At 35.2% G+C, this 71,218-nt stretch overlaps 1 protein-coding gene across 1 annotated transcript; it reads left to right on the top strand.

Moving 5' to 3' along the window:
- The first annotated feature begins 19,674 nt into the window (after positions 1–19,674).
- On the top strand, positions 19,675–41,962 carry spock1 (SPARC (osteonectin), cwcv and kazal like domains proteoglycan 1). Its single transcript, XM_088933451.1, has 6 exons — positions 19,675–19,708; positions 22,061–22,180; positions 28,777–28,998; positions 31,490–31,552; positions 33,875–34,012; positions 34,111–41,962. The coding sequence occupies exons 1-6, from the start codon at positions 19,675–19,677 to the stop codon at positions 34,299–34,301; spliced, it is 768 nt and encodes a 255-aa protein (XP_088789577.1). The 3' UTR covers positions 34,302–41,962.
- Positions 41,963–71,218: the final 29,256 nt, after the last annotated feature.

Below are 71,218 nucleotides of genomic sequence, written 5' to 3'. Positions count from 1 at the left end.
TCATAGCTACAGATTGTTTGATTTGATTCCAGACGTGGATTCTGGAGAGTTTTGTGAAAAGTTTGGTTGTTCTCTCAATGTTGATGGGTTTTGTGTTTGATTTAGTTTTCTCCAAACTCCTAAAGATCTTCTAGTTGACTCAGTTGGTATCTTTAAGAAGGAAGGTATTCCAAATAAGATGGAGATTCTTGTCTGTACCACATTCCCCAGAATTCTGTGGAGTTTGGAAAGCTGTCTTCGGTCACCTGTCTGGTTGGCCCAAGACAGCTGGTCAGGTGTCTGAGGGCAGCTTCTAATTCCCCACAGTATTCTGGGAAATGTAGTCTGCATAAGCATCTGCACCTTGTCTGAAGTTATGACTTTTTTACAGTACCTCTAAATTGCCCCGTGTGTATGTGTACCCTACAATAGATTAGAATACTGTGTAGGACATCGTTGTGCCTTACGCCCTTTATTTCTCAGATGTGTTCAAGGTTGGTTCAACCTTTAGCAGGAATAAGCAGTTTTCTGCTAATTGATGGGTTTGAAGTATGATACTTAACAGAGTTGCTGTTTTTGCAAGTTGGTGTGCACAGTTAAATACATTTTGAAACACATAGCTACTTTAAGAAATTTTCTGAATAGTTTTAATAGTAAAGTTCAAGATAACACACTTCCTCATTGAGAGGTACTGCCCTCAACATGACAAGGCTGTGGGGAGGAGAGCTCTGCTGAACAGCAGTAGTTTTAAATCAAAGGCTACAGGGGTTTTATAGATTTCTCACCATTATAAAAGCATTAAATTACCCAACTCAATGAAATGTCAGCAACAGTGCTATAATTCTGACTTAATCTAGACATAGAATGTGTCTCTACTGAATCATTATAAAAGCAAGATTTCCAACCTCGACATGACACATTGTGTATTGGACTATGATTTTAAAGTTGAATTTTATCACATAAAAAGTCACTTGAAAAAGTACATTGGGGAAAACACTGCACAGACTGCAGGAGGAGTGGGTACTCTGCTGTTTTAAGTGTGAAAATTATCTGGCCACCCTTGGAACTGGAATTTGAGGTGAGGTGATTTATGTCAATCTGTCATGTCTCCTGTGAATTGACATCGTGATACCCATCAAAACAAAAGTAACTACACTGCATTTCATGAGCTCCATTACCATACCTTTCACCTACTGTGTCAAAGGGATGACATATGATTAGCTAGCTCTTTATTTATTTATTTTCTCTCCGCTCAATTTCTTTTCTTGGCAAACAGTATCAATAAGGACAACATAGCCCTGGAGCTCAAGGTACAGAGTATCTCTCCCAAAAGAGGGAGGGGAATATAATTTATCTCAGCTTTGATGTAGCATACATTGACGTTGTTTCTTAAGCTGAATGAGGTACTTTATAAGTCCATTTTAAGATATTCTCTTCTTTTGTGATTTTCTTTTAATTCAGCAGTTATACTCCCATGCTTTCAGCACATTCCTTTACTTAAATAAGACATGTTAGATAAGAAAAAAATAAAGTACTGTATTTTATTGGTATTATTTTCTATATAGGATTCTGTAACTATTATTTTTAGCATGTCAGGAGATCCAAGCCTTTTTATTATGATTAAACTTGGACAAAATAGTGTTTACTGATTTGTACATAAAGAAGCAGTGAAAAGAGCACATAAAATATTACACACTTTCTTAAGATACATATTTAAGGGTGCAAATTATTTAGGTGAAATCCACTTTTTTTAATCCTCTTAATAGTATGTTCATCATACATAATGTCTCAAAAAGTGAAGCTTGCCACTTTTTCTGTACTTTGTCACCTTTTACAGGACAGATTCACAGGTGAGAGTTCAAAGTTACTGTATATATTATGTGGAAATCACAAAGTTAAAAATTCAAACTCAATTTTTATACAGATCCTAAAGTGTACAGGGTAGAAAATTTGTTAAACAGATTTCACAAACACCTTGTCAAGTTTTCCCTCAATAAAGCACGATTCAAATATCATAACAAAAGAAACCACTTTTCTTATACCTTTATATTTTAAGTGTATTAGTAGGCATTTGTATGGGAGTGTCTAAATATAAAGTACAACATAATAGACAGAAACAATATGCTTGATTTGTGTATTTCTGTTTCTGCAGATTTTGTAGCCATATTGCCGCTTTGGAAGCTGCTCAGTTAAAAGCAGAAATTGAAATTAAATGTTTAATTAGTCACTTTAAGTGATCCCTTGCATACAGATGTTGCAGAGGGAGGGGGAATGTAGCAGCCTGTTTTTCAGGGTTCATTGCTCCTTTTAATGGTGCACTTGAGCTTCACCTTCACATCACTGCTTTCCCTCCTCTCATCCTTCTCACAGCATCAATGTCAAACAGCCAGGCCCACCCACATCACATCACAGAGCTGGTACCTGCAGGTGCTTCATGAACATAGCGGTCCCTTGAGTGTTCAGATCTGTAGCCCTTTATAATTACTATATACTGTATATAGTACAGATACTGTACATGTTGGGGCTTGTTTCTCTATTCAGCATTAAACTATTTTCTGATTTTCGGATATTTCTAAAGTTCCTGAAATACCTGCTTACAGGATGTGTCAGCAGTCTTTTTCCCTCTTGCATTCAGCTCGTTTGTGGTATGAGGCAGCGGTCTTCTTGCCTACAGGTCAGAACCTGTTTCAAATGCATTTTATTGTACAGTACCTGTGATATTTCCATTTCCCTATGTAAATTTAAGTCAGTTACACACTGACAGAGATGTTCTCAAATAGGGTTGATTGTAGAAAGATCAAAATATTGACATGAAATTATGTGGCGGTTAAACCTTTTTTGTTGTGTGAAATTACTCTTACTTCTGATTTTTTTCTTATAAGTTAAAGGAAATAAGTCAATCAGCTTTTTCCTTAAACCCCCTAAATGTTGATGGCAGCTTCCAGACCAACCTCCAGCTACTTCACTTAGAATTCAATGAAATGACTACTCTCTCTCTCTGACTTTCTGCTTTCCATACACTCTCTTGGGGAAACTCCCTCAGGGACACAGCATGCAAATTCCACCATCAGAAGTCCTTGCAAGTAGCAGAACTGAGGACCCAGACAGCATTCCATAAATGTGAGGAAGGAGCAACCTTGCATGCAAATGACAGTTTAATGCTCTTCAAAAAAGCATATTTCTTTGACTGAATCTGTCTCTGCAGCTAAATATTTACAAACCCTTTCTTTTTGTAAAACAGCATCTCTCTGATCCATTTTGTACAATGCCAGCTTACACATGTTATTTCTATCTTTTGGTACTGAAATATACAGTACACTTGACATTTCTAAAGCATTTCAATCCAAATCTGTTGTCATATTACATTGACTTTATTTTTTCTTAAGCCCATAATATTGGTAAATCTGAGCTAATCAGCTTTTTATAGGCAGTTAGCACTGCAGACAGCACACAAATTGCATGTGCACATGTACAGTCCAAATCATTTGGATGTTTAAACAATAGAGGAAGGCAAATCAAATCAATGTACTTGTTTCTTGGCTTACAGAAATGGTGACACTTCATTTAAGCACTAATAAGTATAATCAATATCATGTACAGTAGATCTCATTATGCACATTGTTGTCGTTGCATTAAGTATAAACCTCATGGTATCCATTTGAGGTATGTACAAATACCTACCTACCAGTAGATTTTTTTTGCAGTATTTAAATGCTTGTCTGTAGGAATGTGAGTGAACTGTGCACTGTCAAATGAAGCATGTGATTGCAGAAATGGGTCAAAGCTTCAGATCTTCTGTGGGATCAGATAATTTGTGTGGAAGTCTTTAGAGTAATTGTTCAGAGTTGTGTAAATTAATTAAAAGGATTTGTCAAAAGCAAGTGAATATTATTTTTAAGTCATTTAATGGTGTATTATTATCCTTAAAATGATGACCAAGATGAAAAGTGTATGATGATAAAAGTTCCATTGGAAAAACATACTGTATATTCTTTGTCAGATCTGTATACATTAAGGATGTCCTTTTAAGATGTAATCTGAAGTGTGCAAATGCAATGAGTAAAGAATTTCCAATTCTTTGTTATACTGTACTTGTTAGCTTTTACAAATTGTGGGTGTCTAATTTATTTAAGAGACATGCTATACTGTACATCAAAAACTAATGTCTTCTCAGTTAAAGCTCCCTCTACAATGGAGTGATTGTCATTTCTCTTTGAAATCCTATTGATGTTATTCAAGCTGCACTCTCAGATAATGGAATTTTAAGTGCCCGGTGATTAATAATCATAACAAAATTGGACCCTGCAGTGTCCCTCTTCAGCTCATTACAAGAGCAAGCTATTTTTTCACACTTTCACACAACATAGTGTTAGTGTGAGCAGATCGTGCATTGTTCTGGGGCAGAATAATTGTATCTCTTGACCTGCACATGCCTAAGACTCAATGACAGAAACCTGACATTCGGAGGCTGAGATACAAATCAGAATAAAAGCATCTCTTTTTCCAGAGGTGGTCCAAGGAAATGCAATGTCAGCTTTCAGAAGAATTTCTTAAAGCTTTGTTCTGTGTGGACTTTCCTTGTAAAAGGGCCTCACAATTTCACTTTTCATCTGGGAGTAAATTATTGGGATAAGCAAAGCTAAATGCTGCTTATTTTCTCTAACAGGAAAGATCAAATGACTTTGACCACCATGGTGAACCAATATAGAACTGACTTTTCTTCTCCCCTACAAGGAGAGGAAAGAGAGCAGTCTCTGGATGAGCAAATCATGCTGCTTTACAATTAGCTTCTTGCAGCTGGTATTCAGCAGTCTACGTTTTAATTCATTGGGCATATTTGTATTGCTACTGCTTACAGTAAATAGTGAAAAGATATATTTGTTAGGAACATAAGAACTGTTACTAAAGAGAGGAGTACATTCAGCCTATCTAGCTCATTTGGTAGTTAGTAGATAAGTACTAATAGGATTAGTAGGAGTAGTGCCTCCATTTTAAATGCACTTCCACATAATTACCATTTGTACCCTCTGGTTTATGCTTCACTGTTCATTTTGAAGAAAGCCTCTAGCTTGATTTTGTCAAGGCCTTTGAGGACTTTGGATACTTGTATCAGGTCCTCTCGCAGTCTTTCTTTTGAAGACCTTTACCAAAAGGGTTATGGGAGTATAGAAGAAGCTACCCAGTCATGTTGTTGAAGCCAATACTCTTGATTTTTTTGAGAAACAGCTGGGCGAGATCCTTGGATCAATTAACTGCTTACTACCAAACAGCCTAGGTGATAAGTAAATGAGGAGAACAACCTCCTCTCTTATGTTCTTTTGCAAGAATGTAGTTTGCTACATGATCTGCATGCTCAGAGGCCATTCAGGTATAGCACTGACAGAGATTAAATCACTATATTTTCAGGGCCAGAGAAATCATGCTGCTTTACAATTAGCTTCTTGCAGCTGGTAATGACTTACTGTACCCGCTACACCTGGATAAGCATAGCCATTCTGCACAATTTTCTGAGAAACACAAGGGCAACATTTTCATTCCTGGAGGTCTTTCCAATTAGGTGACATGTTTAAGATTAAGGAAGAGTTTTAATTTTAACCAGTAAATAAACTAAATTCAGATGTGCGTTTTTAGTTTGCCTTTCTGCAAGTTCCTAAATATACATATGCAGGTATTACCTAAGAGAGTAAGCAGTGCATTCCTGACAGAAAACTCTGATATTGATGTTTTGACTGCACACAAGACAGTTGTTGAAAAGAACGAGTCTTCAGTTTGAAACAACAGTTCTCTTTTATCTAGAGATACCAAAGTTAAAAATGAAGGTTGACAGGACATGGTTTATATGGTGTGCATACAGGATAGGTCTGCTGTCAAGAGAAAAATACCATTAAGAGGTGATGTCATGATTTGACAACATTCTGACACACATCAACTGATTATTGCTCTTAGTAATTCAGTTTGTATTTTATATTTTTTCACCTATCACTATGCACATATTTGCTCTTTCTATTTTCCTTTTCTTTTTATAAAGTCAGTTATTGTCATTAGAAAAAAAGTAGAGCCCATCACCACTGTTGAAAGCAGGCAGCAGTTTTTGAAAGCAGCTATAAAACGTGATTTAAATTTCTCAGTCCCGTAAATATTTATTATTTCAAGAGTAAGTGATGTTCAAAGGTTAAGATGCCTCTGTATGCTGTTTTCCAAAAGCCATTTATGAAAAAAGTGAAATGAATAACATAAGAGTAGTGTTGTTTCTTTTAGTCTTTGGGGATTCTGCAACAAGACAGATTGATTCTCAGTTCTTCCCGTTTCTTCATTTTTCCCTGGAAATGCTGGAGATGGTTGTCATTCTCTTTCAAAAACTGAGATGGAATTACCTTTAAAAAGCACCTACAAGCTCCAGAGTGTTCTGCTGTGACAGGGTTAAACTTTTCACCATTGCGTTGACAAAATATTGGAGAATGTTTTAAGCTTACAGGCTAGGGGAGTTCTGAGGTGAAAGGAAAGCAGAATGTTACATAATTTATTAGTACTGCAAAGCACTAGCTGTCTTGACAAGTAGTGAACTGCACTGGAGACTACCACTGGGCTGCAGGCAAACAGGTACTGTACAAGGACTGAACTCCACAATCTGCGATTAATGAAGAAAGTCCCAGTGACCTGACAGGCAAGATTGGATTGATGATGTGTTTCTTTTGTTTTATTACTACCAGAGGAATATAAGAACAGTTAGAAACAAGAGGAAGTCATCTAGACTCTTTGGTAGTTAAATCAATTAATTTATGAGGACTTTAATTATTGTTCAGTCATAGTCATCATCCTCTAATCAAAAGTGAGGTTCACAGTAAAGGTCCTCATTGATGATCTCAATTTTTATTATTCTTTCTTTGTTTTCACTGATAAATCTCTCTTCTAGGATCGTCTCAAGAAAACATCCCAGATTTTAAAAAATGTTTGGTTTCAAATTTGGTATGCAAGGTTTGTGCACATTGTTCAGAAGTGGCTTTATAGGGATCTTGCACAGAACTGCTTAACTGAGAAAGCCAATTTGCTGTTTCTTATTCAGTGAATCAATTCAATCATACCAACAAGAGATAAATTAATTGATATTAATTGCGTAATACTTGTGATGTTTAAAATAGTTCTGTATACTGCATCATTAGCACCCTTAGTACCATTTACTAAAACCATATGTTTTTTATGAAAACAAAATCTAAAGGAAAGTGCATGTGATCTAACAATGCATCAAAACTTTGTACTCTTGCTAAAAAACTACGAGACACTTTCAAGTTCTTATTGCCTACAATGGAGACTGCCCAGTTTAACTGACAGGTTTTCTGCTTGTTTATCTCTGTTTCCCCTTTATTTTGCAATGGAGTGTAGTAGAATGGCAGATAAAGTATATATTGAATATAGATTTCTGAATATATTAACAATATTTTCAAAGCCTTACAGAATCACATTTTAAAACTTCAGTAAGAGGTTGTCATAATGTTGTTGAGGCTACACAAATATCTGGGGCTTTGATGTTTATTTCCAAATGAGATATTTAAGATATTCCTTAAAAATGAATAGCTTGTGCTGCATTGTCCCCTGGCGTGTTAGCTGTTGAAAATTGATGATTGGACAGCATCTTCAAACAGTAGAGAATGCTCAATAAGGGGAAAGGCTTTGCTGTGTTTCCACAGAGGCAAATAAGTCCTCATTTAATAAAATGAAAGAAAAACAAAAAATAAACACAGAATATTTAAATACCACACTCCCCTTCTTTTTTATTATTCTTTCCAAAATGGATCTCTAGACACTTGTTCACTTGTCCATGAGCCTCTCTTATGCTGTTTATGGAGATCAAAGCCTCTGGAAATCACTGAAATCCCTCTTCTGAGGTATTTGCAATGCCTTTGCCTTTACCCTCAGCACTTTTGAATAACCCGATTGAGTGTGAGAACCCTCTGGCCTCTCTGAACCTTAATATCTCTGTTCAGGGAGCTATTGTGATTCATAACCCTCTGCCTCTGCAGAAGCAATGTTCTTTTTTTACTTGTGGAAGCCTGAATCTCCGACCGAAGCTTGGTATTTGAATGCAAGCTTGCCTTTGGGCTGTGCAGACAGAAGGAGATGTACAGTACTAAGGAGGAGGAGAAGTGAGCTGACAGGAGACAGGATGGGAAGTGGGATGCAAAATAGACTAGGAACACTACCTTGTGAAATGCAATATATTCTCTGCTTTCTCTTTTTATATTATACCAAAGTACAGTGAAAATTCAGCAGTCTACGTTTTAATTCATTGGGCACATTTGTATTGCTACTGCTTACAGTAAATAGTGAAAAGATATATTTGTTAGGAACATAAGAACTGTTACTAAAGAGAGGAGTACATTCAGCCTATCTAGCTCATTTGGTAGTTAGTAGATAAGTACTAACAGGATTAGTAGGAGTAGTGCCTCCATTTTAAATGCACTTCCACATAATTACCATTTGTACCCTCTGGTTTATGCTTCACTGTTCATTTTGAAGAAAGCCTCTAGCTTGATTTTGTCAAGGCCTTTGAGGACTTTGGATACTTGTATCAGGTCCTCTCGCAGTCTTTCTTTTGAAGACCTTTACCAAAAGGGTTATGGGAGTATAGAAGAAGCTACCCAGTCATGTTGTTGAAGCCAATACTCTTGATTTTTTTGAGAAACAGCTGGGCGAGATCCTTGGATCAATTAACTGCTTACTACCAAACAGCCTAGGTGATAAGTAAATGAGGAGAACAACCTCCTCTCTTATGTTCTTTTGCAAGAATGTAGTTTGCTACATGATCCACATGCTCAGAGGCCATTCAGGTATAGCACTGACAGAGATTAAATCACTATATTTTCAGGGCCAGAGAACATTCTTGCTTTCAGAATGAGTGGTGGTATGTATGTTTTTATTTATTGATTAATTTCAGTTTGCCTCTGTCAGACCTGATGAAAGACATATGGTGATGTTGTGGTTAGATTTATACTGATTATTGTGTTGTACACAAGTGCAGTGGAAGAATTGTTGTAGTGTAGTGTTAAGAAGGAATGGCATTTAACACAAAAAACCTTTCAGTGCACACAGAAGACAAACTTACCGCTACCGCTACTTCAGTGATACATTAATGGCATTAATGGCAAAATAAAATATTTATTTTCCAGATATTTTTATCATTCTTTAAAAAAGGAACAAGTTAAGAAAGAACATTTAATGAGGAAAAAAAATGTTTATCTTCCACAATTGAACTAAAATAGCCTATACTCATCAGCAAAAATAATGTGACAGAATGCAAATTCAAATGCCTATAATTTGCCATTGCTCATTAAAGTTTTAGACAACCCTGTGCAGTAGTTGGCACATTGTTTTTGAATCTCCCTCTAGTGATTGGTCTTGGGTTTAGTAAAATGTCACCATATACAGGACTTTACCTTATGTATTTTTGATTTTTATCATACTTTCATTGCAGGAACTTGAATACGCTTGTTTTACTCCTGTTCAATGGGGATCAAAATGTCTTGGTGAAAGTTTGTGTCTGAATAAACTATTTTTGCCACACTGATCCTTAAATCCACATTAACTCAAGTTATATGCATAAACTAGATTAGTGAAAAACTTCTCAGAGAAGTGATACAATTTAATGTAAATTTAACTAGTTCTTTTTGGAAGTTTTTTTATTCTTTTTTCCTTTTCTAAATATGTCATTTTTTCCTTTTAAAACACAACTTCCTTTTCAGTCCAATGTGTTTGCCTGGTTGGTGGTTGAAAAATAAAATGTGCTGTAGTGGTATCTGGAAAGATATTCAGCTGTGATTGAAAACAAAAGACAAGAAGAAAAATTAAACCTAATGCACTACTTAAAATGATAAGAGAGTTGAGATCATGCTGTTTTCTGTGATTGCTCGAGCACTTTAGAACATAGTTGGTTATTCAGGAAAAGGCAGAAAGAAGTAAAGAAACTAGGTAGCAGCTTGGCCTAAATGATTCAATCTCTATCACACAGGCATGACCATGCTCCCAAGTTTAAGTCACACAATATTTCCTAAAAGCAGGGGTCAATTCAGCTACTCCAATAGGCCAGATTCCAACACAAGAGATTTCAAAGCTACTGGGTCATCTAGAGGATAATGCCACTAAAACAGATTTATTCACCAAATGAGTCCTGTTGTATTTGCAACTGTGAAATACTTCAAGCAACTGCTTTTTTATTAAGCCACAATCAAATTTTACAATGACAGTTAGGTTTGCCAAGTCAGTTGATTGTAGGTGGTCCTGTGTTTAGTGTTGCTTAAAGATTCAAGAAAGGGCCTGAGGCATTTTGTAGTTTCGGGTGGAGGGGAAAGAAAGCCTCTTGTGTAGAGTGGAAGAAGTGATTACAGTGATGGAAATGAAATCCGTTGAAAGAGTACATCAGGGACAGAGACACTGAAAATCACACAGCATTGTTTTACACTCTTGTCTTCCATTTGCAACAGTTCTTTAAAACTGGCAGAGGCAAAAAAACAAAGAGAGACACTTGAAAGGTTAATTAGAGGGCTTTGAAATCCATAGAAGCTTGGCAAATCTTTTTTTATATATAATTTTTTCTTTGTTCCTTACAAGCCTGTAACTTTGCCAGGTTTATTTTGCTGCTCCACAATGATTGCAAGCAGTACAATAGAAGAGTCATTGCCTAACACAGGTCAACAGTTGGCAGCATTACAGAAAGGACAGATTAACAGTAGCTAGGGGGCCTGTATTAGTCCTCCAGTACAACAAGTTCAAGCTCCTGACCTCAACAGCAGACAGACTGCCTCAGCATCAACTAGGAACCAAGTAAGTCACTGGCTTACAGAAAAAAAAAGTTTTTTTTTAAATTACTTAGAAATTATAAAACAATTCTGAAGATGTAGCATAAGAACGGTAAGCAAGTCAAGATGTAAAGTAAGAACAGTCAAGGCTTTAATATATTTCACACTCTTTGAGAAGAACATTAGCTGAGAAAGACATTTCTATTTGACAACGCTCTAGATGTGATTGGGAGCAGAAGACATGGACTTGGAGGTTGTAGGATTTAAGTAATCTTTGTCAAACTCGAACCTTGTACCTTTCAGACAGTAGCACAGCTCTGAATTGGTATGATTATTTGTGTGCCATTTGTTTCCGGCAATCAAACAAAACAAGACAGGATTGTACATGTCACTGAAGAGATTGAGTGGACTGTAAAAGAAATAATAAAGAAATGTTACTGTTTTATAAGCCTTTCTTCACTTTTGTGCTAAAGAGGGAGGAAGAAATGAACACAGACAAACAGGATGAGAGACCTCTCAGACAGGCTTGGGGACTTATCATCATATTCAAGCCTAACCTTCTTGTACACCTGCCTACTCCTGGTAGAAAGAGAGCAAAAACAGATGCACCTGGTTTTCTACAGACATTCTAAGTGTAGGGCCAGAGTAACACAGATGTTGTGAAAAAACAGCTTACAGAGGCAGTACTGAGTACATACAGCTTAGGCTCCACACCTAGGCTTTTCATCCTGTTGGGTGGTTTTGGGTCTTTTCAGTAATTTTCCTACAGTGATTTTACTTTTTTTATTATGCTGTAAAGGCACACTCATTCCGGTTGTCAAGGAATTGTAAGCTAGACCGTGTAATCTGTCCTGACAAACAGGAGATGTCATCCAGGGGGGATGCAGAAGGGTGTTTATCTGTCACTTCTAGCAGCTGCAAGTCTATTTATTTTGACCTTGAAGACATTACAAGTTCCACTGTGTCCGCAATTGAACAAAAAAAAATCTGAATATTTTTCTAAACCATCATCCAAAGGCAAGGCAAAAAGGTAGGTAGTTAGGTAGAAAGGTAGAAAGTTCACAAAGAGTGTAACATCTGCATTTGAAACTAAATCAAAGTCTGGTTTTGTTTCTCATTAGATTTATGTGCATATGTACAGTAGATGCTTTTTCTTAATAAGGCATCCTTTTTAATTTATTGTCATATTGCATAATCTAATATAAAATGTTTTACATATACACAAGACAAAACTTAATAGAGACATATTTTTAATAGAGACATGCAATATATGTACTGTATGCAATCCCTTTTAATACTTCTAGATTTAAATCAAGTCATCTGCTTAACGTTGATCTATTTTGTTAGATTTTTTGCCAGTTGGGGCATTGTAGCGTGGTATTGGGGCTCTTGTAGATGAAGATTTTAGTAATAGTTGAACAAAGTGCAAAATAACACAAAAACTCCTAGCTTTGATGACTCCTTAACTAACTCTGCCAAGCATGGAAACCATGTACTGTATTAAACAGTCTTGACTGATTCATCTCTCAGTTGCTTTCCTCCAGGTCCTTCAGATTTTTCTGAGTTTTGCCTACTGTGGCACAGAGGGTCTGCTGCCTTCTTCCTAGTAGCAGTTAACCTTTGCTTCCTCATTTTACATCACCCATGTCAGACTTGTCAGGTGACATCCTGCCGGTCTTCTCATAAGCCTTTTGGGAAATGTTGTTCAAAGAAAGATCCACCATCTTGCTCCCGTCCTGCTGCAGTTTTGCAATGTTCATTTCTAGAGCTCTTCACACAGTCTAGTTTTCAGTTTCAACACAGATAATCATTACATTTATTCTTGAAAGTTCTTATAATAATAATAATATTTGATTTTACAAAAATGCAAAAAAAATCCTCAACACAAGTATAGTATTGTGGTGTATCTTATGCAATTTATATTTTTCTTCATTCAGTGAGCTAGAAGTTGAAGATAACTAGTATTTTAGGAAACTTCAATAAAATTAACACTTTTTAAATGTTGTCTTCTTGTCTTTAAATCTACATAGCTTCAGTAAGAGAATTATAGAGAATATAAACCTATAATGTGCTTATAAACTTAGGCTTAATAGATGCAAGACAGCCCATGCAAAGATCAGGTATTAGATCAAAGACTGAGTGAGACTTTAATGTTCTTGGCTGTTATAGTGCTCACTGTTTAACACTGTTTTTTCTTACCTTTAATTTGGTGTTTTTCTATCTCTTCCACAGAAAAGATGTAGAAATTATTTCAATTTTTTAAGGGATGGCCTTGGATATGTGCCCATCTCCATTGTTTGCTAGATTTTATAGTACTGTACATGGTTTATAGCTGTGTCTTGTTCATGGTATATGGTTCTAGTATTACTGTCTTCTTTTAACTAAGATAACTCCTTTGTTCTGACAGAAATATTTTTAGTGCCATCACTAGATTCTGTGCAGCACAAAATACAATAGCTATCTGTAGACAATAAATACAGGTGTTGATACGTGCTTCATGCAAGAAGCAATTATTTATTTAATTGCTTTCTAAATGGTGCTGCCAGTTTCCCAGCTCTCCACCTGCATTTACTGGAGACAGATAACTTTCTAGAAATTCTACTTGGCTGTAATAGTAGTGCTGGCAAGGCAGGCACTGGAAAGCAGGTAATATCTTAACACAGTTACAGAACTTGTCCTGAACTTTTCATTTCCTATTTAAAGCCCTCTAAAAAATAAGTATGCTCTTCCATGGATAACCTCAGATGAAGACAACAAGTGCTCAGATGTACAGTATTTGCTGTCTGGTTCTGTGTCATTTGACTGTCTAAGAAAACTATTGCCTGGATTTGATCATGTCCATAGGCATAGACTGCTGGCACCACTTGTCCCTGTTCCTGCAGGAGCTGTGGGACATTGCAGCTGAATGCTGTCACCATTACAAATTTCTCATTCAACCAAGCAGCATACATTATTATTGCCAGATATGGGCTAGCATCCCCTGGAGACCTCATTTAAAACTCTTTTTGTACTATTTTTTTCAGTATTATTAAAATGTATTTATACAGGAAAACCTCGAGTGAGATTCACAAGCTTGTTTATATGGGTAAATGTAGCAGATGCTGTATGCACAGTACAGTGAGCAGGAGAAAAGGATCATTTTCATATCTGGGAAACATACTCTTTAAAGAAAAGTTGGGTGTGCATAGGAATGGTACACTGAAAGATATACATTTCTGATATGTGTACAAGAGCTAGTGAAGAGATGAGGACATACATTTCTGGATGCTAAATATACTTTAAATAGTTACTTTTTTAAACCATTTCACTAATTTTCCCAAATGTTTGTCATACTGATTCATCTTCCAAGATAGTAGCAATTTGTTCACCACCACAACTGGGTGGTTAATTCATCTGTCTTTCAGAGAACAACACTGTTCATAGTTCTTTAAAGACAACATTCAATCTCTTGTTGGTTGTCAAAATGTGCATATCTAAATAATATACAGTATTCTATACACATGTAAATATATATCTTTACACATTTTAACACCTCATATTTTGAATCGGCATCAGTGGGAAAATGTAAATATGGGTGCAGAATGAATCACCACTGCTAAGCAGTCTGGGTAAAATTACCCACCTGTGTCAATCAGGGCTGTATCTATAAGTTCTATAAAAATACAAATCAGGTGAAATGTATTATTTATGTATAAAGAAAACTATGTACGCATTGAACATGAATATGAATATGTGCTGAATTGCATCATTAGTGCAATTACAGTACATGTTTAATTTTCCAGATGCTATAGGACAGACAAGACAAGCTTTAAAAGATTAAAATAATGATAGTTAAGAATAGATAAAATATTATCTATTGGATTTTTGAGTACATGCCTTTGAATTCAGCTTTTAAATGTCAACGTTAGAATACTGTGGTTCATTTTTTTTCCATCTACTTTTCCGGCTCACCTCAAGCCAGGCTTGAAATGAATTCTGGGAATAGAAATCTTGCCTCTCAGCTTCTTTGAACTACTAAAGTTAACGTGTCAATCATTCAATTTCCTGCTAAGCTTCCCTGTCAGCATTTTATCACAATAATTGAGCTGGACTGCATTTTAATCTTTCCTTTAGCTAATGAATAGGCACATATTAATAGAATAGAACTTTCACCTTACTATGTGACTGTACCGTAGTACATTTAGACTGCATAAAGTGTGTTAAACTGCAGGATAATTAAATAACTAAATCGAACTGTTGGGGGAAATTCTGATTACAACGGGATTTTGACGCCTGCTTTAATCTTACAAAATGATGTACATTCAGTAACAGCAAATATACTGTATATGATCCTCTTCAGGAAAGATTAGTTTAATTTCTTTGTCATGCTATCATGAAGCTTTAGGGATATTTCAGACACTTAAGTGATTAGCATCTACTTTTCAAACTTAAACCACTAAATGATACGTATTGAGTTACCTTTGCCTCGCAGGAAAGCCTGCAAAAGAAATTAAAGACATTGAAGACTGGTACATTCAGGAGGATCTGAGGAACAGGTGCATGGGATTAATCCCATTTCTGCTCAGAAAACGTGAACACATCCCTTTCAGAACCAAATCCATTGCAATGAAATGGTTGTGTGAAAATGAAAAGAATGAGACTATGATTATGTATGATGGCAATTAAAGTAGATAAATGGGTGACATGGGCGAGTGTAAATCCAATCTATTATCCTTCCAAACAACTATCTGTCTACGTCCTGAAAGAGAAATGACATATTTGCTAAAAAGGTCTATAATGTCAAATTAAAGAAAAAAAACAACAAAAAACTTGAGCACCTGTTTTCAATTAAATATGAAGCAGGCAGTTTGCTTTATTGATCTTAATTACAATTTAAAAAAATCTTCACAATAGTGTTGCCAATCACTTCCATTTGTCCTATTTTTTATTCTGTTAGCCAGTTCTGATACAAATTGTTCTTGGATGAAGTTCTGTAGCATATTCATTTATAGAGATTCTGACTGTTTCTGTGATTATGATTGTAATTGTAATGCAATGTACACAACTTATCTATAAATATTCAGGGATTCATGTTTCCATTTTCCAGAAATTCTACACCTTATGTTAGGGAAATAATGTTTTTGTTAGAAAAGTAACTATGATCTTGAAAGATGAATTAATGCTATATGCTTCAGACTAGGCAGCTTCTCAAAAATTACATTATAACACCTTTGCTTCTTTTTAACCTATGACTAAAAGTGTACATACAGTACATTATGTGCCCGTATGCTTCATGTCTGTAATATTAAATAGTACTGTAGTACTGTACTGTATGTTGACAAAAAAAACGTATTAATATCCTACATTTTCAAAATGTGATAGTATGTTACAAAAAAACAACATACAGTAGAAGGTATGGTAAAAACAGTTTCTGGTACAGTATGTGTCTGTTTGATGAAGAATGTGCACAGCATGAATAGTGTAGATATTATACATAGGCTGTGACTGCAGAATAAAGCCTTTGTTACATTCTTTTTATTTATTGTTTACAACATTTAATAGTCTTAGTATGATAAATCTTGAACATCAAGATGTCACAATAAAGACAAAAGAGCAATCTTTTACCTTATTCATTCTTTAAAGACTGAAAATACATTTGTTTGTGTGAAGAGCCTGTTTTGCCTTTGGGGGCTTGGCACAAGAGAATTAATGAAGGCTACCTCTGTCTCCCCATCCAAAAGGTTCATTAATCCTGATGTCCCCCTATACCTTCTCTAATGTGCTTTGAATCATCCATCAGCAAAGCTGAGTATAGATTTTCAATTTACACTGACAGAATAGATTAGGACTGGTGCTTAACAAAAGTGGCTGATTCAATTAAGAAATGCATGAATAATAAGGCGTGAGAAACAAACATCACTGAGACTAAAGTTTGGAAAGGTAACTTTGAAAAACAATATTTTCATTAACGGCAGTAATAATGACATTTTTTTTTACGAGCATAGCATTTTCTTTGCTGCCAGAGCAAGTTTGATAACGGAACAAAACGCAGTGTTATATGGTTTCAAAATCGCATGGCTTTAGGCATGAAATATTACATAGACATGTGTAACATGTGAAAAACATAGTTCAGACCCTTAGTGGACAGATAAAGCTGATTAATACTTGACTAATGCGATTGTGGGTGTTTGTGCGGGTCTCCTCTCGATCATTTCAGTGCAAGCTTCACTCTTATTGGTTGTGATGTTCAATAGCTTTCCAAGACATTAAATTAAGTGAAGATAGTAAAACAAACTCTTCTATTGTTTCCACTTGGGGGTGTCGGTTTGAGTCTTTCTTTGGTCATTCAGTTTGCTTTTCACCATCTCCTTGAAAAACTCATTTGTATACAGATTATCACTGTGCTGAACTGTTAAAAACACTAAGAAGAGAACACCTCCTGGGTGCATAAAAGTGTAGAATACCCAGACTCTTTTTTTTGTTCTTTTTAAAATTATACAACAGAATAAACAACAAAAAAGACATAAGAGTAAAGCTATGAGACATAAATGTGCAAATCATGGTTTATAGAAAAGTACTGAGCCTCCAGAATTAAATGATTCTTGAATGTAATTTATCAGCACATTTATGTACTGTATCTGTTCAATGCATGATATGGTCTTACATGCTTCTTAGAGAATTCAGAGTCGTGAGTGCAATATGTTGTTTACTTTATCTTATTTTCCATCACTGTGAAGTTTATATTTTCTGAATGTTAATCACTGAAACTGAAACCAAAACTATTAGCATTTGGTCAGTGTGGCTCTGTACATACTATACAGTATTACAGTATATTTCATGATTCCTGAATGCTGAATTTGTCTACTTTAAAGACTGACCTCCCAAGATAAATAGTTCACATACTTGTTGTCTGTCACTGCTGGCAAAAAAAAAACAAATTTACTAATGTGTCAATTCAGACAGCTTCAAAGGTTTGCAGTGGTTGGGCAGTAAAAAACAACCATTAACAGTACATGGAGTATGTGACCAGAAAAGGTACTCAGTTATTACCTCACATAGAACTATACAGCATCTCACATAGAACTGCAGGAGTCCCAAATCTCCACAGACATTTGTACATATTTGGGGGAATTAATGACACAATATATTGCAATAATTGTAATAGCCTCTGAAAAATTGTAATAGATGGGTTAGCCATCTCAGTGATGCAGTATGTACAAAAATGACTATAAATGTATACATTTATTGTGTTTATTATAAATTATTTAAAATATAAATGATTAAAACACAATATTAAAATGAATTCAGATGCGAAATAAACACATTTTATTAATTGTCCCATAGGTCTACGCAGACAGAAGCAAGGATATCTAGCACACAGGAAATAAAGTTAGAAAACTAGCTGAAAGTACAAGTTAAAAAAGTGAAAGTTCTTCTCTATGATTAAAATTTCAAACTGCTATCACAGCACTGGAACTGGCTCCAAGCCAAGTAAGTTGAGAGGAAAATAATATATTATCCAGCAGTGAATGAGCCCCTGGGATGATTCAAATTTAATCAATAATGAGAAAAATAGTTGCCGTACCAAATTTGTTATGCATGTGTAGAGATGCTCCATATTCAATATACTGTAGTATGGTGCTATAATTGTCTTGCTATTTCTTTCTAGAATTAAGTTCGTGAAAAAAGCGGTAAAATTGTATCTTCTAATTAAGTGGCATCACATCTCTAACACCTCTGTAGATTTTCTGTAAGTTGGCCTCAATTGCTGCATTACTGCTGTTAATTAGTCCTTTTGTGGAGACTCAATCACAAGCACTAGAACTGAAACAGTATCATAACAAAACATTATCTTCAACAAATGATGATGTCAAAACATTCTTACTATTGGTATTTGATGTCAGTTTACTCCTTTCTTCAAAGGGGAGCAAAATACAGATGTTTTACTAAGAAAATTAGCTTTAGAAAATGTGTTCCAGAATGGAAAAAAGAAAAAGAGTTAGAGAACGGATAAAAGGATTATACAAGTATATTGAACAAAGACATTCAAATAGTTCACATAGGCTCTTTCTTAAAGACAGGAAAGGCAATAGATGTAACATTTGCAATATCTCTAAAAAGTCTATTGTTGAAGTATTGGGGCAGTTTTTAAAATTCAGGTTCACTGAGTTCAATTTTTACAAAGGTTTCTGTCATTTATACAGTATATATAATTATATTTTTCTGTATTATCTAACAGCTCTTTTATTTCCTTGTCAAGGAAACGTGAAATGTAGGAAAACTTTGGCTCGTCTGAGGCTCAATGCCATTACTTAGGTTACAGATTCAGGCTTTTTATGGAGAAGCCTTGGGTTTCTAAAGACCAGCCAGCATTGCTGTCCCTACAGTAGGTTTGGGCTTATGTTGTTCTCTTCTGGTCTGCTACAAAACTGTCACAAAAAATACTAGGCTCAATGACAGTTAGTTGCTACACCTAGATAAATTCAGTTAGTGGTTTATATCCAGTCAACCTGGGCTATGCACAAAGGAAGGAGGTACTTAAACCTACTTTGATTTGATTGATTTCAAGCTGTAAGAGAAATCCACTTTTGGGAAAGAAATAAAAAAGGCGAACAGAATGTTAGGATTTGTAGTTAGAAAGAGCAGATCAAGTCATGTCATGTAAAAATACTGCAATGCATCAGAAATATTTTGTGTTGCATATTGTGTACAGTCTCTATGTGGCAAAAAATAGCTGCTCATGAATTTGTCCAAAGAGAGTAGTCAGATATATTCTCAGATTTAAAGGAATGCATATGTTGATGATATAAGATAGAAAAGGTTTTAGAAATTACTTTAAAAATACAAAGACTCTGGGTTAGAAAGAATAAGAAGTGAATCAATAGTTCACTGCTTTGGAAATTCATCCATCCATTTTCTAAGGGTCATGGGTGAACTGCAATCTATACCATCAAGCAAAGGTGAGCTACTGTTTATGCTAGACAGGACACCAGTCTGTCACAGGGCACACACAGACCCAAGCACACTTATGCCAGGCCTAATTTTCCCAGAATCTAATTAATCTACCAGTATGTCTTTGGACTGTGGGAGACAAACCCCAGTGCTGCAAGGCAGCAATGCTCACCGCTATACCATCATACCGCCCTGCTTTGAAGATTGCTAATAAAAAAACACAATTGTCATCTCAGAAATTGGCATGTTTGCCAAAGAGGCATTTCTAATCAGAGAGGACAGCAGGTGTTTGTTGTAAAATTAAATTTACTGAATTCACCCAAATAAGATATTCCAGTACATGAGCTATTTGATGGAATGGAAAATCAGAAATTAAAAAGTGTAATTTTGTAGATATTGTAGCACCAATAGAAACTGCAAATTATGGATAACATACCATATAAAGATATAGGTGCAGTAAGTAAATTAAATAGTCAATTTCAGATAAGATTGCACTCACATAAATTAATAGTTTTCCCGTTAAAGTTTGGAGAACTATTTACAACATGCAAACAGTTGATATGCCTGTCCTATTTGAAGTACACTACAAATGAATGTTTTACTGTGGTTTCTGCCTCATCTCATCTGTTAATTTCATCCCTGTGGTGCCAGGTTCTGTGTGTATTTTATTTTGGTGCTTTTGCAGTCTTTCCTATTTGTAAGTCTTCAGAAGCATGTGAGCTGACTGCTATTTGTCATCTCCCCCTTGCTGCTTTCCCCCTACTGAAATAAATGGAATACTGACTTTCCAAGGCATAGATGCTTCTGTTTCAAGGCCAGCCTCAGCTCACTTATCTACCGTAGATGAGAAAAAAACAGCAAAACAATTTTTCATATGGGTGGTGTTGTGCCATGGGAGTTAGTGCTGTTGCCCTACAGATTACCTGGGTTTGATCCTGGACTGAACTGCCCTTTGTGTGGAGTTTGATGTTATATTGAGACATTTTCCTGGCTGTAATTAAAGACCAAGGCTGCCAAAACTTCTCTCACATATGAGGGATGAACCACAGAGGTAGCTACATGGGTGAAAATGGGGTGGAGAACAGGTTGCTAAAAATGTGCTAAAAAGGGACACATAGCAGGCACGAATCTATATGTAAGAAAGCTAAACAGCAAGAAATGAATTTGACCTCTTCCCTAACTTTTGTTTAAAACTCCATTAAGGGCCTGGCAACTCAATCCTAAAAACTGCAGGATAAACATTTTTTTTACATTACATTAATGTTTAAAAATCAATCCATAAAAGTCTAATTATGGATCTAATCAAATTAATTTTAAATTTGTCTTGCTTACCATAGTTAGCCATTCTCTGCCTTTGCAGAGCTGTTTTAGCAATAACTTGCTCATGCTTGCAGCATTCCATCAGATATATGCAAGTGATCTCACATGAGGGCATTGTTTGTGTTAACCTTCTGTGTTAGATAAGATCCCGAGTTTCAGAAGTGTTGTTTTATTACTTGAAAGTACAAGTAGCTGGATAGATGAGCTCACCTAATTCACAGGATAAGGGTATGGTCCTCAAATGACTTATTACAGTGTGATGGTATCTTGAAATGTCACTGTACCTGCAATATGCAACATCAATCACAAAAGGCAGAGTAAGTACAGTTATCATTGAAAATGCTAAATGATAAAGAGATGCCACACCTTGAAATGAGATAGGATATCTATAATCTTCCAGTGAGGATGGATGTTTGGATGGATGCAACATTTACGATCATATAGGGGTGGTATGGTGATACAACAGTTAACATTGCTGCCTCACAGTACTGGGATCCTGGGTTATATTCCAAACCTTAGGTGCTACTGGTTCTGCATACAACTTGTATATTCTCCCCATGTTTGTGTGGGTTTCCTTGGGGTGTTCCAGTTTCTTCCTTTAGTTCAAGGACATGCTAGTAGGTTAATCAGCTTCTGGGAAAATTCCCCCTGTAGTGAGTGTGTGTCTGTGCCAGCTGTGCGATGAACAGGTATCCCTGTCCAGGGTGTATCCTGCCTTGCCTCCATTGCTTGTTTAGATAGGCTCCAGCTTCCCCATGACTCTGTGTTTGACAAAGTGGTTAAAAAAAGGATGAATAGGTGAACATATGAGCTTGTCTGGGTAATTTTACAAGGTGCAAGATGCAAATATTAACAGTCCTTTTATGAATGTATTTTCTTCAATTTGTTTCAAATTATGTGAAAAGTCAGTATCTTTAGTATACATGGTTTATGGTCATATTGATATCCCAACATGCAACCCATATCAAAACATAACACATTTCATAGAAAACTACAATATAATTCTTGCAATGACTTCTGTTTCTTCTATATTGTTCTAGCATGCAGTGACCATGAGCTGAGAAGCCTTGCCTCCAGGTTAAAGGACTGGTTTGGTGCCCTTCACCAAGATGCCAATCGAGATCTTAAAACCACTACTGCCTCTGATGCAGCACAAGGTCGTAAGTATCAAGTGCTTTTTGACTAGAGGTCAACTAGGACAATGTGTACATAATCTTCACATCTAGAGGAAGTGGACTATCTCCAATAGAATCCCCAAGTGATAGAGACTGTAATATAATTTTAAACACAAATTTTAATGGAGTTTACTGTGAGTGTCTTGGTGGCACAGTTTCACACTTCCAGGTTTGTAGGTTTATATCTGGCTGTCTGCATGCTCACTCCATGTTTGCTAGTTTTCTCTGGATTTTTGTTGTTTATTCAGTGTGTTTCAGTTTATAAGTTACAGTAAATGGATGGATGGATTTTACTGTTTTCTGTTTCTGAACTGGACATCTGCTTAGACACATATAAAATGGTCAAATATAATATAAATATATCACATAAAATGGTAGAGAATAACCCTGAAATGTTAAACATGCACCTTCCATCAAGAATTCATAAAGATCAGACACATTTATTTCTCCCTCGTGAGAAAAGTACCCTAATGGACTGGCAATGTTTATGATCATGTATGATTGGCACAGTGGCACAGTGGTTAACATTGCTGCTTCACAGTGCTTATGCCCCAGGTTCATTTACAGACCTGGGGTGCTATTTGCATGGACTTTGTATACACTCCCTGTATTCATGAGAGTTTCCTCCAGGTGCTCCAGTTTCCATCTGCAGTACCCTAATGGATTAAGTCTGTAAGTCTGATGAACATATGCTGAGGAAGTCCTTTAAAAATATTAAAATATTGCAGAATTATACATTTCTAACCAGCCTTACCATTATTTATCTTAGTACCTATTCATGCCTTCTTGAACTTTCAGTATGCATTGCTTTTAGTAAATGCACAGTTGCTGGATTGCTGTAAAGTTTTATGAGGACTGTTGCAGCAATAAAATGGATTTTTCCATTGACTATGACTTGCTGATGGTTACAGAGGTGGCTTTAAAACTCTGATATATGTATGTCTCATATTTCTTCCACTTGCAAGCTCATCATTGGAAATATGTTTTTGCAGACTGTCCTTATATTCTTCTATCCAGTTTATTGACTGCACAGAGCACAATTCATAACTTACCAATCAGCATTTTACACTGTTCCTAATGAAAATGAATGGCTAACCTGTTCTGTGCTGAGTGGAGTGTTAAGATTGTTTTCTGGAGTTTAAACTTATTCCAACTATCCCACCTATCATACAAGTAACTAATCTTATTCTACTGTATAAGATTGTACTGTAAGCTCATTCCTAAGGCTTTCATACAAGGCGCTTCTATGAAAAAAAAAGATCCATTTGTATCAAAATAAAATATCCTTAGGCTTTAAACCATTAATCTTCACTGAATGGCCTCAGGGCCATTCACACCCCACCTTCCTTGTTCCTAAATTTGTCCTTTCATATGATCCTTTGTTATAAAGATTTGTTGAAATTAAGAAATGCCACATTCTGCACTTGAGCTGGAAATAGAAAGTGAAGTGAGCTTTGGGTGTTTTATTTTAAATACTTCCCATTTATAAGTGTTATAAGTACTACTGTACATGTGTGATATACAACTCCCAGGAAAAATTTCAGTTTATGTTTGTCTATCAATGTTCCAAGATGCAATTGCACAAAAGCTGTTGGTAATACTATGGACTAAAAATATTTTTTTGTATTTAATAAATAATAATTTGGGAAACAAATGACAAAGACATGACATGATCTTCATAAAGAACACACTACGGGTGCATCTGTTTATGTAAATGGCAGGTCTGTAAATAAAGCTGTTGAGGAAGCTACTGTAAAATGAAGGATTAGTTATGGATGTACACTGACTTTCAAGGTAAGTCTCAATCTACTATCTCTATCAATAACATAATGATTTTTTTGTATTAAACCCTAGTAATTTGAATGACCTCTTTTGACTGTGTACTGGGAATGTACTGTAATGAAAGATGCTGTCTATGTATGATGTTAATCAGCCAGCTCATCAGCTCTTAAAAAAAAAAGTTAAAATCTGCTGGCTCAGTTAAATGACATGGATATTACAGCTTTATTTTAGGGATTGTCGAGAATACAGAAATTGTAAAGAAATGTGGCTTCTGCTGAAATTTTATATGCAGACTGCCCCAGTAGAAATGAAATGCTGCATCAAATTAGAAACCTACAGTTACCAGATACTGCAGTGTTAAGGAAGATTGAAGTGATTGTTCAAGACATCCAGCAACAGGTTATTTCAGATGTTTCAACAGCTCCTTTTTCTAATCTTGCTCTTGATGAGACTACAGATGCATGTGATGTATTGCAATTTTGTGTCTGACATCTCTGCCCAAAAGATACATGCCTCTGGGTGGTTCTCCTGTGTTTAATTCAATTGGAAGGGAAGACAAGGTGTGAAGATATTTTGAATGCACTTGAATGTTTTTGAGGAGAGAGGCCAGTTTTGGAAGAAATATTGTCCATTTTGTGTGATGTTGCCCCAAGTATGTGAGAAGAATTATCTGGTGAAATTAAATCAAAATACTTTTTTTATTTAAAGGATTAAGGGATTTTTATGATTATGTAACTCTTGTTAGCAAAGTAAAAATAGCAAAGCAGTAAAAAGTGAAAAGTAGAACAGAGGTTGTCACCAGCATTGTGGATTTCATAGCTTCAAAAGCTTTGAACCATTGCCTGTTCTGAGAATGAATTGAGGAGTATAAAACTGAGTATAGCAATCTGATTATGCATATTGAAGGAGGCTTTCTTGAGGAAGTGTGCTTTCTCAACCTGCTCACTGTGATTCACAACGCCTTTGAAGAAAAGGGAAAAAATTAGCTAGCTTTTCTTACTGAAAGCGGGGTGTAAGGAAAGACTACACCATAGACTGGAACAAGTCCAGTCACTGGGCATGTGTCAGGCCAATTTATGGACAGCAAAGAACTGCATCAGCATGTTTTAGGATGGTTGGAGGAGTTAAGTGTTACCCCGACAATCTTTGCATCTTGCATCTCACACTGTCTGATTTCCTGTGGTTCAGCTCACTAAAGGAAGCTTTTGTAGGCCAGAACCTCAGTGATAACAGCATGGTTCCAGTGGCAGTACAGGAATGACAGGAACAAAACAATCCTTTTATTACACTTTGTGAAGCTCTGACAAACATTAGTGGATATTCAAAGGGACAAATAAAGAATAAAAATAAAATACTTTGTTCCACTTGTGAAGTATACTGTATTTAGTGATTAATTCCCAGATTCCCTTTACTTTTTGATATACCTTAAAATATATTGTTACAAATGGGGGGTTATGAAAGAAGGAAGTTGGAAGTAGGAAGAAATCAAGAGTTGGCCAAGCAGTTTAGTCAATAAGTAAAATAATTATTCAGAACCCCCAACTTGTAAGTGATTTCTCTAGAATATACCTGAGTGGCTGGTATAATTAGAGGCATGTGAATTCTCTGGCACAGTTTTGTTGAAAAGAGTAATAATCCAGGCACGCTTGGTTAAACAAATATTGATAAACAATGACAAAACACAAAGTACAGTACATTACACATAACAAAACATACAACACACAAGTTACTCTATGTACAGTACATGTCAGAACAAGGCGTATCAGAGGCTTAACACCTTAATCACCCAGAAAACCCCCAGACTTCTACTAAGTATTAAACTCTTAATGCCTACAGAGGCCAAATAATAGATAATAGCAGAATAAAGCACAGAATAGCATGCTCTCTCTAGCAAGGTTCAAATACTTAGCTCCAGTCAGGTTTTGTTTGGATGATCGTGAAGCAAGGGCTCTCGCCTGGCACAATCTTTAAGTTCCAACTCCTCTCTTTTCTCTGTTCTTCTTTCTTGTTCTCTTTCTGTGCTCTTAATGTGATCTTATATGGTGTACTGCTCATTGACAATCATTAACCCACAATTTACCTACTGTAGGTGTACCAAGGTAAACGTTACAATTGTTTTTGCTGAAGGACTCCCCACATGTCAGCATACAGTACATCCTCTCTGCTTTGAATCTAGAGGTGCCAGGTGTCACAAACTTTATCTAAACTCTAAGAGACACTTCCTAGTCACCTAAGGTTGTAATAAAATAAATATAACAGGTAGATTTTGTTAGCATAGTGATTGTCTAGGCAGAAGCAGTAGGAAACATTTCCAAAGAAGTATAACAGTACATGGAAAAAGATAGACAGTATAATAATAACATTTCTCTAATAATAGATGATTGCTGTGTTCTATTTGTTCAGTATTTCAATCAGATTCACATGCTGTAGTAGATAGAAGTTTATTTGTTAAACTAAATGGTATCTGTCCTTGCTAGAGGGAAATTTTTAAATATTCATATGCTGTTGGAAATTCAATTCATAAGGCTACACTTAAAACAATCTCAAAAGGCCAGATTGACCTGAAATTCAGATAACACAAGATGATGTATAAATATTAATAAACACAATGAATTTTAATCAAATAATTATTTTGCAAAGGAAAAGAAGAATAATGTTCTGGAATCCTCACCTTATCGCTTTTTCAATTCTTATTTTAATTAACATTCTTTCTATTAACAAGTTTGTAAAGTGAAAAATCTGTTTCTCCTGCAAAATTCCATTTAACTTAACCAGCTTTTAATATGTTCTAACATCCTGACAGTTGTAGAAGTTTTCTTTGTTCTTCAGCTTTTGATTAACTTTTTTGTGTTGTTTGTAACTTAGATTGATCTCAGAGTAAAACAGCTTCTAAGCTTTTTCAGCTTTCTGAATTTGATCACACTGAAAACAAACTTATATTGGATAATTCTTAATTTTTTTTTCTTGTTTTGGTAATAATTATACAGGTTCATTTTATTGTTAATTACTATTAAGCAACAAAAGTAGGGCACAAATATCCAGGCTACACTTAAGCTATTTATGGAATTATGATAGATGTGGGTTTCAAAATGAATCTGTGCATATTTAATTTTATACAAATATTTAATAAAATCAGAAAGGTAAAAAATAAAGTGGGCCATTCCGTTATTTGTGCTAATCCTTTTGCTAGTGAGTTACAAAATTTTCACAAAAATGTCCTTCATGGATTGCTTGTTTTTTTTACAAACAGAATCAAAGCACCACCTATTTTCGGTCCACAATCTATCTGAAATACTGTCCTATGTTTGTCTGTTCTTCACATATTCATCCACTGTGTGCACATTTAAGTCTACCATTTGATTCAATTATTAGCTGTGTATGACAGAATTACCTAGATCTGGTTAGTCCTGAGATGCTAAACTTCAAAAAAGAGGGAAGGGGTTGCAATGGGATGCAAAGACTTAATTATTAGGTTACCTGGGTCTGCTGATTGTTGAGATAAGGCAGCAATTCACTGTTACAGATCAGCTTCACTTAGCAAAATGAGCAACACAATGATATGTGCTCTTCAGAAAAACAATCTTCCAAGAGTGACAGGGGTTTGCTTGAAATCTTCCTTCAATGGGTAGCGTATTCTCTTTGCATCTCTTCTCTGTTTGAGGATCTTTGAGAGAAAATTAAATAATACATCTATCATCTTCTGCTGCATGAAATATTTATGTCAGAATTGTTACTGTGCCCTAGAATGTCCTCTAGGGCCTTCTGTTTCTTGTTTCACAATATGTAAAAGTTACCGTTAATGCTAAAGCTCTTTCAGACAGGTAATTGGTACAGGTCCTGGTAAAAAGAAAAAAAGAATATGCAATTGCCAAGCCTTGTGTTCTTTAGTATCTTCATAGACATATTTTTACTGGCTTGTATTGTGTTGTATTGTGTTATCTTTATTCCCAATGCTTAATACATACCATACAGTGGCACTTTTGAGGATGTGAATGTGGTTATTAACCTATTTTACATATTCAGTCTTTGCTTTCTAAATGTCAGTCATAAACACCCTTGTTTGTAGATAAAAGTAAGGGTATTTATAAAAATGAAAAAAAAAACGTATCAGTCATTTGAATCATTCCATTTGCAACATTCTTACTCTTAAAAATAAATATTTACCTGATACTAATTTATTGTTAAATATTGTTTCACCATATTCATTGTAGTACTGTATATTGTTCTACAGCAACCCGTTTTAACAGACTAACTCAATTTTTCAGCTCCTTTTTTCTACTCATCACCCTGAATAGCATTGCTTGTCTATTTTCTCTGCACAGGAAGTCTAACTCAAAATAATTTTTATTTTTTCTGCCTACTATTGGGAATGAATTCAATGTTGATAATATCTAGTGTGTGTTTTCTCAATTTTGAATTCTCATGCTAGTGATATAGATAATCCATCTATTAGGAAAGTACCATGCCATCTGGAATACCATGTGATCGCACCACAAATTGCCTGTTAACCGCAATAGTGTAATCTCTAGTGTAATCATTCTAGGCTTCATCTTATAAACTTTATCTTCTTAAATCAATGGGATTATTTCTAAAAACATTTTCTGACACAAGTAACAGTCATGGAATTCAATCAAACCTATTCTGTAATTCCACTGTGCTGAGATTCTTTGTAGTGGAACCTACTGTATTTGAAGTCAACAGATGCTACATTGAGCACAATCTGCGTAGGTGCTCCACTGCTGTTTAGAACCATTTAAGAATTAAAGTTGCTGAACTGAGAGTTATTTCTCCCTTTCTAGGGTTTGACACCAGCATCCTTCCCATATGTAAAGACTCCCTAGGTTGGATGTTCAACAAGCTGGATATGAATTATGACCTGCTCCTGGATCACACTGAGCTTAGTGCCATTTACCTGGACAAGTATGAGCAGTGCATGAAGCCCCTCTTCAACTCCTGTGACTCCTTCAAGGATGGGAAACTCTCCAACAATGAATGGTGCTACTGTTTCCAGAAGCCAGATGGTAGAGACTTCATTATTGCCATTAGCATGCAGCACAGTTTCTGATTTTAGAACTACTCAGTTCCATTTGCAGATGCCTGTCAAAGGCTTGTTATATCAAGCTTTGACCCCAGGATTTGTTGAATGTTATTGCTTCCTGTTTTTGTTTTGCAATTCCTTCCTTCTCTCTTGAAGCATCATTTGAAACATACCATTATTAATTTTGCATAGCCCATTTCTTTATTTTCTCTCTCTCTGCTCTAGAGAGATTTATGATTTTGTAATGAAATGTTACAGAGTGACATGTCTCATAAAAGCCTGTGCTGCAGGAATTCAAAATCATACATTTTTCCTAACATAAAATAATAAAACATGTGGAACTCTGTTATCTTTCATTCTAACAAAGATTTAATATCAAGGGTGCCAAATATAAATTTCACAGAACAACTTTTTTTTTAAAATTTAAACTAATTGTGAGGGTACCATATTTATTGTTGATTTGATATCACTTGTTAAAATTTGACACAGGTTTTGATGGAATGGAATAGACTTACTGTACCAACCAGGCAAATTTGGCATTGTAAATATTAGAACAGTAAACATTGTTTGTTCGCCGTTGAACTAATAACAGTAATTTACAGTAGACCAAACAGCTTTAATTGGCATTGCTAGACCTTAAAAAGTGCACTACAAAACCATATAAAAATGGTCCAAACAGAAAGGTCTTATAGTGTAATAACTGAAGGATTCACCTTAAAATCTTCTATTGCCTTTCCATACCATGTGAATCACAATGCACTATTGCCCTGTGTATAATGGAATTTTATCTTTGTGTATGTCTATTCATACAGCATACCTGTACCTACAGTACACATTCACTGTGAGAAAGAGCTTCCGGTTTTAAAAATCAGTATTGTTCTTGGAATAGTACTTACATTTAACCTACCACATTTTTAGAGGTAAAATGTTTTACGTTTTGCAGGAGAGCCCATTTGTATTTACAAAGAGAAATATGTCAGACAGTGCCTTTTTGTCGTCATTTTTCATTATGTTGGTGATCAAATTTCATCCTTAAAAAAATACCACTCATCTGCTATCCCAATCATGATCACAATTCTGTTGACTTTTCATTTTCAAAAACAGAAACCTGCTTATCTATACTGTGCTGTTTTTAGATGATGACCTCTTTTATTGTATTAATTCATTGTTAGTTTTACTTTTCTGTCTTCTGCTTGGTATTTCTTGATCTTTCTTTAATAAGATCCCCAAAACAACCCTTGTCATAGCTGTGAAGTTAAGTTTGACCTGAATTGCTCTTGTATTACAAGCATAGGCTATCCCCAAGCAAACTACTGTCACTGGATTTGATTTGACCACTAAAGATATTTCACATTCGACCGGTTTTGATCTCAGGCTTGGGATATAAAGGGCTCGGAAAGTTAGTTGCTTGGTCTGCTCTGATTTTCAGCTCTTAGCATGACCCTGTTGAATAAAATCTAAATGAAGCAGAATTTCCAGGTGGCTCCTATTCACCCTTTACAAAAGCTTGGTAATTTTTAAGTTCATTCACTGATGTGACAGAAGACTGCCACAGCCAAATCTGTCAGAAAGAATTAAAGATAGTACAGGAGTGGCAAATTAAAAATGAAGTGAAAAGAATAATTCTGTTTTTTAAAGAATGTTAAAGAGGTTAATTTCTGGAGATGTCATACAAAAGTAAGTGATTTTAAAAAATACATTGCTTGTCATGACAAGTTCTGTTACATACTTCATATTCAGGTGTTTGGTGGAAGGGACATCTTCTTTTACAACAAACTCGTTGCAAATCTGAATTTGGTTTTGATTCATTGTTTTTTTGTCCCACAGCAGCAACCAACAAGTCAAAAGACTTGTCCTACACATGCTCCTGCATCATGTAATACCTCATTAAAAACGATGAACAGAAAACATTTTCATTCATTTCTTTTTGAATTATATATATATACATGTAAGCTGAATGTAGTGACTCACTCTAACTACAGTGCTGACTCTAGGCTTCCTGCACTCTACTCAGTTTGTCTTTTCTGCATTTGCAGTTCTACATTATACATTCTAAAAACCCTCATTACCTCCCAAAGTAAAATAAATACAATGTAAAACAAGCAGCATACCATATTAACTTAATAAGAAAAGGATAGGAAGCTCAGCAGTTCTGTATTAAACCCACAGGAGTTGCTATTTGTGCTTCTTACATTTGTTGCCTATAAGATGTTGACACCAGGTCGTGTGAGAGTGTATGCTGGAATAACAGTGAATACAATCTCTCCATGGCCTTTTGAAACATAATTGGGATTTCAAAAAGCTGTATCACTCTTTAGACCCCTTCCCACATGGTTCAGACATCAGCTGTGCCCCTTGAAGTGCAAAAGCTACAAATGCAAAGGGGAAACATGTTTGCTTAAGACGTTGTTGATTGGGGGTTTGTGTGTCAGGTCATGTGGGATGTAACACTGTCTGCTTCGATTTCATTGCAGGCCTCCCATGTCAGAATGAAATTAATAGAATTCAAAACCAAAGCAGGAGGAAGGCCCTTGTAGGTGAGTACTTCCCAGGCAATTAGTTTGTGTCAGAAAGGTGTCGGAATTGATGAATGAGAACCTACTGGCATGTGAAACTTTATATCTGGTAAGGCTACAGTAGATGTAGCCTGAATAGCACTATCTATTTCCCTACTGTATTTTTTCTCTGCGCCTCATCTTCCTTTTACATATAAAGAAGCAGAGATGAACTTTGCATTACATTTTGCTATTCAATGAATGCTAATAATCAGACATGGTACCTGCACTTCCAGATATTGTTGTATCCATTCATTCAGTTTTTTGGCAGCTTGCAAAAATAATTAAGGCGCTAATAAATAAATTAAACTACCAATATTGTTTTATTTTTTAAAATGACAAATACTGTTACAGTATAATAAGTATGATTACATGGCAAGAGCTTCAGGAGAGATTTTAAATTCATTTAAATTACTTTTAGAAATGGTGATTCCTCTCTGTGTATTACGTGCATAGTTTTGACAAAGCAGTGATAGTGTAATGTTTAGGTGAATGATTTAAGAATTAAATCATGCGATTCACTGTAACATATTTTTGGGATATTTGTTTAAAAATTCTATGTCCTTCTATTGTATGCATACTGTATGCATATTTTAAATTTGATGTTTTTAGTAACAGTGAAATAAATGACTTAAGAGTGACAACACTAAATTCAGTTTGTTTTACTTGTGTTTACAGAAAACAAGCTCTTGATTACAGACGGTACTGTAATCTGAGTGTAATGTGTTCCTAATTTAATGTTCCTTGCAAATATTCTTTTACAAAAAGAGAAAAGTCATTGACCCTCTTGATTTGAAGATAAACGTATAAAGGTATAGTTGTATTCATAAATGTGTTAAACTGGTGATATGCAACTATCATACTAGTGGCAATAGATACAGAGAAGTAGATACAGAAATATTTACTTATTTTGCCTTTTAAACATTCAAGCATTTTATTATTTTGTCATTTTCCTGCTCATATCTCAGTACTTGAGCTTTGCATACTTAATGTTGGGTGTGAATATTTATAAATTTAGACTTTGTGATTCATTGGGATTCATTGTGTTACATTCTTGTTCCATCCAATAGCATAAGGGCTGAAATTGCAGTAAAGGCAGGGTAGTAAATGAGTGAATTAATAATCTTTGAAGAATAACATTCTTCAAGGAGACTGCAAATTAACCTTTGTAATATAATGGTGGTGAATAAAGAATTAGATATAAATTGTGCATATCAGGCCCAACCATTGTGGCACACAACATATTTGTATAGTATCAATATTTATTCTATAGTATCAACACAACGTAAATGAACAATACCAAGTCATTTAAAGAAACCCTCTCTGAAGGCTTCCTTCATAAATGGCTATTGCCTTACGTGGTACCATTGCAAAATTACAGATAAATATAGTTAACAAAATGTAAGTGTGGTAAAAAAACAAAACAAAATACAGCAGTTCCCACACAGATGTGGTAAAGTAGTGGCAAAATTGTGAATATACAGGTACAGTAAATGTCCTCTAGTGTGCTGCTTATGGATTACCTAAATATACTTTTCTGAAATTAGGACTCTTTAAAGGGGGACTGAAATGTTATTGTTATATTTTGGGGTTAAAAAAGATCAGCATCGAAGAGTGCATTTCAAACTTCAATGAAAGTAAAATGTGCACAGTAATGTATAAAATCATTAATTTACATCACAAAATAGATCAAATTACCAGGTATGAATCAGCACCACCTTGTCATCAGAACGAGGCAATAAAAACTACAGTGACATGAACCAGCCCTATTAAATTTTAAACAAGCAGGCTTGTGAATACATCTCTTTTAATCCAATAGAAATATTGCTCTTGACTTTGAGACAGTTTTGCCGATGAATACTACTCACTTGTTAACATTGGAACATTAAGTTCATTAAGTAATGAACAGGAAGGTCCAATCTACGTCACAATTCTTGCAAACTCTTGCCCTTGCCAGTGGTGAGACCAGCCGTTTGCCACAACATGGTGACGATAGAGTACTTTCCCAAAGTTCACTATTTTGTGTTTCGGAATTTGTAAAATGTTGCGATACCATCAGTTAATTTATTTCGTTAGCGAGATTTAATAACTAGTCTAGGAAATCATGAATGCAGCTCGCATTTAAGGGTAGTTGTTTGTTTAGTAGTTACTAAGCTACTTAAAAAAATAAAAACACATATCCTGGTTCTTTAGTTGCTGACGATGTAACAAATCTAGTACACTTGACTGGAGTTCCATTCTTGACTGGAGCTGTACACCCTTTAAGTATAACATCAATTTGTTTAATTCTTTTTTTGCCTTCAGGAGCTTTCATCCCGAGATGCAACGAGGAAGGTTACTTCAAGCCCACTCAGTGCCATGGAAGCACGGGACAGTGCTGGTGTGTTGATAAATATGGCAATGAGATAGCAGGGTCCAGGAAACAAGGCAACCCCACCTGTGGTAAGAGCCAAGCATGCACACGAGAAAGTGAACACAGAATTCTGTGCAGGTACCACTAATGTAGTTCTGTTTTTATCCCATTGTGTTTCTGTCTGCAGAAGAAGACCAGGAGACCTCAGGCGACTTTGGCAGTGGAGGAGCTGTGATCCTCCTGGATGACCAGGAGGATGAACGGGATCAGGCCAGTCGGCAGAAGGAGCGGAAGGTCAGAGTTCACCCACGAGGTGCCATCGAGGATGATGAAGATGAGGAGGATGACAAAGATGATGAGATTGGTTACGTCTGGTAGCTCTTCTAACATCTTTTCCAGGGACACTCATTTATTGCACAGATCTGAAGCCATTCCACAGTTACTTCTCTCTCATGCTACGGAAATGAAAAAAAAAACAGATGTTCCCATTATCTTAGACTACAATTCTACAGTAAAACAAGCGTGTCCTCCCTTTCCTAGCTAAATTCTCTACATACTGTACACCACACCTTTGCCTATTCTGCATCAGTACCAAATCTGAATGTTTTATGGCAGAAGCTTCTTTTTAAATTCGCTGGTGGGCAGAAATTCTGTAGATTCAATGACACTGAAAAAAACAAAAAATAGAAACACAGTGAAAGTCAAACATGAAGATTTGTTTTTTGTAGTTTGAGAGAAGTTTGACTTTGACATTGGTGAAATACAATGTGACCAGCAGTTTTTGTTCAGAGATAAGGCAGATGTACTGTATATGCTGGTTTCATAAAGAAGGCTTTTGGCTTTTAAGGTGTGCAGTTTGATCCCCATAGATTCTGTCAAACTAAAGCACATTTGTTACAATAATGGCGACATGTCTTAGTAGCATTCTGTAATGCTTCACTGGTTTTTCTGCATCATCCTTACCAATTGTGTCAAATTTGTGTTTTAATTATTATTTGTCTAATTATACATAACAAAGTCCCCTATATGGAAAGCTATAATTTTTATGTGGATATTCAAATCCTTTAATTTATATACTTGTTTCAAACTAATTTATATCCTGTGTACAATTAGGGTTCTTTGAATTAATGTAGCTCTTCTGAATTATTTTCAACGAATATCTCCACATCTCCTCTGCTCAAGCTTGATTCCATTCATCTTGTGGCTTATTCCTTCAATGAGATTTTGTGATTTTTGCTTTCTTTCCAAAATAACTTTCTAGTCACACACCATCACTTTTGTTACTTTGTATAGCACTTCATTTCCAACCTGGTTATTGTTCGTTCAAAATGTATCACATTAAAGTATACACCTTTTGATTGTCATATAATACAAGAGAACAAATATTAGCAAAGTAAACCTGTGAGGAAAAAAAGGCTTAGTTACAAAAAGTGAGAATATAAATTAAAAATTATTCAGGCTCTTTTGGTTGGTCTGCATTCATCGATTTACCCTGAGTTGACATGTATTCCTAATGTAAAGTTAAGCCAGGTCTTCAAACATCTGACACAAGGCTTAGTTTACAATAAGGAGTTTTAGTCATGTTAAATTTAACTAAGTCATCCTCTGGGGTTCATGAGCTTTTGTTATGACTTGTGTCCACAGTTCTCAGTTCGTCTTATTGATTTTTCATTGATTGCTGTACTGAATGTCAAGCAGTTATAAATATGAAAGGGTCTGGATCCTCTTTTTTTTAATCTTCAGGCATCACAGGCTATTTTGAGACAGATAGTTATTTTTAGGTCAGCTGCATGTTTGCAGATTAGAGACACAACAAATATTATCATTTGTATCAAGATAATTTATTTCTCCAACAGTCTCTTGCATGCCCACAGCCCTTGGCACCAAGTAGTTGAATTAACACATTATGATAGATACTGTATATACAGTACAGTACAGGTGGGATAAACATAGTGCAACATATGATGTAAGCTATAGAGTGTTTCCATGCAGTACTTTGTAGGTTGTGTAGATGACTGAACTTTTATGATTGATCACAGGAAACGTATTATATTTTTCCATCATTAGTAAGGAATGACTACTGTACATATAATCCCCTTCTCAATCATGCAGAGCTGAACAAGTGGTATGGCTTCCTGAAGGTGTTGAATCCCAATAACAGTTTTTTTATTCTGATTTATTTAATACACACATTTATTTTTGTGGCTTTGCCTTAAACTCTTTTGTGGTCGACCTATTTTATGTTATAGTCTTGTTCCTGTCAAAAGAGTGTGATTTTGGCATTCTAATTTTATTTCGGTACTTTTCTCTTGCAAATAAAGGCATTTGCTGCCTTGACTTTCTTTGCAAGCTCCCTGTATACTAAATGAATGTACTGTACGACTTTAAAATGTGCCCCACTTTGTATTCCCATGCATGTCCAGTGGTAGTTCTCAAGGTAATTTCCATTGGCCCTTCACCTCAGTGCTTTTATGGTATAAGAAAGAGGATTATAAAGTAAGTTTTAAGACATGCACAAAAAGGTGTACCTTTATTTGAGTAACTACTTATACTGTGAGAAAAGATTGTATGTTATCCTTCTGTTGAAGTCTGTCCTCTTTTTCTTTTCAAGTCTTAATTCTTTCAAATGCTCTTTTTGCTGGTCATTTTGAAAACCGCAGCAGAATAAATGACAGGGGATCACTTCTTTTGCAATATTTTACAATATGCCTTTTTTCTCCTCTTGATTTAAATTATTTTGTACATGACAGTGAGGGCATTTCATGTGCTGCAATTTTAAGGGGTACTCTTTTAATGTGCTCTTTCATGTGGAAAAATTAACACAAGTGTTGATTTTCACAAGTTTGTACTGCTAAACAGCACAGGAGAAGCTTACTGTGAAATACTAGGAGCATGACTAAATAATGTGCTTGCTTTCTTTTCTGTCTGTTAAATTGAATGTGAGCTGTTAATAATTCTAAAATAGTCAATAGCTCAACTCATTTCTTCACAATGCATATCCCCCTCACATGGTATAATCTTTTATGTTTTCCTGAGATTCACTGAATTTTGACCGTGGGAGGTAGAATATACAGTATATACTGATGCACATTTCAACAAAAAATACACACTGGAATATAAACAATGTCACAGAACATAAAGGAATTGTGACAGACTTTAGATAGACAGGAATTGTGACATTGGTATGCATTGTCATGCTTAGTTATTTTGGCAAAACTAATTATTGGACTTTGTTCTTAAAGCACTGATGTGTAGACCTTATCAGCCTCTGGATAGACTGCTTTGGAAAGTTCTACCACTCTTCCTGTGGCAAAGGTTGGACTATTGCTGCTGGTTTGAGCAAGGCAAATGTCAGTGTAACACTCATCATGACATCTCACCAAGAAACCAAACATGTGTTGTCTTCTATCCCTGTCACTCTCTCTGTGATCACCTTAGGTGGCATTTTTGTCACTCAGCTGTCAGCTATACCCATAACCGACTTATGAGCGCGCTGATCATTTTCATGCAGATGGCAGTCTACAGTTATTTTGCTAATATGCAGGTTATTTCTTCCTGGAATTTCTTATGTTACAGTCACTGCAGTCTGAAAATCATTAAGCAGATGGATCAGATGGATGTGAAGTAAGAGCCTTGGCAAACTCTCTGCCTTCCAAAATGTGGCTTGTCACTCACTATTCTGGTTCCCTAGTTTCTCCAAACTGCTCTGCTCAAATAAAGTGTAATATTAGAAGAATATATCATTCTTCAGGCAACGTCTCTCTTGGACAACCTGCCTTCGACCATGCCAATGGCAACAGGGAAATCTTCATTACTCTTGCATTAATTAAAATCATGCCTTTAAATGACTATTCAGTTTTTCTATAAACTCTTTTTGGCAATTTTAACTGTTCTGAAAAAAGGAACACTGAATACCTGGTGTTTTCATGAAATTATGTGATTCGATCTTGTTATTTTGTTATCCCAAGGAAGAGTACTAAGCAGAGTCAATCATCAAAATGTCTTCTCACTATTTAAATTGTAAATAATTTTATTTACAGTATGTGTCCACTAAACTATTGCTAGAGTATAGACTGAAAAATTTTCATTGCACATCAATATATTTTAATTGCAGATGAAGAAATAGGCTGTTATCTAATTTTGGATTAGATAATTTTGGATTAGACACAGCTGCCAGCCACTAGTGTATTAGTTATATGAACCGTAAAATGTATACAAATGCAACAGATGTTCATCTGAGGTGAACCCTAACATCAAATTGTCCAACATACTTGGTACTCAGTGCTCTGAAATAGACCCTCAGTTTCTCACTCACTCCAGCAGAACATTTTTAATCTGAAATACAACATATTTAATCTAATTATTTTTTTCCCACAATATTACAGAAACTTTCCTCTTTGACTGTAATGGAATAAATTTATTCTGAAATTATATAAACAATCCTGATATACACTAGCTATTAAAGAGTTATTAATGAGTTTTTGGAATGTTTTTTGCTTTAAAAAGTGACTTTAGAGCCCATCCACAACAGCAAAGAGTGATCTATCCACCATGAATATGTTATTACATTGTTAAATTATCCTGCAAACAGTGATTGTACATTGTTTACACTCATACTCACAGAGTAATTGGAAATAAGCAAAGCTAATATTCCTTTGGACAAACCAATAATCTGTAAACCTTGCCTTTTCATATTAAGTCATCATAGTAAATGAGTGTTATTTACTTCAATATAATTGTTCCTTGTTTGGCTAAGTTTGGTGTCTTGAGGTGTTACTGTTTCGAAGCAGCATGTAATTTCTCCACTAAATTAAATATGCCAGTTTTAAATATCTAAACTGACTTGAAAAGTCATACTGTTTCATACCTGTATGTCATTGCCTGAAAAATATGCAAACTGACAGGTGTTTTTAACAGTTCCACGTATAGCACAGCAATCCTACAATAACAGCTGTCATTGCATGCAGCAATGTTTTTATGCAGTAATGCAAGAGCATATGAAGTAAGCACATCTTTTTCAAGAGTGGAGGACATTAAATAACCTGCCACAATAAATGTAAATCAATCAGTGTTAAGATGTCTCTCATTGATCATTAGCATAAAGTTAAATTCACCTCTGAACACATTAAAGTATAAGGATTAAAAGTTTTTTGTTGAGGGTGTTGGCTGTAGGTGTTGGTTCCCTTTAGAGAATATGATGGTCCAACTTCATCTCTCTCAAGACTTGTCAAAATTTTGCAAATTTTTTTTTGCACCATTAAGGATATGAGATTATGGATAAAATTATCCATCCTTCAAATGAAACATTAAACTGTGTACTGGAGTCATTAAAATTCCATGGAATCAGGATGTTAACCCTGGTGTCTCTGGGTTTGGGTAATCTGGTCTACCTAAAGATCTCTGTTAATTAAATTGGTGAAACAGTTCCTTGCTTTTGTACCTAATCTAGGTTGATGAGTGTCACCCAGGTGGAGGCTATAATTCAGTGGTGGGTGAAGTGTGGCCTTTCCTATATAGATAAAGTGCTCTGGAGTTTCTTGACTTAATAGTTAACTAATGCATTTAATACTTGAATGATGGATTGATCTACTTTATCCGATAGCTAAATTAAGCAAAGTGGTGCATTTGTGACATGTAGTCCCACTGTAATCATGGTGTAACACTAGGAGATTACATTAACATTTTTTAATGCTAGAGAAAGATACTTTTAGAATATTATTTTCCACCACCCCCATGTAGATTTTAACATAGCATGTCATGTCAACTTCTCATGCCATTTGGAAAGATTATGGTTAATGATCCCAGAAGATCATTACCCTGGTTTTAAGCATCTTTCCTAGTTCAACAATAGACTGGCTTTAGTTTTCTTGGAAAACTAAATACAATAGATACAGTACTTTTGCTTTTTAAATTAAATTGATAATAGCATTCATTAACTATTCCATTTTACTTCTCAGATCAATGATATTTTATTTTACCTTTAGTGATTATATCTCAGTAGTTGATGGATTCTTGAAGATAAGGTTGTGCTAGAAGAGCAGATTTCTAGTAATGCAAATATACATCTGCATCGTAGGAGAGTCTCAGAATTTATATATCATTGTGAAGTTGTTGGTTTCTTTTGCTCATACATGACTGAGAATGGAAGGATGTTGGATTTGTTACGCCGGGCCTAACAAGGTGTTGAAACAGTCTCAGCGAAAATTAGAGTCAATGAGCCAAGATATGCGGCAATCAAGATAATTTATTCATTGGCAGCACTGAAGAGGACAAACAGAGCTGAGACTGAGGAAACAGCTGAGGCAGTAGCTGCGCAGCTGAAGCAGGCAGAGCAGAGGGCTGAGGTCTGAGGTCTGAGGTGATGAAGAGATGATTAGTGGCAATGACAGAGGAACTGGAAACTGAGGATTAAGAAACATTGAGAAATACTTCTGGTTCCTCAGGACTTAAATACTGTGCGAGGTTCCCTAATTGGCCTGATAGGCCCAGCCTGATCTCGTTGAGGATGGCCCCAATGAGTCTCTAGCATGTGTGGAATGCGCATTGGTAATTAGTGGAGCTAATGCAGAGGCGGTTCTGAAACACATACTGTAGCAAGGAATCATTTAAGACACTTAAATCTGATGGTACTGTATTGTACAAGTCCACATAAAAATTCAAATTCCCTTGACCTTAACAGTACAGTGACATTTTTTGTGATTATATAAAGTTAATAATTAATTAAAAAACAACTTTGATCACAGCACTTTGTTGAATCAGTGGGCTGCATTCCTCAAAGGGACATTTTTCAATTACATGTAGTTAACTTGCTTTAGTAGAAGTCCTGAAATTTCAATGCATTTCAATGTCAAGCTACAGTATAGAAGACTCCAACCCTTAATTAATTAATTGAAAGGTAGCAAACTTTGAATGTAAGGTATCTAGTATTTTTAAGTTTGTCTGAAAACTTGGAAGAATTTCAGAATATGTCTAATTGAACAAAAAATTAATATGGCTAACAACTAATCTGGTTATAAAAATACCCTTAAGGACTGGAATTTAGCAGACCTTCAGGACATTTTCTGCAGTGTACTTAGCACTGAAAATATAACATTTCACAAAAATAACTGCTAGTTCTAAATCCATGAAAGTGAATACAGTACTTTTGTAATGTGTCTTTGTTCTGCTAAGAGGTGTAATACAACTACAGTATCTTACCAATACAGCACATTACATCTGTTGAGGTTTACCATGTACTGTTTATTAAAGTCTCCATGCAGAGTTACAGAAACAGAAGAATTGTTCTCAAACTGCTAAGCTTTTTTAATTAGAAAGTTTTTTTTGTTGTTTCAGAAAGAATATTGTAATGACAAAACTGAGCACACTTTCTGAAACAAACTGCAGGTTTTTATTACTTTTAAAGGTAGTCATTGTTTTTTTTTTCTTAAGGTCCTACAATAAATAGATACAGTTACTATATGAGATTAATTTGCTTAACAAATTCAGCATTGTTCATTCTTCACCACGTCTGTAATTAGTTTTTCTTTTGCTCTTTGTAATTTGTTCCTCTGGAATAATTTTTTCAGATAACGCACCACAGTAGACTTCTAAAAGGGTGGCACTGCATTTTTAACAACTTAAGAGACAAACAGTATACAGTACCATGTATAAAGCGTAACTTAGTTGGGTGCCCTCTCATTCTCTCGTCCCTGTTTTTAATCTGTAATATTGTTATAAAGTCTTTAATGCACAATAACATAAATGGCCATATTTGCAGACGTCTTATTTGTTAATTTTATATTTTTTACTTTGTAAAGAAAACAAAATGTAATATAATGCCATCTATAGTACTGTGGCTGTGTTTATTTGCATTTAAAAGTGTATAAGTTGATAGTCTTCAGTGCAGCTAAATCAGTAGCTATTTAGAAACAACGTGTAGTGAGTTCTGAATGTTCTTCCTTCTGGAGTAAAAATGGAATGTTGATGTTTTTGGCTGACTTTCTGATTTCAATGTAACTGTTCCATTTTGTCTGTCTGAATACATTTTAGTCTGTCCATTACTACTGTCTTATGTTTATTCACCTGCTGATTTGTAACATTTTCTGCATCAAATATATTCTGAAAGGCAATAATCAACTACATCAAAATTGTCACATTTATTTTTTAAAGAATGTTTTTTTGGAGTGCATGCCCCCATGATTAAAAAATGTCACCATTAAACATAAAAAAAATCTTCAAACTATTGTAAGCCATAGTAATTAATAGAAAACATATACAATGGCTGTTTGTCAGTTTTTTGGGGTTTTTTAAGATCACTTTATTGGCCATATACTGTACAATTTCTTGTAGTAGGAATTTGACTTTTCGCATACTCCAACTTGCTCTCCATGAGACACACAGACAGGGAGAGAAGCTTGGGGTCAGAGCGCAAGGTCAGCCATTTATACGGAGCAGTTGGGGTTAGGGGCCCAACGGAGTAGGATTCCTCTGCCAGCTGTGGGATACGAATCTTAGCCACAGAGCCACCACACCGCCCCCATCAGTTCTTGTTACATCTGAGTTCTTCAATATTTAATTGAGGTTTACCATCCTAGAACACTAGAAAATCTACTAGTCTACCGTCACAGACTATAGAAAATATTTGGGTCTTCTATTCTATGGCAAATCTTCTCTCTAGCTAATCCTTAATTATTAAAGTGAGTCAGTCAGTACCTCAATCAATTAAACAATTAAGGCTTGTTTTAATAATTAATTGCAAATATCAAAGTTTTACATGGCCTTCATAAAGCCACAGTTGCCTACGTCTGTCCCAGAGCAGAGCTTATTCTGGTGACTTCTAGTGCTGGTCAGGTTTTGATACATCTGCACTCTATTAATTGAGTTCTTTATAGAGCAATAATTGGATTAATTAGAAGTATTATATTGCTTTCAGCCGTTAAACTGTTACAAATTACTGTTTAACTACTAAGTTTTCTCAGTTAACTAAAATGTACTACTTTTTAAGAGCAGAAATCTAGATAAATGTAAAATTAAGCAAATTATTTATGCAGTTGAGGATTTAATTAAGTAACATTGTACTCAGCTGAAATGAAAACCAGCACCCACAAAAGCAACTAAAGCCAGGTTTGGGAAATCCGGTTGAAGAGGACCTTCTAGTTTTTATTCCACTTGAACTGTTAAGTAACTGGAAATCAATTATTAATTTAGTAGCTTAAAATAGTGGTGCCACTGTTTCCACTGCTGTTATGACTGATGATCGTTAGTCATCAAAAATGTTAAGTTATATACGAAAAATGTCCTTCTTGCGGGACATCCTTAAAGTATCCCCACTTCATTTCTAACTGAAAATATTTGATTTTTAATCAGAGGACTAAATTCAGCTATTTCTAATTAAGCATTAACAAAGGAATGAACTACTGTACCTGTTTCCATTTTTTACTGATTGCTTTATATAATTTAGCTGATAATTACACAGAAACCAATCTGGGACTCATTTACTAAAAGAGCTTGGTATGTTGATTGCTTGCCACTTTTTTGAATCACAATCTTGACTCCTCTAAATTCCCAAAGGTACAGTACATTTGCTCAAAAACCAAACACACTACCGAACAAAGGGAAGCAATTAGTCCCTGACTGGCAATTGATGATTACCTTACAGAACCTGAGCTGAGTTTTATGCCTGCCCAACCCCTTCATGGCCTCCAGCAACATCTAAAGTGCATGGCTGTATTGTGTTTTGTTTGGGATCGGTCTTTCCAAACTCAAACATTTAAAGAACAGTATATTGTATCTGCATAAATACAACACATAAAATAAAACACATAAATGTTTTGTAGTCTTGTGCAATAATTTAAAATAATGCTGACATAATTTCCAAGAGAGAAGGGAACAGGCAACAGTGTTCCTAGCACAGGTAAGTGCAATATTCCATTATACTGTACTGCTTGATTTATAACTGAATATTACTCCAGCACTTAAGATGTATTTCTCACCAGGAGTTCATATCTGTAGTATGTCTGAACGTCTCAAGGGCACTGGAGGGGCTTCATGGCAGCAGGTTTATCAATGAATTGTTTTGTGGTTTTAAAGTGACATAGATTTGTTATAAAAATGTCCATTTAAGTAACACTTTTAGTATCTTTCAGCTTGAACTTGTCATTTAATTGAATTATTCAATTAATAAAATTATTGAATAATTATTATCGTTGATTTCCCCACCAACTGTCAATCCATCATCATCAATTACAGGGAATTTTTTTTCTTTTCTTTGTAAATGAATCTTCGCTATAAATGTATTTTATTAAAGTTTTCGTGAAAAACGTCAATGTTTTAGCTGATATTGCTCAATGACGTTAGGTTTTTACCAAGAGCATCTATACATTTTCTAAACCATTTTTGTTTATGCCCTGCAACATTTTAAGGCTAAAAATTAAAGATGGGGTGGGGTTCGACTAGCAAGCATATGGGAGCAAGAGGTCTGGGATGAATTTAATGATGGTCTGGGATCTACTGTAGATCAAAAGTCAGCACACTTCAGCTTTGAATAGGAATCCCTGAACAGCAATTGACTCAGGCATGACAGGGTTAGGGATGTGAAAAATCCACACTGTGACTTCCCAGGTGCTGCCAGGTGTGTGGTGACATCTTCGAGGGATTTGACAGTCCTACAACTGGCACTTGTCAAAAAGATGAATAGCTGGAGTACCCTGTCTGCCCATCTTTATTCTCTCGGCACTGGCAAGTAAAGGCCTCATGTCCTTTAGTCATGAGGTACAGTAGCAATGTATGTTGCTACTCTTGATTCAATTTAGATTTACTAAAAAAGTATGGTACACACATTTCCAGAAATGTTGTGTCATATTTTACAACCTGGAGCGATAATGGCTAAATCTGTGCAGTGCGGTTATGTTATCCATGTGTTGAATGTAATAACTACAAATTCTCCATCTTGCTGCTTAAATATGTTTTGCAATACAATGCCGAATAATGGAGAATAAATGTTTACAAACTTGCAACCAAATCTAGTTCAGTTTTTCAGAACCCCTGCAGTCATTTACACTGCTATGCTAAGCTTCTATACAGTATGTTGGTCTTCTATTTGCAGTTGGGTTTTTTTTCCATTGTGCAGAAATGTTCTGTGATCCACTCAAATTTTATCCTTTAGATCTTAAGCAGACCCTTAGTCTTGATAATTGTTTGCTCTTGCATGAAAAGTAACCTTTTAGCTGTATAGATGTATAGAAAGGCATGGTGTGAATGAATACCTGACAATTAGTTACTGTACATTTGATTGATTTCAATGGAATGGAGTAGATATTAAAACGCTTCATATTTGGCTCATGTATGAGTTACCTTGTGTTGTTGTGAGCTAGTTTAGATTACAAAACAATGTGAATTGAAGATAACTAAAGGACAATTTGGTTAATTCTCATTAAACTGTATTGAAGAAAAAAGTTAAAGTTAGAAAACACTACTGGATTTATAGAATAGTATTTAGAGAAACTTATAGAGTCTATATATAATTTTGATTCTCATAACAGTATCTGCTAATTGTGTATAAGCTGTGCAAGACTTGTAAGGCAATGTGCTGTATATATATATAAACCTATAATTATATCTAAAGAGTAAAAGGCTTTTTCTTATTACTCTTTTGCTGTAAGGATAATTTAAATTCAAAACAAGATTAAAATGTAGTGAGACTTTTTAGACCTGAAAGTGAGTCAATTATTCATTGGTAGAAGAAATTCAAAAATCTCATGAAGAAAATATCCTCCAGAGCTATTTAGTTTTTTCCTGTATACAGAAAATTTACAAAATGTAATGCAGGTTGTTTATCCTCAGACCCTAGAGAAGTTTGCAAAACTTGACACACCAGTCAACTAATATTCAATACGTTGACATGTCACCTGAGCTAAGATGGTTATTAGCCTTTCTTTCTCCAGGACAATTGTTTTCCAGTTGTAACACAAGAGAGATCTTTAATAGATATTTTAATTTGTCTTGATAAAATGTTCCCCAAAGTAGAATTGACTGAAAATATTAGTTCAGCTTGAAGCATTGAGTCAATCTACGTGGGGTGTTTGCATGTCTATAAGGGGATCTAATCTCTCTTTTGCTATGGTAGATGCCCTCAAGAAAGTGGCAGTGATGCTCTCTTATCTTGAGTCTTTTATCTCCTAACAAGATTAAACCCGGAGCTTTCACACTGCTATACTCAAGCTGAGAATAAATGATACTTACTGTGTGCAAGTTGGAGCAGCTATAATAAGAGTAGTCTTCCCAGGGAAGCAGTGCCGTTATGATTTTGTTTACCAGAAAGTCCAGTGTCTGTCCCTGTTTTAGTAATGAATCAAGCAATAATGTTAACTGCTAAGTGGTCTATCGGCACAGTGTTTCACATTGTTTATCACATTCCCTGTGTTGCCGCAGGTTATTGTCCTGATTATCTCCTGGTGGAGGCTAGTGCAGAATTACATGGGATTTTGGAGAAAAACAATTCAGTGTGGTAAATATGAATGATAAAGCCTCCAATGTGTTGTTTTGGGAAGATACTAGTGTCTGGAGAAGCCTGCTGTGTGCCTTGTGTGCACAAGGTTTTTTGGTTCAGGTCTGATAATTTCTTACATGATACAGGATCTTGCGGTTGTGCTAATGAAACTTCCACAACCCATCTATTTTTTTTTTTAATTTACTGTGGCCTGTTTCTATCAAGACGTACAGTAGTTACTTGCACACATACAGGATGTTCAAACAATCAAACATCAAATAGCAGAGCTATTGCTAATGCTGAAGGTTATTATTCAGGAATGAAGAAGACTAAGATCTTGCTGCATGAACAAGTTGGAATGAATTATTTCTTGTTTAAAAAAAACAAAGGTAGATAATGCAGCCTCATGTACAGTATTTCGTTTGCTGATTATGGAAGAGTTTGGTACTTAATATACTTTTATTGGTCCTTGCACTTATACAGGAACTATTGTTCTTGAATGTCACATTCAAGATATCTAATGACATTTCCATTCTGCTATTCAATTTCATTGATCATCCACACCCTTATTGTTTTATATATGGAAAACTTGGGAGTGACACTGCTTAATACTGTATATGCTACAGTACAGTATATACAGTATAACTATTTCACCTGTGATCTTTGGGATTTATAATTTCTTCTCATGCTTTTAATATTAACAGACTTGGTGAGTGAATGCAGAAGCAGCTGCTAGAACTCTGCTTTGACAAGTGCATGTGTAATAAGACAAACCAAACTGAAATCTACAATTATGTGTCAGTTCAGCACACTGAATATGTCTTCATTCCAGGTTTGTGACTGTAAAACAATCAGTGAATCTAAGACGGACAGTCTGATCCTGCAGTCCCTGAAATGCAAACTCCAAGGCATCCAAAATAGATGGCTGGTTATTGTTTAAGGTGTTTAAGACCAGAGCTACAAAAAACAAAACCCATGCCGAAAAACATTTTCAAAACAAATTTCTGATTTATCTCTTCCTGGCTTGCAATACAAATATACATAATTTAATCCACCTATGTGGAAGGGCTTCTTAAACAGGTACCCAGCAGCTACTAGTCCCTTCTTCTTTTCATCAAAATCCTTTGATATAATCACTAGGATGCTGCCAGATAGCTGGTGTTTATCTGGAAGCCTGCAGATTTGCCCAGAGGAAATAGGTAAGTCTCATTACAGCTTCAGATACTGGGGCTCCTCTTGAATTTTAAGAACTCTCCTTTATGGTACACAGCTAACTCCTATCTTCATAATACTGTATTTCCTGTACCAAATGTATTATTTATTCTTTCTTAGTTTGTAATTGCAAGAAACAAACATGGAACGATTCCTATACCACAGTATACTGTATAACCAAATGGTCTAGCACTTCTTTTCTTGATAATCTAGTGAACAAAATGTAACTTATCAATGCAATGACTTTGTAGTGCAAAACATAAGGGATTCTATTGTCCAATGCCGTTCTTATTCTTTTTCTTAGGTACCCTGTAAAATTGAATATGCAAAAATAAACTGACTTTGTAATTTAAATGGATGTTTGCATCTCAAACTAAGTACTAAAAGGTTGCAATACCCATTTTTACATGTCAATGAGTTTGGATAGTAAGTGTGGTTTTTAACCTTACACATTAGAAACTGTGAAGGTCTGGAAGAATTATTGCCATTCAAAGAATGGGTGTTTATTCCTCATTAATTACTTTTTAATGTGGTGGTTGTGTGGGGTCTGACAGATGACATTATTGAATAATTTGGTTTCTGAAGCATTAAACATGTACAGGTTCATAACACTTAATACAAAGTCACCATTAATTAAAAATTCTGAGTATAATTCTAAGATCTAAAGATTTTAGTATTGGTATGTAGGTTAGCATAGAAAAATCTTCTTCATTTTCTCTGTAGTCAATGCTGCTATCTACTCCAGATAACCAACAATAGATTAAAAACAGATTGATTTCATAACATTTTCCTCCATAATAATCCAGGGGGGTACCATTAATATTCTGCTCCCTGATAACACAAATTAATTTGAAGCTGCAATTAATCTCCAAGACCTGTATAAATGTAGTTTTTTGTTTTCTTTCTCAGTAATTATGGAAACATCTGTTCTCATCCTGATAAAATGTTGCCTCTGAGGAGTATGCGTTATTGGTTTTGGAGAAGAGTGTTGTGTATTCCGATATAAAAAGGTAGCTTTGCAGCTCATTTGACTGACAGGCCTTGAAGACAAAAAACAAGTTGTTATCTATTGTCCACTCTCCATTTTACAATGCAAAAAGTCTTAAAAGCAGAATCCTATGTCTTATATACAAGAAATACTTACATATTTTTGTACAGGGCTGGATTAAGTGCTACTTATTTTCTTCTACATGTTTATTCAGAGCAGACCTATGGAGAACTCATTTTGAAGTGACTATATTCCTTTGATGTGTCCTGGAAATAGTCATTTTCTATATTTTTTTCAAAAGTGTGTAATGCAGATGTGATAATGTCTCTATTTCTTCTTGCTTTCCTACTTTTGCTTTTCTCTGTGTAAACATGCTTCATTTGAATACCACATACCAAAAGAAAGTGTAAATGTGGCTTAAGAATAACCAGGATATTTGAGACTTATCAGTTTTTAAGCTCATAATAACATTGGACAAAAAGGTATAGCTGTTTTCTGTTACTTCCTGTTATTTCAGCACTCATTACCTTCTTGGATGTTATTACTGTAGACATGAATTATCAGTACCTCTCATCAATAATGATTCCTAACTTATCCACGTCTCAACCGCACATCCACTTGTTGGTTATAAGTGTTGTTAAATCTCTGGATTTGTGCAGCTTTTGAACGTCTTTGGCACTACAAAGTCATACATGCACTTCATACAATTAAGAAGAGTCAGTTTTTACTGTAACTTGAGTGACCTTCACTCATGTCATTTCAGAGCTGTCTCTGAACCTTTTCGTCTACAGTACCACCTTCCTGCATTTTGTGAATATCCCACGTTTACATTATTTCAAACCCACTAGATTCAATAGCTCTTCTATAATTAGCTTCAGTTATCCATGAGCATGAACTAGCTAGTTTTATTAAAGTCCAAGATTAATAAACCTGATGATAAAATATATATAAAAGAAATGGAGCAGGCATTGTGTTTGCAAAAACAAATATTGTAGGAGACTGGGCAAATTAAGTGCTTGTGGCTTATTTTTCAAATTCTTGACACTGATCAGCGAATGGCATACTTTTTGCCACTGTTTTACCCATCCCATTGCCTATCACAGATATGAACAGAGAACTGATTCAACAAAATCTTGAAAGCATGCACTTTCTCTGTATTGTATGTATTTGAAAGATAATGCTCTGCCTGTATGAAGACGGTTGAAGAAGGCTACAATATCTCCCCCGATCCTTACTACCTTTAACAGATGCATTACAAAAATCATACTGACAGGTTCCATCACAGTGTGGTATGGCAACTGCAGTATTGGTGACTACAAAGCCCTACAGCGGGTGGTGAAAAGTGCCCAGTCCATCACTGGGGTTGCTCTTCCATCCATCCAGAACATTTATGACAGACGGTGCTTGAGTAAAGCTCTAAGCATCATCAAAGACCCATCACTCCCCAGCTACAGATTGTTTGACCCTCTTCCATCTGGAAAATGGTACCGGAGCATTCGGGCCCAGACTACCAGACTCAGATACGGTTTTTACCCCCACACTATCAAACTATTTAACTCCCAGCCTCTCTTGCCTATGTTCTGAACCCTTATGGTACTGTACCTTCTCTCTTTATCAAAACTCAAATGCACAATGAAATCTACCTCCACCTCACATGTCAAGATGTTCACTCCCCATAATTTTGTATCCTTTATTTCATTCTGTTGACGTATGATTTTGCAGAACTGTTGTTGTTTTGCACATTACCTGTTGTCTCTGTCTTTCTTTTCTTACACAATTGTATTGTTGTTTTTTATACTACTAACCATCTAAGAGCTAGCTAAATAGCATTTCATTATACCATATACCTGTGTATGAGTATAATGAAAATAAACCTGGACTTGCATGCCAACTGCATATCAAAACCTTTCAGTTTTGACAACAGTTATTTATAAATAGGTTAAACGTTTCTTGCAGTCATGCCTAGATGGCACTGGGAGATGAAAATGGCCAGCAGCACAAGTATTACAAAGACTGTAACTAATCACAAGACTGATTTTGAGCAACATATAACAGGCATTGAGATGAGACATGGGTGGAGCGGTGGCTCTGTGGCTAAGGAATGGCGCCTGTGGCTGGAAGGTGGCTGTGGCTGAAAGGATACAACAATTTGTAAACTAGTGCATATTACCAGTAATGCACACGTGTATTATATTACCTTACACCATATTATAGTTTTCTATTTATATGGGAAATTTCAGAATATTTATTTTCCTTCAAAGTAAATAAGGCTTCTGTCAGTCTGAAAACCAATTAATGAGCATCAGCTGGCTGCTGAAGTTAAATAAGCAGTCTCCTAATGATCACCTGCTAGAAATGATTGCTACAGGGCGAAAGATTGCCTATAGTATATGTGGAATGAAGCAAGGTTTCATGGCTCAGGATTATAACACTAGAAATTACAAACAATGCTTTGAAAAGGAAGTTCACATTGTACAGTATAATCTGCTCACTTCTGATGGTGTTATGATGATAGGGTGAATAATATGCAAACGTATGACTTTCTAGTCATACGAGTTTAATGGGTAGCATTGAGCTGGAAGATGTGCAACCCCTTTCTGTGAAAAATGCACAGGTGGGAAAATCCTTCCATTCTATATGCATGAAGGTGGCTCTACGCTACATTATCACCATGTAGCCTGATCTTGTCAGATCTCAGGAACTAAGATACAGTAGTCTTGATTTGGTTTGTTCTAGGATGAGAAAATTCTATGGAAAATGTATCACTCTTCCAGCCTAAACAAAAGATTCCATACCAATACCTCAAAGTGATATAGAGGATACCTGTGCTGAAAGAGGTGACATCCTTTAGATTGATATTAAATCAAGGTCTTGACTATTTAATCATGAAATAACGATAGATCCCATAACATAGCTTTAAGCCTATGGGTGTTAAACACAGGAGTTAAATGCTACTTTGGACTGGCACAGCCTGGTCTCCCTAAAGAAGTAATGTGTCACTTCTCAAACTTATGTATAATGGGTGCCATGCACCACTTAGATGTGGTGCTGTACTTCAGTGGTGGATGAAAAGGGCTTGTTGCTATGCATGAATCAATTATCTGTTATGATGAAGAGCACCATACAAGTATTAAGTAAAGCAAGTTTTGTCATTTCTAAACTAACATTACACCTCCTTTTCATGTTTTGGACACATTGGTACAAACGGTGTCTTCCAATACACATCAAAAAACAATTCTAAAGGGTTTTAATAAGAGTAGTCCACCATTATTATTACAAATTTAATTATTTCACTGATTTGCCCACTGTTCCAATTAGAAACTTAAGCGTTTCTTGAACCTTCATAATAAACCAAAAAAAGCAGAAATTACATTGGCATCTGTTCAGATTCATTCCATCTTGTTCTTATTTTATGCAGGTATGGTTTGTCCTTGACCCACAGACAGATGGTCACCTCTCTTGATGGGCTGTTGGAGAATGGCACAAAACAGATCAATGACATCTGTACATGCTAATATCTTTCAAACTGTCAGTCCCAGACTCGCCAAACCAGATGGCCATCATGCAGATTTTTGGATGTGTTTATGATCTGGTTTTGAAGGCTAACTCCAAAGGGCTAGTTCATTAAGATGTTAACTACTGTGCAGAATAGGCTAGGGGGCTTGACTTGTAAGAGGGATGACCTTATTAATGGACAATGTATTAGTAAGGTTGGAAAAGATTGAAGTGAAGCAATTATTTTGGTTGTGTAATTGTAGTCACTTGATTAGAGCCTGATGGTTCAATTACTTTCCAGATGTATAGGTTCATATTATAAATGTGCAAATTTCAATGAATAATAATTTTGGAAGTCCGGAATGTCTTTCTCTCAACCATTTTTCTTTATCAAAAGATGAAACTAGGGTTAAACAGAGCTGAACATTGTTTTCATAATCCCATTTGAGACAGTGTTGAGGGAAGGATTTCACCATTCTGTGATGTGATCTATATATATTTAAAGATGAATGCAGTTTAGGTACAGGTAGATGTTGCATTCTGCACTCCTCCAGTATATGAAGAGAAATTGAAAAAAAACACAAAGGAAAAAATATATTATTTTTTTTTTTAGAAAAAGAGTTTATCCTCTTTATCAGACTCTGGTAAGAGTGAGGAAAGGTTGTTACACCCTTTTAATTACTTTATTGAATCCAATTTGCTTTTATTTGCCATTGTTTCTGCAAGTTCCTAATAATGGCTAAAATGTGGCATAGTCTTACTATTTGTAATTTGTAATGTAGAATTACAAATTACTACATTAATTGTGGCTGTGTGGTCTGAACAACAGCACCCAATCTGTTAATGTCTACCTGTTAATAGCATTCACATCTGTCACAATATCAACACATAATTAATATTTAATCTTATTTAAAAATCATTTATGTATTGGGAGTGGTAGAAAGGTGAGTTCTGTGACAGTTGCTAAATACAAATTTGAACAAACTACTGTATCTAGTCATGTTGTCAAAACTGAACCAGATTATTTTGCTGCTAGAAACTAAATGATCTTATTTAACTGAATAAGCTTATTCATTTTGTAAGAATAATGTTATGGTGGCTCATAAGAAGCATTTGGAAATTTAAAATTCTTGGGTATCCCATTCCTATGCATAAACAGTTATAAGATTTTAAAATCAAATTGTTTATGCATAGGAATGGGCTACCCAATGAGCATTCATGCACTGCATTACTACAGTACCTTAATCTAGACTGATCTCGTCGGATCTCAGAGTTTAAGGCCTAGTCAGTACTGAGTTAAAAAACCTCTAAGGAAAGAGCTGGTGCTGCTGTAGGTTCCATTCATTACCCAGATGGGTGCAACATTCCACTAGTGAATGAAGAAGGTCCCCTCCAATATGCTTTGACATTTTAGAAATTGTTCAGTAGTCTTATATACTATCAATTATTTGGATCTTATTTTAAGTAGTGATGCCCTCTAGCATGTTAAATGGTATTAAATGTGATTCCTGACTACAAGTGTCTTGTACAGTATTCTGAGCCTTGCTTCAGGTAACTACAGATAAAGGACAGATTGTTTAATCATTCATGAGGCGAAAGCAACAGAGGCAGAGTAATAAACACAAAGGCAAAAGCTTCCCAAACAATTGTCAAGACAAAATAAGAATCGGTTAGCATGCAATAATAAAATCCACGAGCATGGGAAAATTCAAAGGTGATTTCAACACTAATTTCCTTTTCCAGATTGTGCTTTTTTGGGAAAAAATGATCATTTCTAAAAAAATTCACATTATCATGACATTATCAGTTATCGGACACCACATGTGAAATACAGTAACATCATGAGTTAACATGTTTTAAAGGTTTATACAGTAGGTTTAAAGGTAGAAAGGAACGAGTGATTTGCTCTTGGGGGGGAAAAGGATATTACAACCTTTCTAATGAGCTCAGGCTTGGGCATAACAAAGCACACAATACAAAATTGTGAACCTTAATGGGTAGTTTCTCAGAACAAAAAGAACAACTTCTAGGAGAAGCTTTAGGCTGCTGCACTGCGGTACTCTTCAAAACAGTAGTATTAATAATGCCACTGTGACAGCTCAGCAATTAATCCTGTTTGCAGTTAATTCTGTTTTTTTAAAGCCTGCCAGACTCCACTCTGTGCTTCCGGATGTATTGTTTATGTTTACTGCATACTCAACCAGTTTGCAGTGTTTTTTAAAGAAGTGTTTGTACATACAACAGTCTGTTTTTGGTATGCTTGGCTAGTCATTCCACATCTTTCAAACAAAGTGAATTATTAATGGTTTTCTTTTCCTAAAAACTCCCATAAATTGTATCAGTCACTGGGATATATATTTCCATACCAGACAGACACCTGCTTGAAGCATGTACAGTATCTACTGGGAAGGGAGAACTGGAAAATACTGAATGAGAGAAGAACAGATCCAAAGATATGAAAAGGGAAAGTATCCAAACTGTCGATTAAGACTTAAATTACTGCCAGATGGCAAATATTGGCATGTTCTGTACAGGGTCAATGTGACAAACAGTAGAAAAACTATAAAAGAGAAATTACTGTCTTCTGTTTCATCTTCTTCTGCGTAAGCTATTTTTATCCATTGTTTTTCTTCAATTACATTTGTTCTTCTTACAGTAATGAAATTAACAAAACAGAATCAAAGCAATAACCTAACAAACATTAATTTATTAAGACACTTCAATTAGTCGGTTTTAATTATTCAGCCAGCATTTCAAAATTTTTTGTTTCTGTTGTTGCAGCTGTTTTATGTTGTATTGTTTTTGTGTTGTTTCATTGAATTGTATATTTTGAGGTAGATGTGTTTTTGAAAGGTAGTTTTATTTTCACAATTAGCGAAATGTCATAATCTCTTTTACTCGAGTAATGCTAACAAGCCTAAAACTATAGAAAACATAACTTGTTCACAATACATACTGTAGTTCAGATTGTCTCTGCTAATTTGTTTTACCAGTCAACAAATTAAGTATATTTTTGAATTTCCTTTATATGGGTATTCACCCAAATTTGCATAAATATATACAGAAGGAAACACTGCCAATGTGTATATACTTATAATTTTAAAAATCTATTGGAACAGCTTAATTTTAAAATACACACAGTGAGTCCTAATTATTAAAGTGCGGATGCATTAATTAGTCTCCAGTGATAATGTAAATTTAGAGAGGTTTTTTGCATTGAATATTCTAATCTTCCCACACAAGACAAATCAGGAGTACCTGTACTGAAAAAAAATGTATATGAACTTGTTTTAAAATAAAAAACTTTACTTTATTAATCGTTTGTCAAATCCAATAGGGTGATTCTTCTAGGAGAAAATAAAATTAAGTCCTCTCCATTTTAGAAAATAATTGTCAACTGGTATTATTAAAGTCAATTTAAATCTGTGAAAATGTACTGTATGTTTTTGAAAAATATTGTATACTGATTAATGTTATTGATTAAAGATATTGTTTTTGGATTTCTTTTAATTTACTGATCATTCATGACTGACCTTGATACACCCAAGCAAAAGCATTAAATGGCCTCATTAGCAAAAGTGTTGATTATGCACTGGCTGCCATCACATCATCCCAGTGGATGTGACATTGGTGGTGGTGGAGGGGAGTCCCCATTACCTGTAAAGCGCTTTGAATTAAGTGTCCAGAAAAGCTCTATATAAGTTCCTGGTTCCCAGTGGACTCCTTCTAGTGTTTTCCCCAGGCTCCTCCTGGGAATTCTGCCCATGCCTGTGCAACAGGCAACAGGTTGTTAAGTATGTAAGAGAGGCCAGGATCCCATTTCTGGATCAGAGCTCGGTAGTGGGCCTCACACCTGAAGAAGGCTCCACAGCCGAAACGTTGTCTTTTCTTTCTTCTCTTTTCAGCATGGAATAAACCTATTACTTGTTCCTATGCAAAATGATCTTTCTCTTTCAAATTCCTCCCTTCATTGGACAAATGCCAACATACCCTGGTAAGTCTCATTCTCAAAGCATCTGTTAAATAGGACTCTTACAATAGGGATATGTGTTTCGGACAATTACTTCACTACTTAGAAGATTACTTAGTAAAGTAAATTTATGGAGCTGCTAAAATCTAAACTTCTCAAAGAAACAGTCTAAACTGTTGTAAGTAACTTTGAGTTTGGTGCTTTTAGAGTTTGGTGCTTTTTGAATTTTATATTTTCCCACTGTGGTTTTACTGGGAAATTGAGAGCAAATTGATGATTATTGCATTTGTATGCTGAGAGATCCCCATCCAAATGAAGGTTCTTAAAATCATCATTAGAAATAAAATTAGACTTTTAATCCTTAGCTTCCAGAGTGTGGTAATTGGCTATTAGTGTGGAATGAGCTAATATTCACTAAGAACCTATTATTTTGAGAAATACTGCGAAAGATCAATGCTGCCATCTGGTGCTGAACTATAAAGAAGAATTGTAAACTCAGAGGAAATGTCTTAAGCATTAGTGGTTTAAAAATATCATTAAGGATATCAAATACTAAAATGGAGCTCATTTGGACTTTAAAATGGAGAAGCCTATTTTCCACACTTATTGTAGACTACTGTGGTTTTATATTTCACACTTTTGTTAAAGAAAAAAAGTCATGGTGTATTTCCAATAAAATATTATAGTGGACATGTTTTAAGATTATTTTTCTCTAACAGTTTTCCTTTGGCACTGAACCTGTAACAGAAGGTATTGCCAGCATTGAATTCCCCCATGGCAGAAGGCCCAATTCTTTGGTATAACTGAATTCTCTGTTGGCTGAGAAGTGGCCCTGTTTGGCTGTGAACGGACATGATTGAATCCTGCTGGGGAAAGAGCTGTTCTTATCACACTTATTTATTTCCCAATTTGGAATTGCCAATCTTCACTTCTTAGTTTACAGCAATGACACCTGTACACACCAGAGGAATTGCAGAAAAGTTCTGACATGCCCACTTACTATACTGGTTCATTTTATTTTATGAGCTCTGTCTACAGCAGGCTCAGCACTGATAGGAGAAGTGCATCCCCCACTGAAATCACTATGCTTGAAGGGACTCGGGAACCTAGGGGTTACTGTTACATCCGACACCAAAAAAGTACTGTTTAACTAAAGCCAATCATGTCAAAAGCAACACTGAGCCTAACTTCAGCCATTTCCTGGTGATCCTGGCCACAGATTGCTCGTTACAGTACATAACCCAACCTCAACATCTGGATCATAAAGCCTAATGTGTGTTCTGCTCAAGCACTATTTCAGCTACTCAGAAGCCCCAGAGCTTTTTATTAAATGATTTATAGTATGTTGATATTGAATGCTTGAATTGCCATTAGTCCATTAGTGCAAACATAGTATATCTGGTTGAATTATTCCAAACATGCACATACACATAAGCTTTCATTGTTTTTACCAAGATTCAAAGATCATTCATTTTTAAGTTTTTTTTTGTTTTGCTTGTGCTGTTAGAATATACAGTAGAAAACTCATACAGACAGTGCTGTGAACAAATATATGAATGTATCCAAGAACTAAATCAAAATCATTCAAGTAGACAAATGACAGAATACCATGAATGCAACTGCACATACAAAAGTAAAAATCATGTACTGTATCTGCACATGCTGTAAATTCTCCAAAGGCTGTGTAATTACTAGCAACATGACAACTAGTACATTTCTGCTGGCCTCATCAATACAGAAACCTAGTCAATGTGTAACCTTGTTTACTGAATTGGAAAGGAATTCAGGTTGTAAATAGATGTGAAGGATGTAGTGCCCATACAGTACATCTGCATTTTTCTTTACCTATGTATATCTCACTTATACGTACAGGATTCTCTCAATCTAGTTTGCAATGTTAGCACTTGAGATATGACTTTCAACACCAATAGGAAATCAGTTTCAGGTTTACTTAAGTGAGTGTTAAAAGATTAATTAAGTAGTGCAGACATAACTTACAGTATGAATAATAGTTTTTTTGATAACAGAAGGTTTGCCATGATATCAAAAGACACAAATATTTGTTGTCATTATTTTTATTATTTGAGCTTCTACCTCTGTTCCCCTTCTATACTGTTGAAACTTGAATCTTTTTTTCTCCAGACCTCCGTTACAACAAAGTGGAAGTACAGAATAATGTAACTTCATACTCTTAGGCCATTGAGATGAGGCCTCAAATTCCTCCTGCCTTTGTATTATCTTGTACCCCTTATACTGTAGCAGGAGTGACCAAAACTAGTCCTGGAAGCACAGCAAGTTTTCATTCACCAAAAAGCCATTAATTTCTGAACTCTTGAAACAGTTTTGCTTTAGCCACTTAAGCAGTTAATTGTCCAATTTAATAGTTTAAAGATTATTTGAAATGAAACTACCAGCCCACCTGGAGCTCTAGGGACAGTACATACAGTAGCTGGCTGTTCTTGACTTAAATGGATCACTTAATTTACTAATCTGATAAAAATTCAAATGTATTCCAAATCTTCACAAAGTGACGTTTTAAGGTGGACTTACTGTACATGAGACCTTGCCATACTAGGGCTGGGTTTGGCCACACCTATGATATAGTCAAACAACAGAATAACACTCCCCTCATCTCATTCAAATATTGTTTCTTTTTAACATCCATCTTTTTACAAATGTCGATTAGATACATCTGTATGCACAGTCACATTGTAAATAAAACAGGATATTTTTATTTGAATGCCACAGTGACAAACAATTTTTGTTTAGTTCATATGGCCCAAGCTTAATCTACTGTAAAAAATGAGCATCTCATAACTGATTCTGACAATGCATCTGTTTGTTTTAAAGAAATATCTTTGAACTATTGTTTTCCATCTATTTTGCAACAATCACAGCAAGTTATTTCTCAATATGTCTTCATACATTTTACAACAGTGCCATATTGCGTTCTGAGAGTGATAGATGGTTCCCTTTCAGACATTTTTCAGATTAACTTCTAAATGATTTCCTGTATTAAAACAAGATAACATTTTATTATTTTATATTTCAAATCTACACAATTATTCAAAATAATAATAGAATGGTCTTCAGGAAATGGCTTTAAGGATTGCCATCATAAAAGAATACCTACTTATACTGTACGTACAGTACATTTCTTCTAACAACACCAGTGGCTGTCTGCCTTCATTTTGCTCTTATTTCTAGTTATTAGTTTTAAGCCTGTGATCTACGTTTCTGATAAATGGATCTCTAAAAGCATAAGAGATCAATAAAGAGATTTTTAGCCTGACAAGTACATTTTTTTCAGTTTAATGGACCAAAGAGTTGCTCTCAGGTGATGCTGTTGTTAAATATCTTATTTCTGAGGCACAATGGATACTAGTGGAAAAAATATAACTACTGGTAACAATACCTTTTAATGTCTTTATTGCTGTAATTTACACTTTATAATACTGATATTGAATGATCTGATACTGTATATTTTGTAATACAGTAAGTAACCCCATGAGATTTCCATTTTCTGCTGCTTAAACTTTGGCTTTGTTGGACTGGCAAATAACAACATTTTTCTCTTCTGGATAAACATGAGCATACAGAATATGTGATTAGGCGAATGAGAAGTATTTTGTTGTGTAAGTGCATTTACATTTTTAAGTATTAATGTACTACAATACACTTGTGGAAAGCATATCCACACATTATTTTTTTCAAACATCAATCTATACTTTTTGCAGTACAGTTTGATGATTATAAAAAAAACAGAGGCATGTCCTTTACTTTAAAATATGACCTTCTTTTGGCCTGTCCTACAAACATACATGATCCCCAAACATACAAGGTCATTCATTTTTTGTGTTTTTATTCAACTGAAAGTGTGTGGCCAAAAATGGATGTTTAATGGACTTCCAGAATCATAATGTTTGTGCTACGTAATGTTTTTTTTATCAACCTTTATATAACAAATTAACATTTACTTGTGCTACACTTTCATAAATGCGTTGCATAGGGATAGGCAATCAGTTGTATTTAAATTAAACACAAAGGTTTGTATTCAATTCAACATTTACCATTATGAACTTTTCACCTTTTCACCTTGAACTTTCAAATTGTGAAATTATCACCTGTATGATACCAAACAGTTTGATCACCTGCATTATCCATATAAGTTTGGAAGTGACAGATCTTTTAGAATAGTCTTTTAAGACTTGCTAAAAGACTTTTAAACATTTTTTTAATTTACTCCATACCTTTAGGCATTTGTGTTTTCTATTTCAAAAATAGGTGGTAAACTGAACACAGCATAACAGGTTTAAGAAAATAACCCAATATTATGGCTGGCTTCCCTGTTCAACACTACCACAGTATATTTATTATTTAGTACATTAAACCTTTAAGGTCTGAATTTGTTGAGTTGCAAAATAACTGAAACTTAATTAATAAAGTACATTTTAATATTCCATTATTAAATGGAAAATACGATCACTGGATATTGTTAAATCATTGTACATTTTTCTAAAAATCCAATATGTAAAGGTACTTTCACACCAGCAATTATGGTTGTGTTGATCTTCCTTCAGCTTTGATAACTGTGGACTTCTTAATTCTGGATTTTCATCATTCTGGCATAAAGAACCTTCAGACTGCATGGCTTGTGCTTGTGAATTGTAGTTCATTGTATTGGATTTAATCATGGATTGGATTGGATTGATTTTCATGTAGAGCCAATCAAGATTATCACATTTGTTTTCTTAACCACTTGGCCATACAGTACATGTGGAAGGGTGATTCAAGACTTTATCCTGCTGAAAAGTCATTTTGTGACTAAGATTGAGCTTCTTAGCAAAGGGCACTAGGTTTTTGGATGATGTACCCTGATATGCATAGAATATTCCATATTCTAAATACCTCGATCAAATCTAATGAAGACACCAGAATCACAGGATGCAAAACACCACTAAAGTACAACAGATTCAATTCTATTCTTCACAGAATAATATTCCATCCATCCCATACTCCATAATGATATTGTACTGCTTTGTCAATTTTCAGCCTACATTCATTCAGAGTCAATCAAGACAATTTCCAGAATCTTTTTTCAACATGTGCTGTATACAGTATATGGTTAAGTCTGAACATTTTGGATTTCTAAATACAGTGCCTTGCGAAAGTATTCGCCCCCCTTGAACTTTTCAACCTTTTGCCACATTTCAGGCTTCAAACATAAAGATATAAATTTTTTATTTTATGTGAAGAATCACCAACAAGTGGGACACAATTGTGAAGTGGAACGAAATCTATTGGATTTTTGAAACTTTTTTAACTAATAAAAAAATGAAAAGTGGGGCGTGCAAAATTATTCGGCCCCTTTACTTTCAGTGCAGCAAACTCACTCCAGAAGTTCAGCGAGGATCTCTGAATGATCCAATGTTGTCCTAAATGACTGATGGTGATAAATAGAATCCACCTGTGTGTAATCAAGTCTCTGTATAAATGCACCTGCTCTGTGATAGTCTCAAGGTTCTGTTGAAAGCGCAGAGAGCATCATGAAGACCAAGGAACACACCAGGCAGGTCCGTAATACTGTTGTGGAGAAGTTTAAAGCCGGATTTGGATACAAAAAGATTTCCCAAGCTTCAAACATCCCAAGGAGCACTGTGCAAGCGATCATCTTGAAATGGAAGGAGTATCAGACCACTGCAAATCTACCAAGACCTGGCCGTCCCTCTAAACTTTCAGCTCAGACAAGGAGAAGACTGATCAGAGATGCAGCCAAGAGGCCCATGATCACTCTGGATGAACTGCAGAGAACTACAGCTGAGGTGGGAGAGTCTGTCCATAGGACAACAATCAGTCTTACACTGCACAAATCTGGCCTTTATGGAAGAGTGGCAAGAAGAAAGCCATTTCTCAAAGATATCCATAAAAAGTCTCGTCTAAAGTTTGCCACAAGCCACCTGGGAGACACCCCAAACATGTGGAAGAAGGTGCTCTGGTCAGATGAAACCAAACTCGAACTTTTTGGCCACAATGCAAAACGATATGTTTGGCGTAAAAGCAACATCACCCTCAACACACCATCCCCACTGTCAAACATGGTGGTGGCAGCATCATGGTTTGGGCCTGCTTTTCTTCAGCAGGGACAGGGAAGATGGTTAAAATTGAGGGGAAGATGGATGCAGCCAAATACAGGACCATTCTGGATGAAAACCTGTTGGAGTCTGCAAAAGACCTGAGACTGGGACGGAGATTTATCTTCCAACAAGACAATGATCCCAAACATACAGCAAAATCTACAAAGGAATGGTTCACAAATAAACGTATCCAGGTGTTTGAATGGCCAAGTCAAAGTCCAGACCTGAATCCAATCGAGAATCTGTGGAAAGAGCTGAAAACTGCTGTTCACAAACGCTCTCCATCCAACCTCACTGAGCTCGAGCTGTTTTGCAAGGAAGAATGGGCAAGAATTTCAGTCTCTCGATGTGCAAAACTGATAGAGACATACCCCAAGCGACTTGCAGCTGTAATCGCAGCAAAAGGTGGCTTTACAAAGTATTAACGCAAGGGGGCCGAATAATTTTGCACGCCCCACTTTTCATTTTTTTATTAGTTAAAAAAGTTTCAAAAATCCAATAGATTTCGTTCCACTTCACAATTGTGTCCCACTTGTTGGTGATTCTTCACATAAAATAAAAAATTTATATCTTTATGTTTGAAGCCTGAAATGTGGCAAAAGGTTGAAAAGTTCAAGGGGGCCGAATACTTTCGCAAGGCACTGTATATGTAAATGTTTTTTATACTTATGCTTTTGATATAGCTCGGAATGTTCAAATTGCATTTGTATCAGATAATGTAAATCAACAGATCTGCATTTTCTTTTCTTAATCACCTTTGATGAACTGTAACTAAATTTTCTGAATAAGTCTGGAGACTACAGTGTATGTTGTCTGTTCTATCTAATTAACTCTTAAGGAATGCATAAATTCTAATAAAATTACAGTACATTAAAAAAGATTTTATCTTGCTGTTGCAATCTCATGGAGCCTGCGTAGTGATGTGTTATGCACTCAGTTACCTACAGTAACCATAAACAGTGACAAACCTATTCATTTTTCATGTCCTCAAACTGTGTGGGAGACAATGAAATAGAATAACTAACAAGTCTGAATGATGTATTTGATCCGATGATCTGAGAACAATATTAAATCCAGCAGCTGTTGTACTATTTTAAACCCCATTTTGCATTCTTATGTAGAACTCATATGATTTGCTAATTTGCCTTGTTCTGTGATTAACACACAATTAACAATCACAAATAAAATACAACTGATAGAAATTTATATTGAGGACAATTTATGGCTGCACATCAGCCAGAGATATCAGATATTTAGATATTTCCTTTAAAGAATAAATTAAGTAAATCTTATAATATTGACCTTTTAATCATATTGTTGACCTATATTACCAGGTTTAATTTGATTTTATTTGTTTAATTACTACATATTATATTCTTACATTGTGCATCACATTGTTTTAAGCCTGGAAGTCCACTTCATGTATAACCTTTTATGAATGAATCTGAATAAGAATTTTACTTCAAAATTGTCATGAACAAAAAATCATTTTGCCATATAATTAGCATCCTACAGAGTAGATTTTTTTATAAATGTGTACAAAAATGTATTTACTGTATAGCATTTTATAACTGTATACTGTATTTCAAAACATGCATTATAGACATATTTAGTACTAGATTGGTTATTTAACTTTCATGTGCTCTAAGTCCAAAATTAATATTAGTGCATTAAAGACATTGCTCATTTCTTCTGTTATATCTTTAGTATTATTATTGAATGCTAATTAGTATTTTCGTGCTCCATTTCGTGCTTTGTGTTTTTATTCTATACATGGCAATTTGTTTACATAAGTTAAAGCTCTGTAATACATACTCACGCTAAGAATACAATGCCATTGCTTCAAGTAACTATGTATTTTTATGTATTTACAGTATTTTTAACATTCTTATTTTTTACATAGTATTTGTATTGTCCCCACCATTTCTTTTATATATATCTATATCACATCACAGTAATTTTAAATTCTATTTAACTCTCCTTCCCCTTGGGTTAATCCTATGAGGTGCCATGTAATAGCACCTTTTATAGCACAAGTGTGCCCTGCATATTAAAATAGTAATTTTGAGAGGAGCACCATCTACTTGTCACTGATGATCACCACTGATGACACCACCATAATTTACATCCAGTACTACCCAGGCCCAACCCTGTTTAGCAAATGAATTTTGCTGAAATCAGGCTACAGGCTGATTGTTTTTGAACAAATACAAATGGAAAAAAAAAATAGATGCAATGCAATATTAATCTTTTACCAGGAGAGGGTGTGAGTGTCACACATGTGGTCTCTTGCTAAGAGAGGTAGAGTTTATTTGCATTTGTAGAGTTTCCCATAGCCTTTGTATCCTATAGGGGGTCATAGGAGGCCAGAGTCTTGGCAGCCACCAGGTGCAAGGTGATACCACATCCTGGAGGAGACATCAGTTAATCACAGGTCGCACACACACACATTCTGGGAAAATGTAGACAATTTGACTGCCCAGCATAGTTTTGAAAGATGGGAGGAAATTGGAGCAGGGGATTATTAATTGAAATACATTTTCCTTTTTCCCCTTTTTTGGTAAATAGAATTAAAACTACAAACTAAATGTACTTTTTTATCAATTATTGTACTTTGTACTAAAATATTTCAATTTAGTTGTGATGACCTATCAGGATTCCTCCCTCGTCATTTGAAAAGTCAAACACTCACATTTGTCATTTCTGTTCTGCAGAACTAGGTCACTGCTGTACCTGTACTGTATGTTTCTAGTCTGAAACGGCTGTATACTACGTACACATTACTTTCACCTTGTGCATTAAGAAGATAACCTTGGGTGCATCCGTGTTTCTGCCTCTTTCTGTCTGGCTTATTGTAACAACAGAGCAAAGATTAACCAGTAATTGAATGAATTAGAATATTTCATTTGGCAATCTATACTAAGGCTAAAATATACATATTCCAATGAAAAACATATGTTCTGGAAGTATGTTCTAGACTATGAAAATGTTTGAAAAACTACCAGTTTGGATCTTTTTTTTGTCGCAAACCACTAAATGGCAAGTGTGTAAAACTGTGTAAAGTATGTAATACTGCAGACAACATACCTCTTTTTAATTAGTATTATCAATTTTCTAAAATATAGGATGAAAGGAACCCATAGACACAAATGATAAACTACATTGGGACAATGCATTAGAAACAGTGTTAGAATCAATTGTAATTCTGTAAAAATACTTTGTTAACCTGTTTATTATTAGAAAGTATTAGAAAGTGTTCTGAAGAAAAACACCACTACAGCATTATAATGTCAAATTACAAAAAAACTATCGTGAATTATTTTGTGTACCACTGTCATTTGCATTGGTGATGACTCAATTCAAATATTGTAATGGTAAATGTTGAATATGGTGAAATACTCCAATTATGGGGTCTGAAAGCAAATTTGTAGGCTGGGTGACAAGTTGTTCCTATGTAAAACCATGGACCTGTGTAAGAGGGTATATACAGTACAGTACATTGCATTGTCCCTGTCTCAGCCACAGTACATACAGTACCATGCGGTGCCACATACTGTATACAACCAACTAGAAGTTTCTATTCTCACTTTCCAATACCAATTTAATGATGGAGAAGCAGACAGTATAAGCTAGAACTCAACCTCAGGTCAGCACAACAGTCAAGCTCATTATTATATCATCAGTAGAACCTTGCAAGGTGCTAATGTGTTACTCCAATGGACCTACAATACAGGGCAGACATGTTCCAAAACTGTACCAGGCACAATCCTCTGTTAGCTTTAGTTTACTTTTTAGTTCTAACAATAAAAACAAAGAAAATTCAGTTCTGAAATATTCCTCATATGCATTGGATGTGTACTTGCATTTCTGTCCTAGAATGTAAGCAATCATTCTTGTTTCTTTCTTACTTACCTCGTACCAGGTGGGAGGTCATTACAACTCAAGATAAAACCAATCTTGAAAAAAAAGAGTTGATAAGGCTTCAACTGATGGAAAACAACATTACGACATCAGATTAAAGCTTAGTTTGCCACTAGATTCAATACATACTGGGAGCCCCAAGTGGAAACCAGATGTCAGTTATGAATGTTGTTCAACCGGTCGTTAAATTGTAGTGCTTCGCCTCACACCCCCTGAAGTGAGAGATTTACAGTATTTTCGCGAGAGATTCTGCCAGTTGTACTGTTCTTCTTCCTCAAGACTGTCATAATAGCAGTTTTAGTGTCTAGTTATAATCCAGTGGCAAAGTGCCTTGAGATTTAATGATGCTATAAGATATGTGGATGGGGCATTGAAGTAATTTAAGTTCGGATATCAGAGTTCTCTACATTGATGATATTTCTCTACATTGGTGATATAGGACCTGCATTCTTAAACATATTTTCTGGTAGAGTTATAAAAATATTTTTAGAAGTATTGTGCCACAAAATCTACAGAGAAAAAAAAGAAAATGGTAGATGTAATTCTAGTGTACACAAATGCATACAGTATGTAAAGGGTTTGAGTAATAATATGAAAGTTTTATCATGGAAATCTGACTCGTAGTGAAGTATTATGAATATATCAAAAATAACTATATTCTCAGAAATCTTATATGTAAATGCACAGGGGGTAGATATTATTTGTAAATCTGCTACATTATACATTACTGACTGAAACAAAACTGGATTAATAACAATAGACTCGAAGACAAGAAGGAGACGTTTTCTAGCAAAGTAACATTAACATTAATTAACAGAATGCTGCAAGTCAAAAGAGTCATTTGTATCTCATCCTTTTGTTTCCGTCTCTTTTTTAAATTTGTTCTTTGGTGAACATAAACATAACATCTCGTCTGTTAATACCATGAGATAACAGAATAGCAAGAGCTGAAGGTCTGACTTCCTGAGGGGGGTCTGATTGGAAATTTTAATTAGCTTATGATTTATGTCTAGGTAGCAATCTCCTTTTTAACTTGACATCACAAAGTTGTATGTTCCGGGTTATTTGCACCCAGAGATCAAAACGGAAGTGTATTCATGGAGAACAGCTGCTCTTTGCTTCAATCAGATAACATCCCTAGTTGTGTTCATGCTTTTGCACGGCTTGTTACTCAATTTAAAATGTGCTTAAGAACAGGCAGCAGTTATGAAACCTAAAAGAGAGTTTTAGACTAAAGCGTCTTTATGTTGACTTAAGACCACACAAAGGTTGTAGATGGCTTTACTTTAAGAAGATGAGTGACAAGGCAGGTGGCCTGAATATTACAAAAGGCATTGTTTGATCTTGTTTTATTCTGTCTCACTGCCCTCCTGTCTTTGATGACTTTTCAAATGAAAACTAACCTATTATCAGTGAAAATATAGGGAATGCTTGTTTTGATCAGTTGTTTTATTCTGTTGGTTGGATACTTGAGAGTAGTCACCTCAATCACAGGAGTCCTGTTGTACAATTGGATTTTTCAGACCTTACTGTACACAGTGATGTCTTTCCAACACAAGACTCTTGTATAACCCATGTGGTGAGATGAATATTTTTACTTCCTGAATGTTTTTTGAGGACAAAAATGTTTTTTGGAGTACAATGGCAATACCTGTTTTCAGTTATTGTTTAAGTAACTAATGAGATAAGATTTGTTCTGTTTCCCCATCTTTCTTATTAAGGGCTAAAATTCAGTTTGACAGCTGCATTTGTAATAAGGGCAACTGACATTTTAGGTTAACTTGAGAATATCTGTGTTTCTCTTGTAATTATTGTCCATATTAAACATTTGATTTCCTTCTTATTCAATGGCAATGGACAAAGACCAATAGGGAGTGTGGAGAAATAAGAGAGCAGCTCATCATCTCATCAGCTAGGAAGGCCAGGCATGTAGGTTTAATGAGATGGAACACAGAGGTCATGACTGTGCTTTAGACTGCTGGAGCCATTAAAATTTACTATTCTATAGTGAATTCTGTCTTTTGCAATATATCTGTACAGTATAGGAAAAAAAGTACCACGGCATTTGAAACATTTATTGAAAAATTCACCAACCTAGAAGGTACAGCATGCATATCAAACACCTACTCCGAATTTACAATGATGCTGCAACCTTTAAATCTAAATAATTGATCAGTAGATACTTGGGACTGAAACAACAGTTTTCTCTCATTGAGCCCAGCAATTGAGACAGATTAACAAGATCTGATTTAAACCTAAATAAAATGTTTATACATTCTATGCAATGTAAATGTTGTTTTTATACTGGAGGTAAATCTGAAATAAACATTAAAACATCTATTTTGTACCCTGAACAATTATCATATTAATATTTTCAAGTATTTTCAGATCAATGCATGAAACAAAAAATAGCACATATGATTGGTTTGAAGGCAGAACATTCAGAAATGAGTTAAGCTGGGCAGATTCAAGTAATTCACTTATTTGTGAAGCAGACAGCTGCACTGGGGACAAATTATTTCTACTTTTCTGTAAATTGTACAGATTGATAGCGATATACATCCTCAAAATCTTATTTGGCATTCTATAAGTTAGTTTTGAGATATGCATTTTCCTTTTTTTTCTGTTGAAAATTGTCATTTAATATGCTTGTTTTTGGTGCAGTTTGTCCTAGTCCAATCCTGGTCCTGGAGGGCCAGTGTGTCTGTAGGTTTTCTTTGTAACTCATCTCTTACTGATCTAAATTAGTTGGGTACTGACTTAATTAGAGCAATTTAACAGATTCTCCTAGCTTTTCATGTTCATCTTCTTTAAAGAGAACTAGAAAACCTACAGGCACACCAGTCCACCAGGATCAGGCTCAGATGCCCAAGTACTTAGCATATGAAAATGCTAACAATATAAGAATATTGATTGTGCAGTCCGATAGTGTATTAGGGGAGAATCTAATTTTATGAAATCGTATACCACCAATAAATGTATATTCATGAACTAAAAGTGAGTAAATGTTTTATTCCTTGGCCAGCAAAGTACTGTATGAGCCAAGGAAATGATGCATCTTATCTGTGCAAACTTCTGGCTAATTTCTTCCTGGGTTCCTTCACTCTCTTCCTTTCCCTTATCAGATACTGAAGACTTCTGTATTGTTCTCTGGTGATGGATCTTAATGATATTATTTAGCTCATTACACTATAAGTCTAATTGCACTAAATATAATTTGTATGAGTCACACATACTGTATGGGTGGAAGTGGGATACGAATTAGCTGTGACTGTGGATATGAATATGTCTTTTTAAAGTTTTTTTAAGCGGTCTTTCGAAGTAATTCAGAACAAAATAGAGGGGATGATGAAATCTGCTTTAGTGCCAAATGTTTGATTATGCATTTCTATTATGAAAATATATTCTTATTCGAAATGTGACAAATGAAAGTCATTGTAACTAATTGTTCTACCAGACAGTGGTACTGGCTTCAATAATATGGCTAGGAAGCTTGTTCCAGATGGTCACAACCCTTTGTAAAGAATAAAAAGTGCCTTCTGTTCTTAGTTTTAAATGATCAAAACAAGACTACAAATCATATTACTTTGTCTCCATCATTTTACTCTTGAAATACAACCTCCATCCCCATGCCCCATTGTTGTGGGTTTGAATTAGGGTAATATTGCTAGCCAACTGAAACCAAATATCCCCAAGATGTTTTGCACAACCACGGATTATTGCTAGGATAAGTTGGGTGTTCAGAGTTCTCTTGCAATTATGTCCTGTGATGTGTTAAGCATTAGCATTAGCATTAAATACAGTACTGAGGCTTTTTACACTATATATGATTTGTAATCTGTTGATTTACACCTAATTTGATTCGATGCATCTGTCTTTTTCATGATGTACAACACAAAACAAAGACTTCAGCAATAGTTTTGGTATTAATTACACAGCATTAGTTTTTGTTGAAGAACAACCACACCCATGACACCAACCTCTGTTACAAACTACCTGAGCACTGTAGCAATTTACTATAATACATTCTAAGTGAACTTGGTGAATCATGTAAGCCATATTTAATATGCAGATACTCTATGCAAAATAGACAATCACTTGAGCTTTTGATATTAACATTTCAAACTGAATGGAACAAACAGTATATAATAAATGTTATGCCTTGGTTATGAGAAGGTTTGGGCATAAGGATTGTCCGCAAAAATGAATCTTCATTAAAAAATGAATAAGTGCCTAGAAATAAAGCATAAAAGGGTTTAATTTTTAATGTCATTGAAGTGCCATGAATACAAAAAGCAAATTTTATCCAGATTGGAGATCTATGATGATCTTTTATATTGGGTTTTGTTTTTCAAATTTTCTTTTAAAATCCTACTTTAGTAATTTTATGTGCTAAGAATTCAGAAAAATACTGGACACCAAGTGAAGTCTAAATTTGTTTCACTCTATCCCTAAAAGTAATATTCACATGGCTAGTTTCACTGTATCTACAGTATTAATAAGGACATAGAAGATCAACTATTGACAGAAATACACATAAGTACACAAGTGTGTAATAAAATAGAAAAGAATGTGTAATTTTATATTTCTTGTTCAGATGAGTGCGTTTTTCCATAAATATACTGAATATAATGAACCGTTTGTGTGCATGCTAAAAAACAAAACAAAACATTTGTGTTACAGAAAAAAAAGGTCCAAAAAAACGGAGTCTGGAATAAACAAATACATAAGCAAATGTCAGACAAAGGATTGTTTGTCAGGGGAAATGGAATGGGCTATGAAACAGATTGCATTTCTGCAAAAGTTTATCAGCACTGAGACAACTGCTTAGCTTCCCTCATACTGTACAATTCCTTACTCATTTCAAACCCATTGCTGGCTTTCACCAAGGACCTCAGAAGCGGATGGCGTGACGAATACAAATGAGTGTGATAATTAGTTACTACTGAGAGAAGGCATGTGTGCTTGTTTTGGAGTGAGAGGAGTCACCGGCATGATGAAGGCATGCACTTTTCTAGCAAATAGTCACCTCTTAGTCACCAAATATTGATTATCAGCATCAGTATCGCATCCACATAAATTGCACAGGATGATTATGTACTGTATGTG

The sequence above is a fragment of the Atractosteus spatula genome, chromosome 14, assembly GCF_055471065.1.
Source record: "Atractosteus spatula isolate fAtrSpa1 chromosome 14, fAtrSpa1.hap1, whole genome shotgun sequence".
Lineage (NCBI taxonomy): Eukaryota > Metazoa > Chordata > Actinopteri > Semionotiformes > Lepisosteidae > Atractosteus > Atractosteus spatula.
Note: the sequence above shows the minus strand (reverse complement) of the source record. Positions and strands in the feature narration are given on the sequence as shown.

Coding starts and splice junctions, on each gene's coding strand:
- spock1 (XM_088933451.1), top strand. CDS start 19,675: ATGGGTGAACTGCAATCTATACCATCAAGCAAAG. Junction 19,709..22,060: donor ATCTATACCATCAAGCAAAG/GTGAGCTACTGT, acceptor ATATTGTTCTAG/CATGCAGTGACCATGAGCTG. Junction 34,013..34,110: donor ACAAGGCAACCCCACCTGTG/GTAAGAGCCAAG, acceptor TTCTGTCTGCAG/AAGAAGACCAGGAGACCTCA.